The sequence below is a fragment of the Oncorhynchus kisutch genome, linkage group LG9 (genome assembly GCF_002021735.2).
Source record: "Oncorhynchus kisutch isolate 150728-3 linkage group LG9, Okis_V2, whole genome shotgun sequence".
NCBI lineage: Eukaryota > Metazoa > Chordata > Actinopteri > Salmoniformes > Salmonidae > Oncorhynchus > Oncorhynchus kisutch.
The window spans coordinates 2924940-2997028 of record NC_034182.2 but is presented as its reverse complement, the minus strand read 5'-3'; the positions used below and the strand labels follow the sequence as shown (position 1 = coordinate 2997028).

The 72089-nt window shown below is 41.7% G+C and overlaps 3 protein-coding genes across 6 annotated transcripts; 2 read left to right on the top strand and 1 right to left on the bottom strand.

Annotated features, from left to right (window-relative positions):
* Positions 1–15394: 15394 nt before the first annotated feature.
* On the top strand, positions 15395–23202 carry LOC109896265 (zinc finger protein 558-like). The gene is made up of 8 exons (XM_031831511.1): positions 15395–15668; positions 16094–16290; positions 16422–16526; positions 16635–16730; positions 17285–17395; positions 17573–17693; positions 18291–18548; positions 20849–23202. Exons 1-8 carry the CDS (start codon positions 15635–15637, stop codon positions 21832–21834), a joined length of 1908 nt encoding a protein of 635 aa, XP_031687371.1. The 5' UTR covers positions 15395–15634; the 3' UTR covers positions 21835–23202.
* A 7422-nt stretch (positions 23203–30624) lies between these two features.
* Positions 30625–37442, top strand: LOC116375250 (putative zinc finger protein 286B). 3 transcript variants are annotated; one of them, XM_031831509.1, is made up of 9 exons: positions 30625–30969; positions 31109–31305; positions 32125–32229; positions 32338–32433; positions 32754–32864; positions 33043–33163; positions 33274–33573; positions 33915–34080; positions 34208–35365. In XM_031831509.1, the coding sequence occupies exons 1-9, from the start codon at positions 30936–30938 to the stop codon at positions 34248–34250; spliced, it is 1173 nt and encodes a 390-aa protein (XP_031687369.1). In that variant the 5' UTR covers positions 30625–30935; the 3' UTR covers positions 34251–35365. The 3 variants fall into 3 exon arrangements, with proteins under 3 accessions (XP_031687369.1, XP_031687368.1, XP_031687370.1); XM_031831510.1 differs by having other exon boundaries at positions 30629–30969; positions 33921–34080; positions 34208–34368; XM_031831508.1 differs by lacking the exon at positions 33915–34080 and having other exon boundaries at positions 34208–37442.
* Positions 36148–70290, bottom strand: LOC109896571 (ras association domain-containing protein 8). Of its 2 annotated transcripts, none has more exons than XM_020490822.2 (5): positions 70048–70290; positions 50638–50827; positions 48019–48950; positions 39900–40029; positions 36148–39621 (listed from the first exon to the last, which is right to left on the bottom strand). In XM_020490822.2, exons 2-5 carry the CDS (start codon positions 50747–50749, stop codon positions 39506–39508), a joined length of 1290 nt encoding a protein of 429 aa, XP_020346411.1. In that variant the 5' UTR covers positions 50750–50827; positions 70048–70290; the 3' UTR covers positions 36148–39505. The 2 variants fall into 2 exon arrangements, with proteins under 2 accessions (XP_020346411.1, XP_020346409.1); XM_020490820.2 differs by having other exon boundaries at positions 50638–50811.
* Positions 70291–72089: the final 1799 nt, after the last annotated feature.

Here is a 72089-nt window from a genome sequence, read left to right as displayed (position 1 = left end):
TAACCTTAGAATTGGGGATGACGTACTGTCCCATGACTGACAGAAAAAATGAGCCAATCATGACAGAAAACTGAGCCTATCAGGCGCAACACTGTATTTTCTGCTGGCTAGCCCCACCACCACAGAAAACACTGGGCTAGTCTGAAACACCTGCAATTTGGAGCTGCCTTACTCAAGAAAGCAAAAAAGAGATCATGTTTGTATGCGGATTTATTAACTCAATTACATTTTTTTTTACATTGTTTGCAAACTGATATGTGACATGTATTAATGCCAAAATAACAAGCAAAAAATAGATATATATTTTTTTACCTAAAAGTGTGGTGCTCAAAACAGGTGGGGCTCTGCCCCATTAGAGATCTGACATGCTGTATTGGATGAAAGCTAGACAATTTTCCAGCCTGATCAACTGTAGGCTACTACAGCCTAAATGCACTGTCCATTTGGTCAGGGTAACTAATTGGTAACGTTATTTATGTATAGTCTATTTGTGTATCAGGAGAAAATATATTATATTCAAAATTGGTCTGGCTAGGCTGCCTATATGTTTTCAATCCAAAATTATTAACTGGAATTAATCAATCAACATAATAGTGATGACACATGTGAGTAATTTTTTTATAAGGCCTACTACAGTTGTTTAGGCTTGCATGATGCAAACATGAATGAAGCAAGCTCAGCCCTGAGAGTTTGTCTATCAGTTGTTGTCTCTGTGTCTGGGTAGAGGAAATCCCCCTCCTGATCTAGTCTAAACATAATTCATATGAACAGGTTGCTGCAGTTTGACAGCGTTTTCCTGGTTAGGTTAACAGATAAGGAAAAACTCCAGGCCCCAGGGAGTAAAAATTGCCCCCCCCCCCCCCCCCCACTCTGGGACCTATGGTGCCACCAGTCTGCTTGCAGTTGTCAGTTATCATCAGGTATGTGGATGATCAGGGCTTTATTCAGGAACATTTCTTGAGCTACTTGATGTCTCAAGTGGAGGAGATGCGCAGTCTGTGTTTAACTTTATGGAGAAACTTGTTGTTCAAACCTACTATGGCACAGCTGTAATGGAATGTATCTGCTATTTGTATTTCCAGCTAAGTCCCCTCCAGCACCATGATTAAGAGGGGATGACTACTCCACTCCACTATCATTGTCAACTCTCGCCTGACATTAACTGAAGCCACGTCTCACGTACCACTCATCCACCGGCACATTGAATGTTTCCCCTCCAAGCACTGTGAATACCCCTATCAATTTTCTCTCATTACTGTATGTAGAGTCAATCACATACACAAACACAATCCCATTATTACACATCAATGATTTTACTCTTTGCTTGGACTAACTCATTCTTAGCTCTTTTGTCCAACTGTATAATGTGTAATGTGTTATGTTATTGTATTTTGTCTTCCCAGTCAAATCCTGTCCTGCACTGAAGTCAAGACTCTGAACACCTCAACTCATGCATCATACTCTCCTTCAATCACAATCCCTTCCCAACACTGTATACTGTAAGTAGCCCTCTCATTCCCATTCCCCATAATATTGCACTATAATGTCTTTTTTAAATGCTTTATGTTAAAATAATTACTCTTTGATGATTTTTGAAACACCCTTTGACATCTCCGTGCGTTCCACGCTTATACCGTGGGTCTCCCATCCTCCTCAATTTTTCAAGTCACCAGCCTCCACTAACATAGATGTAGATTCGCTGAAAGAAACAGTGCTGCTGGTGGTGAGGCAGGTTCTATATTGTTCCTTTTGAAGTAGTGAAAGTGATATAATGATGAGGTAAAAGGAACATGGGTCTGAGCTGTGAAGAACGTAGTCTATTCATGACCACGGCACTGTTGACTTTCAGTAACACTTGATTTGGAAAGTCCCTGCTCTACAGACTATCAGTAACATTTAAACTAACTATCTACTAAACCTAACCCTAGCTCTAACCCTAACCCTTATTCCTAACCCTAACCCTTACCCTTATTCTAACCCTAACCCCAACCCTAACCTTAGGAAGCGGTTGCTTATCAACAGATAATGTGTTAATAGTATGACCATCTGTAGAGCATCTACAGATGGAAAATCCGGACTATCCAAAATAAGTGTGACCGTTCTTTCCCTTTCAGGGACTGAGTCAGACCTGCATGGGACGCCAGGTGAGTGGACTCTCTAGCCATTCAAGAACATCTATGTATTAACTCCCCGGTAGTACATAAAAATGTCATCAGTTCAGGCCTCGGGGAGTGGAATTGAATTGCCCTGATCTAAACACACATGGGTTTTGGTAAAAATAGCTTGGCTGAGCTATTTCCCCTTGAGCCTTATAGGCCTATCTACCTTCTGAAAGAGGTGGAAATCTCTTGCATCCTGAACACACAGAACATTTCCAGTATTGTAATGTCCCATGCCAACCTTGTAATAGTTCCCACGACATTCACTTGAGACAACGTTGAGGGGAGAAAACAGCAAACATATACTCATTAACCATTCAACTATCTTGGGACATGATACATAATTCTAAAAATGATCTTACTTCCCAGTAGAGAGATGTGTGTTCATATTCCCTGCATTCCCCGGTGGCCATTCTCCCTGTCTAAGAGCAAGGGGGGTAGGGGTGGGGGTGCAAACATCCCTCATTATCCCCAACAGCCAATTCATTTCTCTGCACCATGTTCAGACAACAACCCAATTATCACTGTCAGCATCGGCCGCAGAGGCACGGCTTATTTCAGTGATCTTTGGCATTTCCTCATATTAACATGCATGCAGTGTGGTGGTTTCACTATTGCCTGACAAAATGTCAATGCAACAGAAATATAATGAGAAGGGTGAGATAATGAGAATGTAGAGAGAGGAAGTCATGGATCATTTGTTTGGGATCGGGGGAGAGAGAGAGTCGCGCATGAGTGTGGCCACATCATATAGGGTTAGTACTATGACATTAGCAAAGTAAATTTCCACAAGCCTAGACAGGTTGATCAGTTCAGGCGGTAAATCAATTTCTTGGGCGAAAATATAGGCAATGTGTTTCTTGTTTTTAGTTATTACTTTTCTCTGTGAAGTGTGTTGAGACATTGTTCAATGCACTTTAAATAAACTGAGGCTTGACTTGGCTACATAGCATCATTCATGAGAGGTATTTTTGTAATTGGTCGTTATGTTAGTCAGTCTATTAAAATTGCATAGATATAGACTTCCCTTAGGTGTCCTGGCTGAAAGAGTTTTTATTAGCGCAGTATGTAAAAAACATCCGTTACACAACCCTGCTTTCCTGCTGTGCCTGACTAGTAAGCTGTCATCCACAGTTGAATCAACTATGAGCCTCCTCTTCATCTAATATTGTGAGTCTAACCCACTAATGTATAATGCTAAAGTTGCCCTCAGAGGTTGTTCCTGGACAAGACCATCACCTGTCCTGCTGTGGTTAGCTCTGGTTGGCTGGGACTGTTGCCTCCAAACCAGCCCTCCATCCTCACTGGACAGCTGTCTGTACCATGCTGGTAATGGTGACTGACCACTTCAGAGCCTTCTAGAGCGACCATCTAGCCTGTGGTTGCTGGACCAGAAAGACAGGCCACCCACTTAGTTTGGGTTCCTGGATCCTTTCACAGCATTATAAGGTTGTGTTGAGACATGGACATAACAATGACCCAAGTCCAGCTCATTTAATCCCTACCATTGTGTTACTGAGTTGTCATTATGCTTCAGCAAATGAACATTTTCCCAGGGGCGATGGAAGACACAATGTAAATAACCTAATGCCCCTCTTACTGCCCTGAATGCCTCTGCTGATCCTGCAGCTATTGTATGCAGTAATCATATGCCTATGAAACAGATACTGTTAGCACTGAAGTGGTGTGCCCTAGTAGGAAGTCCACTGTGTGCAGCTCACCCTGCACTAATAAAGATAACCAGAGTATGTCTACCTTTGCTAAGCTTCCCAGTAAAGCAATAAAAATAATCAAGCATCCCAGAAAAGTGTTACAAAATAGCCCAGGTTAACATATGTAGCTTAAGAAAAAATAGTTCATGAAATCAATCATTTGCTTGTAACAGATGACATTCATATTCTGACCATCTCTGAAACTCACTTAGATAATGCCTTTGATGATACAGTGGTAGCAATACATTTACGGAAAAGACAGAAATGCCAACGGGAGCGGTATTGTGGTCTATATTCAGAACCACATTCCCCTAAAGCTTAGAAAGGATCTCATGTTAAATACTTTTCACCTGCCTCATCTAAAGCACATTCTTGAGGGAAGCTGCTATAGAACACAAAGTGTGAACAGTCAGTATCTGGATAACGTTTGAAATGCTTGATAATGTATTTGATATCAATAAAGAGGTATACTTTCTGGGTGATTTAAATATTGACTGGCTTTCATCAGGTTGCCCACTCAAGAGAGCTTCAAACTGCAACTGGTTCAGGTTATCAATCAACCTACCAGGGAAGTTACAAACAGTAGAGGAATGAAATCATCAACGTGTATTGATGATATCTTTACTAATGCTGCAGAAATTTATTTGAAAGCAGTTTCCTAATCCATCGGATGTACAGTAGTGATCACAATTTAGTAGCCATATCTAGGAAAACCAAAGTTCCAAAGGCTGGGCCTAATATAGTGTATAAGAGGTCATACAATAACTTTTGCATTGATTCCTATGTTGTTGATGTGAAGAATATTTTGTTGGTCCATGGTGTGTAATGACGAGCAACCAGATGCTGCACTTGACACGTTTATGATATTACTTATCCCAGTTACTAATAAGCATGCACCCATTAAGAAAATTAATGTAAAAATGGTTAAATCCCTGTGGTTTGATAAGGAATTTAAAAAAAATTATGGTTGAGAAGGATGAGGAAAAGAAATGGCAAGTAGGTCTGACTGTAGAACCGATGGCAAACATACTGCAAATTGAGAATCATGTGACTAAACTGAATAAAAAGAAGAAGAAACTACACTATGAAACAAAGATAAATGACAAAGAATGATAGTAAAAAGCTTTGGAGCACCAAACTCCGCTCCATCATTCATTGAATCAGATGGCTCATTCATCACAAAACCCACTGATATTGCCAACTACTTTAATCATTTTTTCATAGGCAAGATTAGCAAATTTAGGCATGACATGCCAGCAACAAACGCTGACACTACACATCCAAGTATATCTGACCAAATTATGAAAGACAAGCATTGTAATTTTGAATTCCGTAAAGTAAGTGTGGAAGAGGTTTGCTTTTAATGGAACTTTAACCTCGTTCTACAGTAGGATACACACATAATGGAAAAGGACCCAAGAAAGAGGAAAGATTGTTTGTATTTGGTCAGACTACAGCTTGAAAAGCTAGGACTCCTTCCATCTGAATATCTTCAATCTACTTTCCCTGTCAACATGGGATTTGCCTGTGAGGCTTTTCAGTGAGCGAGGAATCACTCCTCAAAGTGTCTGTAGAAACCATGGCAGCACTGCGGGAAAACAGGGTGTATTTAGGCGTTTTTCTCTGTGAGAGGGTTGTGGGAGAGATGACAGAGGGTTGGTGGAGGGTTGTGGAAGGGATGACAGAGGGTTGTGATCACACATCAAAGATATGTCCCCTTTAGATCTCACTCTGTGATGAAACACAAAACAAATGAGGCGCGGGCTGAGAGGGGAGGAGAAGAGAGGCGCGACTGCAGCTATGGAAGTGTGTACTATCTGTGCCCAACTAAAAGGACTGAACAGTGAAGAAACAGAGCACACACTGCTCCAAAACACTAATAGGCCAGAGATACATGCATAGTGTACACACAGTGTACATCTAAAGTTAGAATCAGTTCAATCTGTGACAGTATCCACAAATGTTTTTTGTGAGACCTTGGTTTGGCCAAGTGTGGTGTTGCACTCAAGTCTTTACAAAACATTACAGAAGCTAAAACCTCAGAGAGAGGTCAGAGGGAGTTGTATGTAGTATTTATGGCATAGCATGTGGCACATGCTACATCATTGTCCCTAGCCTTTCCAATAAGACTTCCTCGGGCAAAACCTTATTCCATTGCAGACATATTGCAGCACAAGCATAGAGAAATGGAACGAGGGAGAAATGCAATAGGAGAGCACCATCTAGCCTTGTTAGTGAGGAGAACCTTTACCCTAGGGCAGAAAGCTTCTCTCAGCGAAGTTGCTGTGATAGTCAAAAAAAATACTTATTAACCAAGGAATTGATTAACATACGCAGGCACACACACACACACACACACACACACACACACACACACACACACACACACACACACACACACACACACACACACACACACACACACACACACCACACTCACATAACACACTGAATGCTTTATGCTTTACTGCAGGGGGTCCTACATTAGAACTAACACATTTAGTAATCAATACATGGCATATTAATAAAACACAACAATTCCTAAGTGCTTGTTAGTCAACAACTGAAGATATGAAAAAAATATACACAACCCACCGACTGAAATGTTACCATAAAGTCTCTGTGACTTTAATTTGCTGCACAGAAAGATACACAGATAGATGATACAGATGCACAGTATGAGCATTATATAGACAGATAATGAGACAAACAGTTCAGGGGTTGCGTTTGAAGTTGCTCCCTGGGCACTAATGAATCAGTCGCCTGGGGTCAGTTCATTGGTGTGTTTTTCATTACACTTTCAACAGGCGATAATGAGCCGTGAGGACTTTGGACACTGGAGCGCTCTGATCCCACATCAGCCTTTGGAGTGACTCAAGAGGGCCTGACCACATTCTCACCATATCAGAGGGTGAGCAATCAGCATACTTTCTCTCGCTCTCTCTCTTATCTCTGTCTGTCTGTCTCTTTCTCTCACTCTCATTCTCTCTCTTTCTGTGTCTGTCTCTCATTCTCTCTCTCTCTCATTCAGTCTCTTTCTGTCTCTCTCTCTCACACACACACACTCTCTCTCTCTCTCTCTCTCTCTCTCTCTCTCTCTCTCTCTCTCTCTCTCTCTCTCCTGTCAGAAGACTCAGAACACTGAGCGAGCCACCTGGACCCTTCCTCCATTACCATATAAATGAGGTGCTTCACGCTAACCTCTGTTCTCTCTGCTTCCTGCTCCTCGCGCAAACAATGACAGTGGCCGAGAACCGGAGACAGAGAGCGACAGAGAGAGAGAGAGAGAGAGAGAGTGCTAGGGTATATCAATTCAATTACATTCTGGAGGGGTTTTCATGTTGATGGAAAGAGAAATGCTTTGGCTGCCACAGTTTAGCCCTCTGAGGAAACAACCATGCACCAGCTCTCTTCTAAGATAAAAGCCCATAGGAAACAACCATGCACCAGCTCTCTGCTAAGATAAAAGCCCTGAGGAAACAACCATGCACCAGCTCTCTGCTAAGATAAAAGCCCTGAGGAAACAACCATGCACCAGCTCTCTGCTAAGGTAAAAGCCCTGAGGAAACAACCATGCACCAGCTCTCTGCTAAGATAAAAGCCCTGAGGAAACAACCATGCACCAGCTCTCTGCTAAGATAAAAGCCCTGAGGAAACAACCATGCACCAGCTCTCTGCTAAGATAAAAGCCCTGAGGAAACAACCATGCACCAGCTCTCTGCTAAGGTAAAAGCCCTGAGGAAACAACCATGCACCAGCTCTCTGCTAAGATAAAAGCCCTGAGGAAACAACCATGCACCAGCTCTCTGCTAAGATAAAAGCCCTGAGGAAACAACCATGCACCAGCTCTCTGCTAAGGTAAAAGCCCTGAGGAAACAACCATGCACCAGCTCTCTGCTAAGATAAAAGCCCTGAGGAAACAACCATGCACCAGCTCTCTGCTAAGGTAAAAGCCCTGAGGAAACAACCATGCACCAGCTCTCTGCTAAGATAAAAGCCCAGAGGAAACAACCATGCACCAGCTCTCTGCTAAGATAAAAGCCCAGAGGAAACAACCATGCTACAGTTATTCCAACTGAGCCTGAAGGGAAATAGATAGCCTTTAATGAGTCTTGCTGAGCCATCGCCTTTGGGAGACCTACTGCTATGGTCAAATTTGTGTGTAGGGTGTCTACTAAGTTACATCCTCATGCAGCAACACAGATATACAGTACCTATGTCTATTCCTGATAAACCCAAACTCTAGAGTATAGCTGTGTCTGACACTTTTATTTGAATGTTCAATTTGTCCTCATGTCTATTCACAAGGTTGTCCTAAACAACAGTTGAAATTTGACTTTACTGTAATGACAATTTACATTGTATGACATTGTTACGGCAACGTTTGTCACATCTTCCCCATAAACCTGCTAGATGCTTTGGAACCGTGTCTAAACTCTATAGAAATGGTCTGGCTGTACCATAGCACTTCATTAAACTCTCCACCCCATTACTTCCCTGTTCTCATTAAACTGCACAGACCAATCAATAGACCCATGTCCCCTGACTACAGGGTCATCTCAGTCATTTTGTCTGCAACAGACCTGTGTTTGAAGGCTATTATGTTTCAGGGGACCCTAGTCAACCTTTACCTGTTTTCATTTAGCTATCCCAAAACCAGGGATTAGAGACTATCCCAACACCAGGAATTTGAGACAATCCCAACACCAGGGATTAGAGACTATCCCAACACCAGGAATTCGAGACTATTACAACACAAGGAATTGAGACTATCCCAATACCAGGGATTAGAGACTATCCCAACACCAAGGATTAGAGACTATCCCAACACCAGGGATTAGAGACTATCCCAACACCAGGGATTAGAGACTATCCCAACACCTGGGATTAGAGACTATCCAAACACCAGGGATTAGAGACTATCCCAACACCAAGGATTAGAGACTATCCCAACACCAGGGATTACAGACTATCCCAACACCAGGGATTAGAGACTATCCAAACACCTGGGATTAGAGACTATCACAACACCTGGGATTAGAGACTATCCCAACACCAGGGATGAGAGACTATCCCAACACCTGGGATTAGAGACTATCCCAACACCAGGGATGAGAGACTATCCCAACACCAGGGATTAGAGACTATCCCAACACCAGGGATTAGAGACCATCCCAAAACCTGGGATTATAGACTATCCCAACAGCAGAGTTTAGAGATGTGAAATTGTGTTCCTGTTTGGGGACTTTTAACTTCAGGTAGAGAAAGTCCACCTTGAAGTAAAAATTGTGGTACAGTACATGTATATAGTATTGGCATAGTTTATTGTGTGTGCCTATGCTGGGCCAGCCTGCCCCCTAGAGGATGAACTAGGTAGGACCAGAAATCTGGATCTCTTTCAGCTCCCTATGAGGCAATATTCTCACAAAATGGGTTGACTGGGTTTGTGGGGTATGATAGCATTCCTGTTGTACTGCAAGAGTGCATGTTTGTATTCAAGTGATCACTAAAACCATGTCTATTGACTCTGAAAATGCTAACTTTGTCACAGTATGACAGTGCTTACTTCCCTTCCTAGAATAATATCCAAATACCAATCCTGTATTGTTAAAAAAATAACATAGGATCTATTTTCTATTGGTATATGTTGACTGTCACTCTTTTTGTGTCACAGGATTCTTACCAAAAGCCGAAACTACTTTTGTGACTAAAACTCACAGCCTATAGTGCCGAATGCTATTTCCAGCTATGCATGGTACTACTGCATGCACAGTATATCTTCCCGCCAATCAAGTAGTGAGATGAAGATAACAGCCAGGCTGTTGTTCCACTCTGTTCCCCTGAGGTGTGAGGGATCATTAGATTGAGACCTCTATTAGAGAAGCAGTAGACTCATTAGATGGAAAGGAAGACTGCCATCATATATAAATTCCCTATCTCTCTCACAAGCAATTACACATGCAGCTCACACACATATACATGCTCACGCGTACATACACACACACTTGCAAACTCAGTTTCTCCTTCACACAAAAAGCACCTTCCCACCTAGATACACAAGCACCAAATAATCCTATTCTAATGGAATGTGTTCACAGGCACAGTTCTCTCTCAATGTAAAAAAAATATATATATATATCTGAAACACACAAACACTTTCTCACAAGCTCTCTCTCCCTCATACACCCACCCACCGACCCACTCACAGAAAGCTCATTATAACTTGACAGGGGATTGGCTTGACGTCCACATCTCCAGTTGATTAATTTGCCTATTATTAAAGATCCTTTAATAAAACACTCACTCTAAAGAAAGATGACCGGCAGCTCCTCCCCCACCCCCCAACTGTGGACATAAATGTAAAACTTCAAACACTTAGAAGGGAAACTTCCTCCAGTGTGAACAGTGTGCTACAAGGACAGTTTATATTTCATTCCCATTGTTTTAGTCTTTTTCCAACTCTGATCGTTTATCCTATCCATCCAGATTTACAATGGCTTTGGAAGTTGCCAAGGCCACAGACAGTCCCTGAGCAAAGTGAGGAGTTCACTTGAGGAGATCTACTCAGCAGGCTTGAGGAAGAGGACTGTGTCGGGTTATCTGTAGTCCAGTGAGATCGACACCTTGGACCGCATTTTCTATTAGAAAGTCGTTTCACATCCAATTGTCACGCCGAAGGCCATTCAGCTCTCCTGAGGAAACAATTTCTTCGGCGAGAGGGTAGCCCCATAACCATGGTTACCGGTGTGTCCCGTTCAAAAGAACTGGGCAGGATCGATAACATTTTATTTAAGAGATCCTTTGACTCCAGGGAATCAGACACTATTATCCTACCTGCCTCCTGTTCTCTGCAAATTGCAATCCAGGAAACATGATTTAACTGCAAACTGCCAAGATAAAAACAAAAAATGCAGTGACAAGCTGTCAATTCGGACCTCTCTAACTCCATCTCTCTCTCTCTCTCTCTCTCTCTCCCTCCCTCCGTCTGTCTGTCTGTCTGTCTGGTCTGGTCTGGTCTGGTCTGGTCTGGTCTGGTCTGGTCTGGTCTTGTCTTGTCTTGTCTTGTCTTGTCTTGTCTTGTCTTGTCTTGTCTTGTCTTGTCTTGTCTTGTCTTGTCTTGTCTTGTCTTGTCTTGTCTTGTCTTGTCTCTCTGTGTAATTCATCAGCAAGCAGTGTTCACTCTCAGAACAAATAAAGAAACATTTTATAACGGAATAGTTGAATCCATACAGGTGACCTATGGTATGGAGGAAGTGGTTGGGGGTCAAAACATGGCAGCCAGATTATTAATAGATGCACCAAGATAAACATTTCAACTGCAGGCTTTGTTTATGAGGTTTCCAAGTCAATAATAGTTTGAATTCATGGAGATCAAAATGTTTTATTGTGAGAAAAGGCCTCCTGACTCAAACATGTCTGTGGAGGATAAAAATACATAATTTAATTAATCAGATTTAACCAGTAGCTGGACACCAGTTGTTACTGACTAAGGCCTTGACGTTGTCGTCATACCAAACGTTCTAATTGTTGATTAGAATATGCAGAGATACTGTATGGGTTATGGGCACTTCAATGGGCAGAGGAATACTTTGATATTCAAATGTCCAGATGTCTTGCCAGAGGCTGTCCTTCTTGGTGTTGATAACTCACACACCCTTTTCATAGAGTCTGAAATGTATTTCACTGTACTGAGTTCTGAGGCATGTTTTGAATAAAGCCCAAAAATATCAATACCCAAGAAAATAACTTTCAATATATCAACTGCAGCGGGGAAGCTTGTAAAGCAGCAGTCAGAAGAGGACAATACCAACCATATTCATGTTCATGTGAACATATCATTTAAAACACTTTTGATCCTCTGTTCCACCATAGTGCAGGTTTGATTGAATCTCAGCCTTATATTTCCATTAAGTTGTTTTTACTTACAGCACTACATTTACATTAAGACATAGTTAAGATAGAGAGTTAAGAGGTCCGCTGTGGTACCCTAAAAATGCTGGAGCTGTGGCCAAATCTAGCAGAGACTTTACCGGGGGATCAGTGACCCGTAGTTTTCCATCTATCTCTTGCAATTGTGGGGGGTGGGGGTAGGAGGGGGCTCAGTTGATGAGTTTCGGCTTCCCTGTAGGGACTTGATTAAAGTCACTGCCCTTTGAAAGGAAGGGGGTTGATTTCACTGAGATTCATTCTAAACCCAATTTTTTCATTAGATGATCAATATACCTGACAGCAGATGGTGGTGGTAGCAGCTGCACTGGTCCTAAACTGCCAATCAGAGACCAGGCCAGCAGCAACCAGCTTCCCTTCTGCTAAACCCAATAACCACCTGGACATGGTTCCATAGGTCTGTCATAGCTCTCAGTCGAGAACTGTATTAGGCAGGTCAAAATGAAAAGATGGAGCCATTGATTTAGTAAGTTAAAGGAAAATAAGAAGGCACAAGTTGCAGAGAGGAAAGATCTGGAGGATTTACACAGGCTTGGGTTTGGATTTGGGCTATGAACATGGTTCTGTTTGGTAGACCCTCCACACACATAAAATCTCTCATTCTCTCTCTCTCTTCTCTCTCCCGCCCTCTCTCTCTCATTATCTGTCTCTCTCTCTCTCTCTCTCTCTCTCTCACGCACACACATATGCATGCAAGCGCGAACACATACACATACACACACACCCATCACCCCCTCCTCTCTGAGACTCACAGCGTCCCTCCCCACTCCAAAAGAAGAGGCTATAGGGATGCTGGGCTGCCAGTCCAGCTGTCTCCATCTGGCCAGCTCACTTGGCAGCATGTGACACCACACAACTCATGCCAAACTGTGTCCCAGCAGCTGGAGGGCCACAGCAAAAACCAATCAACAAACAGAACAGCATCGGTCTCACTGTTGCTGGGCCAGCTTCTATACGCTCTGAGAAAATGTTCACGCTACAGTATACTGTAGGCCTATCCTACCAAAACAAAAGTCCCTGTTCCATTCAATTATTTTCCTATCCACTACAGGGATGCACCCAAACAGCAGACATGGTTTGGGACATTACTATGTGCTATCTATCAGTGTTGATTACAGCACATACCTGGGCTTGGGTATGCAGGGGAGAGCACATCTATGGTGGCTTGTTGCCTCATTCATTTACATAATAATACATTGCTTGTATGCCTAGCTAGGTTATTGAATATTTCCATTGTGGCAAGTTACCACATACTATTAAAATAATTAGCTCGGAAGTTGCTTACCCACTCACGTGTGTGCCCACTGTTCATTATTCATTTGCGTAACAGACTGCTGTATGATCATTCTCCATTTGCCAAGAGACAGCATATCTAAATGTCATTGAGAACATTAATCAGCTGCTGAAATATGAGGGACCCTGTTTTCTCTCGGCTTGAGGGTATAATAGGCAGATGTCGCCGCAGGTCAGACATTATCATCCCTATTAATTAATGTTGATGGTTGAGAGACAGCTCCCCTATTGTGTCCCCAGAAAATTGCAGATGACTTTGACCTCTGTCTGACAAGGTAAGCAGTCTGGACAAGCCTATAGCACAATGATGAGCACTCTAACTTTGTTGGTAAGATGGCAGGATGAGAGTAATGGTACATTTGTTGACATTTGAGAAGTAAACATGAATATTTAATTTGTTATCATTATTTTTGAATTACTGAAGTAGAGCTGTCCAACAGTTAGGAAACCATTGTTTGTCTGTTACATTTCTTATGTCTGTAATGTGTCATTTCTTATTGTGATTTGTCTGTGCAATATTATAAACTCTCAATTAAATTAAATGATATATTGGAATGACTAGATCCAAAGAGATTCATATTTGAGGTTCGCATCTTTCTCTTTATTGTGAACCAAGTACTTTTTTCCTTTATCCGTAATTCAAAATTCATAAGGCACTCGCATATCTCGCACATCAGCAAATTTTTTTGCAGGTGCATGGTAACAGCTGGACAAGATGAGGGAAAAAGGAAACTGCACACTGCTTTCGATAGCATCACTGATCTTTAATAAACTTACGTTCGTCAGAGCTTTTTTTTTTCCTTTATCCGTAATGGAATTTACCTTTTTTGTATATTTATTTCACCCCCGTTCAATTGGTGGCTGCAATACAACATCAGTTGTGGTAGGCCATAAAAGCGTCTGACAAAAAAAACATTTCAGTTACATACTAGTTGTCACAAAGCTTACGATTTCCTCATCCAATAAACCACTACCATAACTTTCTGTCTCTAAGTGGTAGTATTCATTCCCAATATCTTGGGTGTCTGAGATTTGATTGAGCTGCACCACTGACACTTCCTCATATGAACTCTTGGCTACATCAGGATAAAAATTAGAACCATGTTCTTTATCCTCAAAAGTATGTCTGAGGGTCTTTGCTGAGCAGTTGTTATTCCCTCATTTAAACTCTCCAGAGGCCAGAGGTTTTGAACCTGAGCCTCATTTACATTCTCTGTTTGTACCATTTTGTTTAATTTCACCTTGTTGTCCCTAGCAATACAAAGTATGAATGTGTCAGTCATACAGGTATGACACTCGATCGTTGTTGCAGTCGGCTTCTTAACTAATCACCTGCTAATAATTTGTATTTGGCAAATCCATTAGCGCAAAGCAAGAGTGCATGAAAGTCATGTATGGAATTATTTTATTTCACACCAGGGTAAGAAAAAACAAATTGTTGAGGTTAATATAGCATGCAGCATTAAATGTAGGCATTACAAGAAAGACAGAGAAATAACCAGCAGGCCGTTTGACACAGCCCCCCTCAAAAACGGAACATATTTGGTTAGTAGAATCCCAACTAAGTATTTTCCACCCCAGTTTATTTGACACCAGTAGTAACGTTTTTTCTTAACCAGTGTGTGGTCTTGCACTGACTAAAATCTTAAATTATATTAATATGCTTTTGGGACACAAATTTGCCAGATGTTTGGAGCTAGGCTGACAGTGACAACATAACATTCTAAAAGGATAGCTGTCCATGGTGCTGATATGTGTATCACTGTTCAAATGTCAACATAAAGCTTCCTATGACCTGGCTTTTTGTTCAAACTCACCTGTTTTGTATTCTAGGGACTCTAGTGAGTAGTCTGGACCCTGGTAGTATGGACGCACAATAAATCGTTTTTCCTGTACAGTGCTATATTTGTACAATATATATTGTCCAGGCAACCCACTTTAAGCTGTTTGACCACAGTAAAAAGCCAACAACACTCCGTATTATTCCGAGTCTCATGAAATACACTGTACAGACCCTACGGAGTATTTCCTACAATACTTTTACTGTGGCACCCAGAATAGTTTTTGTTATGTAAGCCAATGTGTATTCCTTATACAGGTATCAGCAATGTTTTAAACCCCACTTTTAATCAAAATGTCCCTTAATTATGATTTTTTTTTAATCATTGTTCATGTTCAGACAACTATTTTTCATATATCATTAATAATCACTGGTTATTGACGCATTTATACTATTACGTAACGTGGGGACTTTTATTTAGAAATGTTTTCGAAATCCATGACCTGGAAGTACCTTTTTAGTGTTGCTGTCGAGACACTGGATCTAGCAACCTCTGTACAAAACGGTTTTATTTATCTTAGCTAACTAGGGTATTGTTAGCTTGAGTACATATGTCAACCTTTTTATTTACGTTGCAATCGCTTTAATATAACGTATATTCTAGGCTTCGTCGCACTATCTAAGGTTAACATCAAACTTTTTAGCTAGCTTGTTTCGAGGGCTTTTTGCTTTGCAAACTAGCCATGGATAACATGATTGATCCAGCATCAGAACAAGGTTAGTTTGCTGCGTTGTCATGCATTGCTTATCATATAGCAGTAGTTAAATGTAGAAAATGATATGTCATGACTCATTACATTTTTGTTTTGTTTTTACATGGATCATTCAAATATGTCCTATAGTCTACCTACGCATAGCTTGTAAATTCACTAACTAGCTGAGTTATGGGATATATATTACTAGCTGAGTTATGGGATATATATTACTAGCTGAGTTATGGGATATATATTACTAGCTGAGTTATGGGATATATATTACTAGCTGAGTTATGGGATATATATTACTAGCTGAGTTATGGGATATATATTACTAGCTGAGTTATGGGATATATATTACTAGCTGAGTTATGGGGTCAGTCGATTTTGAATTTATTATCTGTTTATCTGTTTAATTGTTAATTGCTCTTTTCAATTCCGTGACAGGTCTCCCTCTGTTCTCCTTGCGTCTCCTGGTTCCACCTCTACGCCTGATGTGCGCTTTCATGTGGCAAGTGACTCAACAGCGTAACGTGATGCAGTATGGGAAGCTGGAGGAGTTTGTGACTTTGGTGACAGAGATGGTTCCAGAGCTGCTGAGCTCCAGGCAGAGGACCCAACTCATCCTGGGACTGAGAGCAAGGGTGAGAGGTGTAAATATTGAAGGTTGGGAGGGGAAGAGTCTTATGATGGAACGAATGATGGGCAGCTACTAGCTGCAATTACTGTACATCTGTCCCTAGTCCTGATTTTCACATATCCACCTCTGTTCCAGATGGTTTTAGAGTTGTGTTGCAGTGCGGGCACAGCTGACCTGCTGACCATCCAGGCCCACCTGGACATAATCCACACATTGACAGAAACATCTTTACACAAAGAGGTAGTTTAAATTGGCAACACTTTATGAATGAGACACTGGGAAGAACTTTATTTCTGAAAGATGGACTCCTGTACATTTGTCTGATGTTTTGTTTGCACCTAATGACAGAGTCATGGTGATGAATTGGACGCTTCAGATTCTAACTTTGTGGAGCTAGTCCAAACCCTGCTGGAAGACCCTTCTGAGAGGGAGCATTTCTTCCAGGTGAGGAACTTTCTCTAGAGTTCTTTGATCCTTTTGCTTGAATATATTTATTAAATAGACTAGTTGAACATCATCTACTTAGATTAAAGGTAAGTATCCTTCTTCTGCATTCAGAATACCCTAAAGATCTTGTTAAAGTGGCACGCCAGTCTCCTTTTCACATAATTTATCACCTAATTTACTAAACAAAAGGCACATCTCAACAGGTGATCCAGGTATGACATAGTACACGTGGGGGGGTGCGGTCAGGGCCTTTTTATTTTATGTTTTTGCTCCTTCATTGTTCCCACAAGCAAGGGAGGAGGTTGATGACATCAGACCAACTCAACTGCTTGAATGGCCTCCATGAAGTTTGTAGTTGTGTAAAAAAACTTAAACTATTTTGCTCAAAAGGTTTTTGTTGTTTTGTTTTTACCCTTAAGTGTGTGTAAATTACCATAATTATACTTGGGATATTGTTTCTCAACAGGAAAAGTTCCAAAAAAGCTGGAGTGCGTCTTTAATGGAGACATTTGGCACTAGACCCATTTCATGCTAAATTGTCTATTTCACAGGAGGTGTTCCCAGTCCACTATGGCCCTCGGTATGACACAGCGCTGCAGACACTGGTGTGGGAGTTCCTCTCCAGACTGGAGGAGCTGCTGCCTGTACCAGACCTCACGCAGGTACTGAGGAAAACATCTCAGTTCTAAAAGATTGACGGAACATCACGTCATGTGGCTCTACAGATTAATTTAATGGTGTTTTTGGTCATTTCAAAACTTGTCTAAAACCTCAAGTGGCTGGTACAACACTTTTTAACTTTTTAATGTACTGTATTCCCCCTGCCCTGCTCCTCTTAGATAACAGCATGGCTCGGTGCTGCCCCCTCTGTCCTGGAGGAATGTGGGCAGACTGTCTTTGACCCTGAACAACTGAAGACAGTGTTGCAGCACCATCAGCATCATGGAAACCTGAACAATAGTAAAGCCTAGATTCAATCAGATCAACCGTTAACCTGCGATGGCAGACACCCGCATAGCGGACATTTTGGCGGTATCGGAGGTGTAACTGTGTTGGAGCTGTCAAATCGGTGAGAAGCTGCTCTTCCGATCATGGCCATGAAGCCACACCTGCCAAGCGTTAGAAGTTCTGAGCGAGAAAGTGCAGCCTATATAGAAATAATTATGCTCAAATTGAGAAATCATTCAACTAAATTATGAGGATTTCTGTCATCCTATTTCGAGGTATAGATTACATCTCACATTCCAGTGTTCAAACTTGTAAACAAGGTTGCATGGGATTTTTGTTAATGCGACTCCGTGAACCCAATGGCAATGTCCGTTTTAGGTGTAATGCCGGGAGCCACTTGTGGATTTGACAGCTCTAACGCAGTTCTACCTCCGACACTGCCAAAAGGAAGCACTATGTGGATGTTGGCTAAAGTGGATCGGATTAAATCGAGCCCTATGTCTTCATCCAGATGATGGATATGAAGTACAGAGTCATATAGGATACCACTTGTCTTTTTAACTTGGCAATATACAGTAGGTGAATTTAATGATGTTCTCTCCTATCCAGGTCATGTCTCTAATTACACCACAGATACCATCCTGTCCACACTGTCCCTCCCTCCAATAATCAGAGTTGTTATTAACTACGAACCAGACAACTCTGACAATGTGAGGCCATTCTCAGATGATGATGAAGACCACAATGAAATCCTGGATGAAGGCACTGATAGATGTTTGGAGGATCTAGGACTGTCAACATCACAGGAACAGGAGGGTCTGTCACCTGCAGAGACCTCAGTGTTGGTTACTCCAGTACCCTGTGATGGTAAGGAAAATAAAAAAGGTCAAACACTCATCCATTGTTAGACTAATATAGCATCTACATTCTAATTGATATATTGAACAAAAATGTTAACGCAACATGCAACAATTTCAACGATTTTACTGAGTTCCAGTTCATATAAGGAAATCAGTCAATTGAAATAAATTCATCAGGCCCTAATCTATGGATTTCACATGACTTGGCAGGGGCGCAGCCATGAGTGACCACCCACTTGGGAGCCAGGCCCAGCCAATCAGAATTAGTTTTTCCCCACAAATGGGATTCATTACAGACATATAACTCTTCAGTTTCATAACTTCAGTTTCATCAGCTGTCTGGGTGGCTGGTCTCAGACGATCCCACAGGTGAAGAAGCCGGATGTCAAAACATGAGACATCTTTGGCATTATGTTATGTGATGCACATTTTAGAGTGGCATTTTATTTTCCATGGCACAAGGTGCACCTGTGTAATGATTGTAATGTTTAAGCAGCTTCTTGATATGCCACCCCTTTCAGGTCGATTGATGATCTTGGCAAAGGATGCATGCTCACTAAAAGGGATGTGAACAAATGTGTGCACAACATTTGAGAGAAATAAGCATTTTGTGTATATGGAACATTTCTGGGATCTTTTAATTCAGCTCATGAAACATGAGACCAACCCTTTACAATATATATATATATATATATATATATATATGGTGGTTATATATACAGTGAGGGAAAAAAGTATTTGCTCCCCTGCTGATTTTGTACATTTGCCCACCGACAAAGAAATGATCTGTCTATAATTTTAATGGTAGGTTTATTTGAACAGTGAGAGACAGAATAACAACAAAGAAATACAGAAAAACGCATGTCAAAAATGTTATAAATTGATTTGCATTTTAATGAGGGAAATAAGTATTTGACCCCCTCTCAATCAGAAAGATTTCTGGCTCCCAGGTGTCTTTTATACAGGTAATACTGAGATTAGTTTCTCAGTCCACAGAAGCAATCAATCAATCAGATTCCAAACTCTCCCCCATGGCCAATACCAAAAAGCTCTCCAAGGATGTCAGGGACAAGATTGTAGACCTACACAAAGCTGGAATGGGCTGCAAGACCATCGCCACACAGCTTGGTGAGAAGGTGAAAACAGTTGGTGTGATTATTCGCAAATGGAAGAAACACAAAAGAACTCAATATCCCTCGGCCTGGGGCTCCATGCAAGATCTCACCTCGTGGATTTGCAATGATCATGAGAACGGTGATGAATCGGCCCTTAACTACACGGGAGGATCTTGTCAATGATCTCAAGGCAGCTGAGACCATAGTCACCAAGAAAACAATTGGTAACACACTACGCCGTGAAGGACTGAAATCCTGCAGCGCCTGCAAGGTCCCCCTGCTGAGGAAAGCACATATACATGCCCGTCTGAAGTTTGCCAATGAACATCTGAATGATTCAGAGGACAACTGTGTGAATGTATTGTGGTGAGAGGAGAGTAAAATGGAACTCTTTGGCATCAACTCAACTCGCCGTGTTTGGAGGAGGAGGAATGCTGCCTATGACCCCAAGAACACCATCCCCACCGTCAAACATGGAGGTGGAAACATTATGCTTTGGGGGTGTTTTTCTGCTAAGGGAACAGGACAACTTCACTGCATCAAAGGGACGATGGACAGGGCCATCTACCATCAAATCTTGGGTGAGAACCTCCTTCCCTCAGCCAGGGCATTGAAAATGGGTCGTGGATGGGTATTCCAGCATGACAATGACCCAAAACACACGGCCAAGGCAACAAAGGAGTGGCTCAAGAAGAAGCACATTAAGGTCCTGGAGTGGCCTAGCCAGTCTCCAGACCTTAATCACATAGAAAATCTGTGGATGGAGCTGAAGGTTCGAGTTGCCAAACGTCAGCCTCAACCTTAATGACTTGGAGAAGATCTGCAAAGAGGGGTGGGACAAAATCCCTCCTGAGATGTGTGCAAACCTGGTGGCCAACTACAAGAAACGTCTGACCTCTGTGATTGCCAACAAGGGTCACCAAGTACTAAGTCATGTTTGCAGGTGGGTCAAATACTTATTTCCCTCATTAAAATGCAAATCCATTTTTATTTTACGTGTTTTTGACATGTGTTTTTCAGGATTTTTTGGTTGTTATTCTGTCTCTCACTGTTCAAATAAACCTACCATTAAAATTATCGACTGATAATTTCTTTGTCAGTGGGCAAACGTACAAAATCAGCAGGGGATCAAACACTTTTTTCCCTCACTGTATGGTGGTTATATAATCTGTTCTCCTGTATTTTCTCACAGAATTTAACTTGGATCATTCTCTCAACGTAATGGTGAATGCTGACGAGCCATCCCAGGTTCTTACCTGCACTCTGCCGCCATTCTCTCACAGTGAAATGGCCAACCTCTGCAAGGACAATACCGACCAAGTAGAAAAGGACAGAAAGCAGGTTGACAAGAAAGAAGAAGTGGTCAGAAAAGGAGACAAAAAGAATGTGATCAAACCGGTTGACAAGAAAAAAGAGGGATCCCCTGCACCCCAGAACAGGGCTCATGTATGTGAGTGTGGGAAGGTTTTCAAAAAACCATCACTGTTGACGCTACATATGGGAGTTCACACGATGCCACATCATTGTGACCAGTGTCCCAAACGATATGCTACTCCTGGGGCACTGAAAAAGCACCAGCTACTTCACACAGAAGAAAGACCATTTGCATGTGAACACTGTGACCGGAGGTACAGGAGTGCTTATGATCTCAAAGTGCATGTACGCATTCACTCTGGGGAGCGCCGTCACATGTGTACTATTTGTAAGAAGAGGTTTGCCCATCCAAGTACACTAGTGAGACACACGCGAATGCATGCTGGGGAGAAGAATTATTTATGTAGCATATGTGGTAAGGCATTCCTTACCTCAGGAGAAGTGCAACTGCATACACGAACGCACACAGGAGAAACCCCCCACACCTGTAAACATTGTGGAAAGGGTTTCAAAGCATCTTGCCATCTTACGGTTCATCTGCGATCTCACACAGGCGAGCGTCCTTACACCTGCACCCAATGCCCCAAATCTTTCACTACCTCAGACTCTCTTAGAACGCACATATATACACACACTGGGGAGAAACCTCACCGGTGCTCAGAGTGTGGGAAAACATTTACTCAAAGGGGTAATATGGTAAATCATATGAGAAGAATTCACCGGTTAAGATTCTCCAAAAGCAGTCCAACAGAAAGAAGCACAAAGTCTCGTAAAAATGCTTTGAGTTCGAAAGAAACTATGTAATAGGTCATTCCAATCGAAATATTGATTGGAATTATTGAGACAAGAAATTCCATGTATAATTCTGTTTTAAATACATGGTTTTACAGGTCCTCTTTTGTATATCAGATTATCATATCAAAACATGTTTTTCAATAAACTTCAAATCAAGGTTCTTCACATCTACACATGATATTTACACTGCAAATAATGATTTTAGAAGTGGGATGATGATGATGATGACATTTACCGAATTTAAACTGTTTGACCAACCAGATTCCTTAATAACACCTGTAAGATATACATATACAAAGTGTCCCGACTACCTCCAGAGGTCTTCAGGAAGATTTGATCACACTCTGTTCACTATGCTTCAATTGAATTGGCTACGTGAGTTTATTTCCAAAATGCTATATCCACCAATTTTTCACATTGGTGTTTTTTCACCTGAAATTATTGCATGTGTGTGCCAAATACTAATGTTCTCATTTTTTTTATTCATTGATTTGAGGTGTATATTAAAACTATTTTTAAGCAAAACTTTATATATCCATTGTTTAGTTGAAATGGAATGTTTGAATGCGGTATTTTACTGCGATATGTGGAGGTTGTCTCACCTAGCCATCTTAATAAGGGCGCTTTAACCACTACGGGATTGGTGTCCCTCAACCAAGACAGTTGTTGCTCAAAATGCGATAATGTGACTAGAATTATGTTGTAAACAACAGCCAACTTTCCTGGACATAGACTTGTTTTATATGGGCGGTGTCCAATTTACAGTAGCTATTACAGCAAAAAAAATACCATGCAATTGTTTGAGGATAGTGCACAACAACAAAACACTGGTTTGATACATTCACCTATGAAGGTAAATCATGTACTTACATTCAGTAATCTTGCTCTGATTTGTCATCCTGAGGGTCCCAGAGATAAAAATGTAGCATAATTTTTCTTTGATAAAATCTCATTTTATATTCAAATGTAGGAACTGGGTTTTACAGTTTGACCCCACTGCTGTCTCTGGCTCCACACCCACCCCGCCCTGCCATCTAGATGTGAAGGTTAGTGTATTTTCTGTAGGGAAGCTAATGATCCATCATTTATGACATCCCTGGGAGTGTGTAAACTAAAAACACTTATTACCATAGCATTTTTGTATGTTCTCTAAAGTTATGTATTTGAAAATGTATACATTGACCAATTCGGCACATTTGGGCAAACTCCTGGCAGACTTGATACAAAATATTGTGTTGTGATTCTTCACTGGATCAGTCAAACTTTCCACACTGCTGTCATCTGGTGGACAACATCGAAATAACACCTAGAATCCTATCTCAATGTATGGCCTTTCTCTTGCATTTCTCAAATGATTAAATATCATTCATGATTAAATATAGAAAATGCATGTTTTTTTGTTTGTATCGTCTTTTACCAGATCTAATGTGTTATATTCTACATTCATTTCACATTTCCACAAACTTCTAAATGTTTCCTTTCAAATGGTATCAATAAAATGCATATCCTTGCTTCAGGTCCTGGGCTACAGGCAGTTAAATTTGAGTATGCCATTTTAGGCAGATTTGTTTTTAAAGTGTCCGGATCCTGGAGTGTTTGGTAACCTTATCCACACTATAAGTCATGTGAAATTCAAATTAACCCTGGCTGAAACGAATCCTAGACCTGCGTGAGTAGCTGACCCAGGACCAGAATGCCAGGTATTGTGACGCAGCAGTGCGAGTCGCGTGGAACTTCTTTGCCAGGTGTAAACAAGCTAGCTAGCTCACTAACATGTAGAATGTGCATCTTGTGTACTAATTGTAAATCGCTCTGGATAAGAGCATATGCTTAAATGACTAAAATGCCAAATGTAAATGTTTTTAATACACATCTCATTATGGTATTGATTCATTTTTTAAATATTGATGTCACAAATGTATCATTTGTACAGTTAAAATGTAGTTAGGTTTTGTTACATTCGACTACATAGCAGTAATCTAGGCCTACTGCTTATTTTTCTGAGATTACGGCGATATAGTGTTTTGCAAAAATATATACTATTTGTCTCTGAAATGACACCAAGCGATAGATTTCAAACAAATATATGTCATTCAACAACCCCATGCCATGATTAGATAGCCTAGTGAAAAAACACCAATGTATTTCATAAGTTCTTTAAACAATAAAAGTTAATTTACCAACATTTCTGAAAATAGATATTGGCCTATAGCGTTTTGAAAATAAAAATGGGAATGTCAATTGTGGCCACAGTGAATGTTGCCAAAATCAGGACAGGATTTACAGTATGTTAGCGCAAGATATAAATGGCACTTAGGAGGGGGGGAGCTTCGTGCTTTTTCAATTTCAGTCAAGGGGATATTGGTTTAGTATTTGTTTAAATCTAGTCCAGGGGATGGTCATGTAATTGACTAAATGTAGTCCAGTGTTTTAGAATTAGTTGCTTATTAGCCTATATATCGAAGTGCGCGATGGAGCCCCTCACCTATGATTCTCCACTGGGCGCGCAATATCATGTGCTATTTGTGTGGTCTCAATCAAATTATTCTTAGCCTATAGTCAAAGAAGTGCATGTTCAGAGAAGAACAGAGCAAAGTTATATTTCAAACAGTGGCTACGCGTCATTCAGGGCAGTAGTATTTTACTGGGTGACTTTTACTTGAGTCCTTTTCTATTAAGTTATCTTTTACTCAATTATGACAATTAAATACTTTTTCCACAACCAACTCAATGATTATTATTTATTTTTTTTACATTGTTTGCAAACTGATATGTGACACGTAGTAATGCCAAAATAACATGCAAAACAGGTACACAAAAAAAACAGGTGGGGCTCACCTTGAGTAAAATTATTTGGTGTTAAATATACTTAAGTATCAAAAGTAAGTAGAATTGGTCAAATGTACTTAAGTATAAAAAGTAAAAGTATAAATCATTTCAAATTTCTTATATTAATAACCTCTACAGGATCTGTGTTTCCCCCCCTGCAGGACGGTGGAGCTAACTTGCGCTAATGTGATTAACATGATGTTGTAAGTAACAACAACATTTCCCAGGACATAGACATGCCTTATATGGGCAGAAAACTTACATTCTTGTTAATCTAACTGCACTGGCCAATTTACAGTAGCTCTTACAGTGAAAAAAATATCATGCCATTGTTTGCGCCGTGATTGGCTCAGTGTTCTGTCACTCATAGGGACACCACGCCACCACAAAATCTATGGGTAAAATCTAGCCCCTTGGGTGCTGCTATAGACTTACATTATAATTGCCTATCCAAGAAGGCTCAAGGTCATTGGCCACAGACAAAATTACGTCAAATCATGTTATATCTACCGTAGCATTGATTGGACTGATCATGTCAACATCATACTTTTAAAATCTTAGCTAGCAAGCTAGACAAGCAGTCATCTACATGCATCAAGTCGGAAAACTATTGGCAAATTCTTTACAATCCTTGTCATATGAAAATAAATTATAGATAAAACGTGGCCGTGCTTATCAGACATTGGACATAAACATTACACAAATCTCAAATTCAACAATGAGTGCTAAGGCGCCACTGCAGCCTCGGGTTCGATTCCAGGCTGTGTCACAGCCGGCTGTGACCGGAAGACCCATGAGGCGGTGTACAATTGGCCCAGCGTCCGGGTTAGGAGAAGGTTTGGCCAGCCAGGATGTCCTTGTGTCATCGTGCTCTAACGACTCCTTGTGGCGGGCCGGGCGCCTGCAAGCTGACTCCGGTCGTCAGTTCAACAGTGTTTCCTCCGACACAATGGTGCGGCTGGATTGGGGTTAAAGCAGTGCAGCTCTCGACCGTCGCTGAGTCCGATGGGGAGTTGCAACGATGAGACAAGATCATAACTACCAATTGGATATTAAGAAAAATGGGGTAACACCATGGGCCAGAAGAGTTTGAATACATTGGCCATGCTGATAATCCAGCATGATTTCTGCCGCGTTCCAAAGAACTGGAAACGGTGAACATGGAAATCTCAGACTTCAGTGAGTTCAAGACAATTGGGAACTCGGATAAAACTAGTTCAGAATGAGAAAATACGGAAAATTCCAAGTCAGGATTTTGTGCCTCTTTCTAGAGCCCACAAGAAGGACTGCCACGCCACCTTCCTGTTCAAGTGAGCATAGCACAACAAGGTGAGTCCAAAAATGTCTTGTATGCTGCTGCATGTAATATGCCAGGGAGATATGTGTACAGTATCTAAGAAAGTAATAATAAGTATATGTTGTCCATCCATTAATGTCAATTGAAATTATGGAATTACGGATTGCCTCTTATCCGCACTTTGTTCCCTTATGCCATAATTTGTACATCTCAATTGTCAATAGAAGCCACATTTGTAAGCAAGTCGGTCATATCAGCTATGTTTTTTAAAAAGGCAGTAAATGAGACTGAATTAACTGTTTCTTTGCCAGACAAGGCTCCGCTGACACCCAGGTGTAGCAGTGGTAAGAATTCACTATGGTGCGGTTGGGACAGCTTTATGTAGGCCCTAACAGTGTGTGGGCACCGTTTGTCACCGTTATAGTGCAATGAATGTATCGTTTAGTGTAGTGATTTTGCTGGCATGCATATCTTTTATTTTTTTGCCCCACGAACATTTACATGCTCAAATCGCCACTGATTTCTAAGATAGCTGCTGGGATGGTGTAAGTAAAACTGGGTTGCATTATACACTGCAATGGATATTCCAAACCTGAAGCCCAGTGACAGCCCTCTGCTGTCACTGATCAAAAACCTTTTTATTTGCTGCCTAACCCAATGGTTGTGTTGTGTATAGGCCTACAGTGGCTGTTCAGGAGGAGAGTCTTGTATATTGAACAATACTGTACGATGCCACTTGAGGATCGGCAGATTTGTTGAGTCATTGTGCATCTCAGTAACCCAATACAAGATAAGAAGACAATGATTTGAACCCTGGACATCAAATCGTATTTATGTGCTGAATACAACTGGTGTAGACTTTACCATGAAATGCTTATTAACCAACAATGCAGAGTTTAAAAATAAAATAGTATTAAGGAATAAACAAAAATACACAAGTAGAGTACCAGATCAATGTGTAGAAGTACGAGGTACTTGAGGTAGATATGTACATGAAGGCATGGTAAAGTGACTGTAGCATTTTTTTATTTTTTTTTAACCTTTATTTAACCAGGCAAGTCAGTTAAGAACACATTCTTATTTTCAATGACGGCCTGGGAACAGTGGGTTAACTGCCTGTTCAGGGGCAGAACGACAGATTTGTACCTTGTCAGCTGGGGGGGTTGAACTCACAACCTTCCGGTTACTAGTCCAACGCTCTAACCACTAGGCTACCCTGCCGCCCCATTGAAGGTCCCCAAGAATGTCTGCAACATTGAAGGTCCCCAAGAACACAGTGGCCCCCATCATTCTTAAATGGAAGAAGTTTGGAACCACCAAGACTCTTCCTAGAGCTGGCCGCCCAGCCAAACTGAGCAATCGGGGGAGAAGGGCCTTGGTCAGGGAGGTGACCAAGAAGCCAATGGTCACTCTGACAGAGCTCTAGAGTTCTTCTGTGGAAATGGGAGAACCTTCCAGAAGAACAACCATCTCTTCAGCACTCCACCAATCAGGCCTTTATGGTAGAGTGGCCAGAAGGAAGCCACTCCTCAGTAAAAGGCACATGTGACAGCCTGCTTGGGGTTTGCCAAAAGGAACCTAAAGACTCTCAGACCATGAGAAACAGAATTCTCTGGTCTGATGAAGCCAAGATTGAACTCTTTGGCCTGAACGGCAAGCGTCACGTCTGGAGGAGAACTTGCCCCATCCCTACGGTGAAGAATCATCCTGTGGGGATGTTTTTCAGCGGCAGGGACTGGGAGAGTAGTCAGGGTTGAGGGAAAGATGAACGGAGCAAAGTACAGAGTGATCCCTGATGAAAACCTGCTCTAGAGCACTCAGGACCTCAGACTGGGGCAAAGGTTCACCTTCCAACAGGACAATGACCTTAAGCACACAGCCAAGACAATGCAGGAGTGGCTTCGGGACAGGTCTCTCAATGTCCTTGAGTGGCCCTGCCAGAGACTGGACTTGAATCTGATCGAACATCTCTGGAGAAACCTGAAAATAGCTGTGCAGCGACGCTCCCCATCCAACCTGACAGAGCTTGAGAGGATCTGCAGAGAAGAATGGGAGAAACTCCCCCAATACAGGTGTGCCAAGCTAGTAGTGGCATACCCAAGAAAATTCGAAGCTGTAATTGCTGCCAAAGGTGTTTGAACAAATTATTGAGTAAAGGATCTGAAATCTAATGTAAATGTGATATTTAATTTATTTAATTTTTTATAAATTAGCAAACATTTCTACAAACCTGTTTTTGCTTTTTCATTATGGGATATTGTAGATTGTAGATTGATTGTAGATTGATGAGGGGGAAAAAACAATTCAATCAATTATAGAATAAGGCTGTAACTTAACAAAATGTGGAAAAAGTCAAGGGGTCTGAATACTTTCTGAAGGCACTGTATACTGACACTCCCACACACATTCACATACACTACATATGCACACACACACACACACAGACCGACACAACCCAAACACACATACATAAACATTACACACACTTTAAAACTCATAATTTGCTGCTGCTCTGTTATTTATTTTACCCTTGTTATCATCTATCCTGATGCCTAGTCACTTTACCCTGCCTTCGTGTACAAATCTACCTCAAATACCTTATTATTATCTATCCTGATACCTAGTCACTTTACCCTGCCTTCATGTACATATCTACCTCAAATACCTCGTACTTCTACACATTGATCTGGTACTGGTACTCTACTTGTGTATTTTTGTTTATTCCTTAATACAATTTTATTTTTAAACTCTGCATTTTTGGTTAATAAGCATTTCATGGTAAAGTCTACACCAGTTGTATTCAAATCAAATCAAATCAAATTTATTTATATAGCCCTTTGTACATCAGCTGATATCTCAAAATGCTGTACAGAAACCCAGCCTAAACCCCAAACAGCAAGCAATGCAGGTGTAGAAGCACGGTGGCTAGGAAAAACTCCCTAGAAAGGCCAAAACCTAGGAAGAAACCTAGAGAGGAACCAGGCTATGTGGGGTGGCCAGTCCTCTTCTGGCTGTGCCGGGTGGAGATTATAACAGAACATGGCCAAGATGTTCAAATGTTCATAAATGACCAGCATGGTCGTATAATAATAAGGCAGAACAGTTGAAACTGGAGCAGCAGCACGGCCAGGTGGACTGGGGACAGCAAGGAGTCATCATGTCAGGTAGTCCTGGGGCATGGTCCTAGGGCTCAGGTCCTCCGAGAGAGAGAGAGAAAGAGAGAATTAGAGAACGCACACTTAGATTCAGCACATAAATACAATTTGATGTCCAGGGTTCAAATCCTTGTCTTCTTATTTTTTATTGGGTTATTGAGATAACACAATAACTTAACAAATCTGCCAATCCTCAAGTGGCATAGTACAGTGGGGTTGTTTAAGATACAAAATCATGTGTGGACAGACAAGATTGTAGCTTAATCTGATCCTGTCAGTTCCTAATTTCTTTACATTAGGTAATATCATTCATTGAATGAGTCAGCTATGCCTTAATATTATTGCATGCAGGTCAACAAAATGAGTTTTTGCAGTCCAAAAGTTCAAATATTGTCTTTTCATATTTTGAGATTAAATGCGCTAGAATAGTAACAAACACAAGAAAGGGCAAACTTTCAACACTGGTCTAAATGTACTAATTAAGCATTTCATATAACATCAGCTTATTACAATGTTGCCATAGACGTGGCAAAGTCATTTCTCTCAGATGTTTGTGGGGAAAAGGAAGTAGATCATGTCATTCTCATCCACGACAGCTCCGACATATGCTGTCGTGCATATGCTACTGCTCTCTATGCTACTGACATAGAGAGCAGTAGCAATGGTGCATTTTTGTAGGCACTAATTCAGCCATGGTTCGTTGGACGAAGCTTGTGGGGAAATTAGTGGAATTTTTACAGGGTTTTTGGATAAACTGCAAAAATTTGTTCTGCGGTAATCACAGGCTTGGGAGATCTTATACGTTTTGTTCTATGAGATCATCTTCATCAGCTAATGTCACTTTTTGGGAATTTTTAAGTATTTATGTAATTTAAAAAAGTACAGAGCACATAAAGGCTTCATAATTCATTAAGGTCATGTTAAATGACTGATGTTATCTCATAGAACAAAACGTTCAAGATCTCCTAAGCCTGTGTTAACCTCTGACCTTATTTTTGGCGTTTATCCCAAAACCCTATTTTCGGCTTTTAGTTGGCGAGCTCTATTATCATCCCTATTAATTAATGTTGATGGTTAAGAGGCAGCTCCCCAGAAAACTGCAGATGACTTTGACCTCCATCTGACAAGGCAAGTACGCTGGACAAGCCTTTTCCACAATGATGAGAGCTCAAATTTTCTTTATTAGATGGCAGGAGAGTAACGGCAATTTTGTTGACATTTGAAACAAAAATATGAACCATTTAATAATATTTCATTCATTTTAATTACGGAAGTGGAGCTGTCTCTCAGTCAGGGTTTTGACTAGGTGGTATACAGGAATTTTTTTGTAGCAGGTTAGGAGAACATACACAGCAGGTTAGGAGAATTAGGCTATTTTGGTGGGAAATATTATAAACCCTCAAATAAACAAAATTATATATTGCAATGACTAAATACAAAGAGAATAATATTTTGTGATATGCATCTCTCTTTTTAAAAATGAGGACCTTTATTCTGTAGGATTGTTTTTTAAACATCACCCGGAAGTACAGTACTTCGTCGAGGTCAATGATTTGTTTATTGTTCGTCAAAGCACAGATAGATGAGTAGAACATCTTTGGTAAAAGTAATGGGATGTGCAAATGTTGGCTATCTATAGAAAACGGGTTTAGTTTGCTAGCTAACTAGTATAGTCTTAGCTAGCTTGCATAAAGATATCAACCTTTTTAGCTACGTTGTAAACCCTCAGTGTATATTCTAGGCTTGGTCACTCCTAACATTAGCATCAAACTCTTTAGGTAGCTAACAGTAGCTTGTTTCAGTGGCTTCTTTTTCTTTGCAAACTAGCTATGGATATCGTTATTTATCCAGCATCAGAACAAGGTTAGTTTGTGTTAAATGTAGAAAAGTGATTTCCATTCAAATATGTCCTATAGCCTACACATAGCTTGTAATAATAGTAACTAGCTGAGTTATGGAATGTATTTGTTTATCTGTTAATTCCTCTTCTCTTCGGCGACAGATCTCCCTCTGTTCTCCTTGCGTCTCCTGGTTCCACCTCTACGACTGATGTCAGCTTTCATGTGGCAAGTGGCTCAAGAGCGTAATGTGATGCAGTATGGGAAGCTGGAGGAGTTTGTGACTTTGGTGACAGAGATGGTTCCAGAGCTGCTGAGCTCCAGGCAGAGGACCCAACTCATCCTGGGACTGAGAGCAAGGGTGAGAGAGGTGGAAATGTTGAGGGTTGGGAGGGGAAGAGTCTTATGATGGAAAATACTATGGGCAGCTACTAGCTGCAATTACTGTGCGTCTGCTCTGCTCTGATTAATCAGGCTGTAATACACAATTCATTGGTACATACAGACAGCAACTAATGCCTGAAAAATCGTATGAATGTTCATTACAAGCCAGAATGTTGAATAAAATTACATTTAAACTTACTCTACCGGTTGTCTGGCGGATTGTCCTTCAGCATTTGCGACATTTAAACAGGAAAGTATTGTTTACCCAACCTTTTGGAGATATGGTTCGGCACCTAGGTAAAATTAGTTTTATATTGGATATTTGTTTTTCTCTTCAATAGCTATAGAACCAATATTCTGATTCGGGGGGGGGGGGGGTGGAGAACAATCCACACCTTTTTTGTGTGTGAATATCTTTCAATATTTCTTTCCCCTACAATTCCACACAAAAAAATTCTCTATCCTCCCGATTCAGAAAATACAATTTTCATTGTCATGGCAAGCTTGGAGAGAGAAAAAAAAATCGCTAATTACCTTCACCTTGGTAGGCCCTAGACAATACTTTCCTGTGGATATTTTATCGGGTTTCAAGCGTCTGAAGGACAAACCACACACACAACTGGTAGAGTAAGTTTACATTTAACTTTATTCAACATTCTGGCTTGTAAGGAACACTTACACAATTTTGCAGGCATTCATTTCATGCTGTATGTACCAATAAATTGTGTATTACAGCCTGATTAATCAGACTACCCTGGCCCTAGTCCTGCTTTTCACATATCCACCTCTGTTCCAGATGGTTTTAGAGTTGTGTTGCAGTGCGGGCAGCGCTGACCTCCTGACCATCCAGGCCCACCTGGACATAATCCACACGTTGACAGAAAAGTCCTTACACAAAGAGGTAGTTTAAATTGGCAACACTTTATGAATGAGACACTGGGAAGAACTTTATTTCTGAAAGATGGACTCCTGTACATTTTTCTGATGTTTTGTTTGCGCCTAATGACAGAGTCATGGTGATGAATTGGAGGCTTCAGATTCTAACTTTGTGGAGCTAGTCCAAACCCTGCTGGAAGACCCTTCTGAGAGGGAGCATTTCTTCCAGGTGAGGAACTTTCTCTAGAGTTCTTTATGATCCGTTTGCTTGAATATATTTCTGAAATAGGCTACTAGTTGAACATCTACTTAGATCAACTGCTCCTCTATTGTTCCCACAAGTAAGGGAGGAGGCTGATGACATCGCATCAGACCAACTCCTTGAATGGCCTACTGCTTGTAGTTTGCACCCTTACATGTGTGTACATTACTGTACTTATACTTGGGATATTGTTTCTTAACAGGAAAAGTTCCAAAATAGCTGGAGTGCATCTTAAATGGAGACATTTGGCACTAGACCCATTTCATGCGATATTGTCTATTTCACAGGAGGTGTTCCCAGTCCACTATGGCCCTCGGTATGACACAGCGCTGCAGACACTGGTGTGGGAGTTCCTCTCCAGACTGGAGGAGCTGCTGCTTGTACCAGACCTCACGCAGGTACTGAGGAAAGCATCTCAGTTCTAAAAGATTGACGGAACATCACGTCATGTGGCTCAACAGATGAATTGAATGGTGTTTTTGGTCATTTCAAAACTTGTACCAGCCACTTGAGGTTTTGTATTTCAACTCTTTATTATCCTGTATTGCCCTGCTCCCCTTGCCCTGCCCCCCTTAGACAACAGCATGGCTCAGTGCTGCCCCCTCTGTCCTGGAGGAATGTGGACAGACTGTCTTTGACCCTGAACAACTGAAGACAGTGCTGCAGCACCATCAGCGTCATGGAAACCTGAACAAGAGTAAGTCTCCATCCAGATAATGGCTATGAAGTAAATAGTCCAATTGGACACCTCTTGTATATTTTACTTGCCAATGTAGGTGAGATTAACTGATGTTCTCTCCTACTCAGGTCATGTCTCTAAATACACTGCAGATACCATCCTGTCCACACTGTCCATCCCTCCAAAAATGAGAGTTGTTATTAACTACGAGCCAGACAACTCTGACAATGTGAGGCCATACTCAGATGACAATGAATGCATAGATAAGGGGGTAGAGGTCAGTGAATATGAAGACCACAATGAAATCCTGGATGAAGACACTGATAGATGTTTGGAGGATCTAGGGCTGTCAACATCAGAGGAACAGGAACAGGAGGGTCTGTCACCTGCAGAGACCTCAGTGTTGGTTACTCCAGTACCCTGTGATGGTAAGGAAAATAAAAAAGTTCAAACACTCATCCATTGTTTATGACTAATAAAGTATATGAATTATAATGTGCAAGTAATTGCAAAAATAATAAAATCATTTGAGTAAATGAGGCATACGAAGTCTATTCTATGTGCTTCCACACAGGTGTGGTTCTTGACTTAATTAAACAATTAAAGTCACATGCTTAGGGTCATGTATAGAAATGCTGGGCAGGCTATTATTTTGCCTACCATGGCTATGCCTCCATAGGATGGCGATGCCCCCATCCACAATGCACGAGTGGTATAACTGAATGGTTTGAGCATGAAAACGATGTTAACTATGTGCCATGGCCGTCAGTCACAGATCTCAACCCAATTGAACAATTATGGGAAATTATGGAGAGGTGCCTGAGAGAGCATTTTCCACCACCATCAACAAAGCACAAAATGATGGAATCTATTGTCGAAGAATGGTGTCGCATCCCTCCAATAGAGTTCCAGACACCTGTAGAATCTATGCCAAGGTGCCCAACGCCCTTTGAAAACATTTTATATTGTTGTTTCCTTTAGTTTGGCATTTACCTGTGTAAAAATATGAATCTATATATATGGTGGTTATGTAATCTTATCTCCTGTATTTTCTCTTTACAGAATTGGACTTGGATCATTCTCTCAACGTAATGGTGAATGCTGACGAGCCATGCCAGGTTCTTACCTGCACTCTGCCTCCATTCTCTCACAGTGAAATGGCCAACCTCTGCAAGACCGACCAAGTAGAAAAGGACAGAAAGCAGGTTGACAAGAAAGAAGAGGTGGTCAGAAATGGGGACAAAAAGAGGGTGATCAAACCGGTTGACAAGAAAAAAAAGGTGGTCAGAAAGGGAGACAAAAAGAGGGTGATCAAACCGGTTGACAAGAAAAAAGAGGGATCCCCTGCACCCCAAAACAAGACTCATACATGTGAGTGTGGGAAGGTTTTCAAAAAACCATCACTGTTGACGCTACATATGGGAGTTCACACGATGCCATATCATTGTGACCAGTGTCCCAAACGATATGCTACTCCTGGGGCACTGAAAAAGCACCAGCTACTTCACACAGAAGAAAGACCATTTGCATGTGAACACTGTGACCGGAGGTACAGGAGTGCTTATGATCTCAAAGTGCACGTACGCATTCACTCTGGGGAGCGCCGTCACATGTGTACTGTCTGTGGTAAGAGGTTTACCCAGCAGTGTGCACTAGTGAGACACACGCGAATGCATGCTGGGGAAAAGAATTATTTATGTAGCATATGTGGTAAGGCATTCCTTACCTCAGGAGAACTGCGGTTGCATACACGAACGCACACAGGAGAAAACCCCCACACCTGTAAACATTGTGGAAAGGGTTTCAAAGTATCTTGCCATCTTATGGTTCATCTGCGATCTCACACAGGCGAGCGTCCTTACACCTGCACCCAATGCCCCAAATCTTTCACTACCTCAGACTCTCTTAGAACGCACATATATACACACACTGGGGAGAAACCTCACCGGTGCTCAGAGTGTGGGAAAACATTTACTCAAAGGGGTAATATGGTAAATCATATGAGAAGAGTTCATAGACCGGTTAAGATTCTCCAAAAGTACTCCCAACACAGACAAAGTCTCGTAAAAAAAAAAAATTGAGAACAAAATAAACTATGTAGGAGTTAATTCCAATGTAAATACTAGCAGTATACACATGATTTACAGGTCCTCTTTTGTATATCAGATTATCATACCAAAACATGTTTTTCAATAAACTTCTTCCGATTTTTCATGCCGACACATGATATTCGAGACTACAAATAACGATAATGATTTTAGAAGCGGGATTATGATTTACATTGACCCAATTTAAAATGGTTTAAACCTCCAGATTCCTTTACACAATGCATCCCCAACTACCTCCTGTGTTGTTCAGGGAGATCTGAAAACTTTCGGTTCAAGATGTCTTTTTAATTGTGTACAATTAATTGTGTAAATGTGGGCACAATCAGAATGTTGAAGATCAGAATTTATGTTAGAGCAAGGTATAAACGGGCTTGATTCAATCTGTATTGCAGAATGATCGCAGAAGATTTGCGTTATAGCACGATTAAAATTGAAAGGCACTGTTCCTGCATTTGCAGAGACTGTGTTCATGGTAAACACTGCATATGTCGACTCAATCGGAAATAACCTTTAAATTTGTGATACGGATTGAATCCAGCCATAGTCTATACATTTCTCTCCCAGATCTGCAAAACCAGTGGTCCAGGGTTCAAATCCATCTTTTCTTATGTGTTGGATTATTGAGATACATACACACTATGACTCAACAAATCTGCCAATCCTCAAGTGGCGCATTGGGATTGTTCCAAGACACAAAATCATTTGTGGACAGACAAGATTGTAGCGTCTAATCCTCTCAATTCCTAATTTCTTTACATTTGGTAATATCATTAATTGAATGAGTCAGCTGTGACACAATATTAGTGCTGAAGGACAACAAAATGAGTTCAAATATTGTCTTTTCATTTGAGTTGAAGTCCGCTACAACACAAGGACAAACTTTCAACACTGGTCTAAATGTATTAAGCATTTTATATATCAGTTTATTACAATGATGTCATGGATGTGGCAAAGTCATTTCTCTCAGATGTTTGTGGGGAAAAAGAAGTAGAACATGTCATTCTCATACATGACAGCTCCGTCCGAAATGTTGGCAGAACTTCCTTCCAATCATTTACTCTTTGGGCTGGTTTCCCGGACATATCGTCAGCCTAGTCCTAGACTATAAACTGTGTTCACGGGATATTCTCTATTGAACGTCCATCTCAATCTAAAACTAGGTTTAAGGCTGGATTTAATCCGTACCGCTGAAAAGCTGCGCCACAGTTTCTAAACCCAGAGACTTCCGGGAAAGCTTGCGAAACAGACCAAGCAAACCAGGCTGGGGTTTGAGAAGTCAATGAGAGAAGTGAACAATTATGAATTAGTTCTCAATTTAAAGGCACAACCTAGCTTCGAGACAATATTTTAAGAAATTGAACATGTTATTACTCCAACCTCGTGAAAGTGACAAACTGACACGTTTTCATTTTTGCGCCTTTGATTGGAGACCTGCACATGCGCAGTACGGTGTGAGATGACCGTTAGACCCGATGACGTGTTTCCAACGTTGCCATGACATCGCCTACAAGTCTGGGCAGGTATTTATTTTGGAGAAGCAGTTTATGCCTTCGTTACTGTCTTTTGCGGCACAATAGAAATGTAAATGCAATGTTCCCGCGTTCGTGGAGACAGCATTCATGGTAAACGCTGCATATGTCGGCTCAATCAAAAAATATTGAGCCGGTCTAGAAAACCGTTGATTATAGACATGTTTACGAAGACAGGCCCAAAAGACTTCTGAGAACACCATACTCAGTTGGTGCAACATTTAAGAACAGTCCTAAAAGATTTCAGTGCAGTCATTCCATGTCATTTCAGCGAGCAATGACACCCACCATCTCAGATTGTTCAGAAATAGTTTGTTAGAAACAGGTAAGATTGGCATTCCTAAAACATTATTTTATTGAAATAGAATTTAATCAAAATAATGTTTCAGGAATGCTAATCGTATCTGTTACTCACTACAGAAACAATTTCAGAAAAAACCTGGGATAGTGGGTGTCGAAATCCTCATGTGCTTTTTGATGTGAAACGACCCTGCAACTTTGGACCTTTATTCGTAGGCTGTGTCTAATAACCACCAAAAGATGGGGCACTTTTTAGGGTTTAAAAACCCTCTTTGTTTACAGTTTGCATTTCGGTGTCCTCTGACATATTCGAGTGAATGCACTGGTCTGGGACCAAGACATGGCACCGCAGGAGACAGAGCCATGCACTGTGATAAACATTATACTTCCATACTTATAACTCCGCTATCATCGTAAGCCTCTGGTCATTTCAACAATACAAAAACATCAATGAAACCAAGCCATCAGTGCATGCACCAAGCTGTCCACAGAGTAGCAGGATAAAACCAAAGTTAATTCATATTATGAACAACTATTGTCTTTGTCAGCATTATGCATTATTTTAAATATTGTAAAAATATTCCAATACTATGTAGTGATTATTTACAATTCAGTAAGGCATGCTAATAGTCTATGCTGTCTACGTTGTTAAGCGCCATTGTTCTTGTGTTAGTGGGTTACATTTTGGCGACACAGCTCAACCCTTCATGATCCAAACTAGGACATCAATAATACTGAATGGAACGAGCTTTAGGTCCGTCTAATGACCTTGACGTGCGTCCACCGGCTTTGCTGTTGGTGGGGTTCCCTGGTATCAACTAGTCCACAACCAAATAACAACCTTTTATCTCACACAGTCCTCTCTCCACGAGGCTGAAGAGCCACAGAGTGGAGTTCGATCTATTGACAGATACATTCACAGTCCAATAACTCTCTCCATTACAAATGCATCACTTTTAAAGTGGAGGCAGATACAGTGGCCCCTGTAAAGGTATTTACAGAGCATGTTCTGTTTTAACAAATTAAGTACATTCAGGTTGACCACTACCAATCACATTGTCTAACTTGCTTTGGTTCATGTGAGACATCTTTTTAACTTCAGAAAAATTATTAGCCATGTAAGACAATAGACAAACCAACAATCTTTCAAGAGGTTACAAATGATAAAAGAAAACTACAACACAAACAAGACATTATCTCTAAAAACTAAGTGGTAAGTACAAATTCTACAGGCCCTTCCAAAGTAAAAGTGCAACGGTAAACTTACAGCATACTAAACGATACCAATGATGAAAGTGAGTAACCACATAAATTGCATAATGTAATATTTTTGCAAGTATAATCAATATGAAATGACCAATATTAAGATCCTAGCGAAATCTTTTATGAGATGTATTCTGCCACCCAGTGGCAGACCAGATTATACAGCTATTGACATCAGCCACAAAAATAAAAAAAATCACAAAACTGATCAACAATTAGTCACTAGACTGCTGTGTTGACCATAAATGGTGCATCAGATCTCTGGAGCATAGCTGCCATGACTATAAGTATCTGTTATAACAGCCTTTACTGTTCTTAAAGTCTTTAAGGCAGTCAGATATGGCTCTGCTACACACCACAGGTCTCACACAAGGTGGCCTATCTGTGTAAAATAGGGTTTTCTGACCCATTCTGTTTCTGTAACAAATGGCCAATAGACTTTTGAGACCTCTGTCTTTGTAAATCATGGTTGTCAGAAGATATTTAAATTTCCTCTATATCGCATGATCTCCAAGGGACTTTCTTTAGTCTCAACCCCTACAAATAGCTGGATTTCCTCATGGTTGGCCAGGGCCACGGGCAGCAGTGGACTCTTTAGTTAAGTCATCACATGACTGTGATTGTGCACTTTACTAGTCCATTAGCTTGCTATATGAAGGTAACAGAGTGCTAGGTGGTGTTAATACCATATTTCTCGCATCTACTCAGTCCTTGTAGGTCTTCGAGAGGAAATAGAGAAGTGCACAGAGGTGAGGCTAAAACGTTCTGTTTGAAATTGGGCCTTCTGTACCTCAAAAGATGCATGACTGTTTGAAAAGCATAGCAAGAACATGGTTGAGCTCTCCAGCTATCTACCAGTGGCAGAACAGCCAAAACGAGGCAAACATTCTAAATCCTATAGTCTTGACAAAACTGTTGGGGGTCTCTGTGTGTTCTCATGGAAGATGGAGGAAACGCAGCAGAGAGAAGGGGAAGGATGGCATTGTGGGAGGACAGGGTGGAGATCAGAGGAGGCTAGGGGATGAGCTGCCAGCGCAAGTGCTCATTGTAATGGTTGTTTCCATGTGTTTGGTACCATTCCATTTATTCCATTCCAGCCATTACATTGAACTCCAGCAGAGGGTCACTGATGGTAGGCAGCAGAAGGTAAAGGTCAGGGGTCAGACGTAGATGCCCTCAGGGTTGAGGCCTGAAGACACTGGACTCTGCAGAGCTCGGAGGTCGCTAGGGAGGAGGCGGGAGGAGCCCAGACGTTTCAGCAAGCCTGATTGGAGGTCTGGAGAGAGAGGGGAGGAGGAAGTCATCAAGAAGTCTATGTTGTGTTATTTTAATTTTTAATTATACTTCTTTACTTTCAGGTTGAGCATTTAGTGTGTAGATTAGACTGGCGTGACAAAATGTAACATTACTATCCAAATAAAGAGCTTTTCAAAATCCTGACATGGTGTACTAACTTCCAGTAGGGGGTAGTGTTGGATAATACAATGTTTGAAATGTCTGAGCCCAGATTGGGCAGAAAATCTGACGAGGAAACTTTGTAATGCTTGTGTGTACCTGTGTTATTCTCCTGGTCATTGGGCTGGGCTGGTAGAACGCTGACCTTGGTGCCAGTCTGATGGATGAACTGCTGAAGGTTCACCTGTCTCAGCTCCCTGGTCAACTGCTCCAACTCCTGCTCCTTCTCCTGCAACAAACAACCACTCAACTAGTCATTTACTTCCCCTGTAGTTTCTACTGTCAGTTCCACTTCCCTGTATACTCGGTTTGTCAACTGATGGGGCCCACCTGGCCACACGTGCCTAACAAGCAACTTTATAGATTCATACGATGTTTCAAATATATTTTTATCTTGTGGAATTGTATTCCTTTACATTTAAGGCTATTTGCAGGTGGAATTGTTGCATTGAGAAGAACCTTTAAAATCAGACAGTTTACGGTTACATACATATTGCAGGTGGTTAAACCCAATAAAGGAGCAGTCATTCTAGGGCCCAGCTAAGGAAGAGTTGGTTCTAGGGAAAGAGTAATGTAAGTCTGGTGGAGTAGATCTGCAGTTCTTTTCAGGGCCCAAAATCACCAGTAGTATATAACTCACCACCCGAATCTTTAAAATAACTGTTTTACCTCACGCCCACACTATTGCTGCACTATTGCTGCATTTAGACAGGCAACCCAATCAGGCAGATTATTTCCACTAATTTGTCTTTTGACCAATCACAAAATATATTTTCACATCAGCTCTTTTTCAGAGCTGATCTGATTGGTCAAAAGACCAATTAGTGAAAATAAGATCAGTATTGGGCTGCCTGTCTAAATGTAGCCTGTGTGGTGTACTCCACCCTGTAAGTAAACGTTACATCATGAGGACTAATAAGAGGCCTCCAAAATGTTCCTACTAAAAACACAGGGCCCTTTTCAATCAAACACAGTAACTTCAAAAACATTCTTCCCAAGCAGTGAGAAACCATGCTTAAATTAATAAACAGTTATGTTGCATTGTAAACATGGTTTTGTCAAGGACATGAATCCAAACTAATATAAATTCAGCGCCAGACGAATGTAAAATATATATATGTAGTACCAGTCAAAGGTTTGGACACACCTACTCATTCCAAAGTTTTTCGTTATTTTTACTGTTTTCTACATTGTAGAATAATAGTGAAGACATCAAAACTATGAAATAACACATATGGAATCATGTAGTAACCAAAAAAAAGTGTTCAACAAATCACATTTTATATTTGAGATTCTTCATTGTAGCCACCCTTTGCCTTGATGATAGCTTTGCACACTCTTGGCATTCTCTCAACCAGCTTCATGTGGTAGTCACCTGGAATGCATTTCAATTAACAGGTGTCCCTTTTTAAAAGTTAGTTTGTGGAATTTTTTGAATTAATAATGTGTCAGTTGTGTTGTGACAAGGTAGGGGTGGTACACAGAAAATAGCCCTATTTGGTAAAAGACCAAGTCCATATTACAGCAAGAACAGCTCAAATAAGCAAAGAGAAATGACAGTCCATCATTACTTTAAGACATGAAGTTCAGTCAATCCGGAAAAGTTCAAGAACTTTGAAAGTTTCTTCAAGTGCCGTCGCAAAAACTGCCACCTTTATTTAACCAGGTAGGCCAGTTGAGAACAAGTTCTCATTTACAACTGCGACCTGGCCAAGATAGAGCAAAGCAGTGTGACACAAACAACAACACAGTTACACATGCGATAAACAAACGTACCGTCAATAATACAATAGAAAAGTCTATATACAGTGTGTGCAAATGTAGTAAGATTAGGGAGGTAAGGCAATAAATAGGCCATAGTGGCGAAATAATTACAATTTAGCAATTAAACACTGGAGTGATAGATGTGCAGAAGATGAATGTGCAAGTAGAGATACTGGGGTGCAAAGGGGCAAAATAATAAATAGCAATATGGGGATGAGGTAGTTGGGTGGGCTATTTACAGATGGGCTACGTATAGGTGCAATGATCGGTAAGCTGCTCTGACAGCTGACGCTTAAAATTAGTGAGGGAGATATGAGTCTCCAGCTTCAGTGATTTTTTTCAATTAGTTCCAGTCATTGGCAGCAGAGAACTGGAAGGAAAGGCGGCCAAAGGGGGAGTTGGCTTTGGGGGTGATCAGTGAAATATACCTGCTGGAGCACGTGCTTCGGGTGGGTGCTGCCATGGTGACCAGTGAGCTGAGATAAGGCGGGGCTTTACCTAGCAAAGACTTATAGATGACCTGGAGTCAGAGAGTTTGGCAACGAATATGAAGCGAGGGCCAGCCAATGAGAGCATACAGGTCGCAGTGGTGGGTAGTATATGGGACTTTGGTGACAAAAAGGATGGCACTGTAATAGACTACATCCAATTTGCTGAGTAGAGTGTTGGAAGCTATTTTGTAAATTACATCGCCGATGTCAATGATCTGTCATTTTTACAAGGGTATGTTTGGAAGCATGAGTGAAAGGATGCGTTGTTGCGAAATAGGAAGCCGATTCTAGATTTAATTTTGGATTGGAGATGCTTAATGTAAGGCTGGAAGGGGAGTTTACAGTCTAACCAGACACCTAGGTATTTGTAGTTGTCAACATATTCTAACACGGAACCCAAAATGGCTGTGCACGTGCGCCATCGTGCATAAATGTATTTTGTCCACCCACACCAAACATGATCATGACACACAGGTTAAAAAAATCAAAACAAACTCTGAACCAATTACATTAATTTGGGGACAGGTCGAAAAGTATTAAACATTTATGGCAATTTAGCTAGCTAGCTTGCACTTGCTAGCTAATTTGTCCTATTTAGCTAGCTTGCTGTTGCTAGCTAATTTGTCCTGGGATATAAACATTGAGTTGTTATTTTACCTGAAATGCACAAGGTCCTCTACTCCCACAATTAATCCACACATAAAACGGTCAACCAAATAGTTTCTAGCCATCTCTCCTCCTTCCAGGCTTTTTCTTCTCTGGACTTTATATTGCAATTGGCAACTTTCATAAATTAGGTGCATTACCGCCACTGACCTCGTTCGTCTTTCAGTCACCCACGTAGGTATAACCAATGAGGAGATGGCATGTGGGTATCTGCTTCTATAAACAAATGAGGAGATGGGAGAGGCCGGACTTGCAGCGTGATTTGCGTCACAAATAGAACTGACTTGTATTTTATCCCTTGGCAACGCAGATGCAGTGTGGGTGCAATAATTGAATAATATAGATTTCTAAATTTATTTTGTAACGCTCGAACAGAGTAGTGATGCTAGACGGGCGGGGGCCAGAGTAGTGATGCTAGACGGGCGGGCGGTCGCGGGCAGCGATCGGTTGAAGAGCATGCATTTAGTTTTGCTTGCATTTAAGAGCAGTTGGAGGCCATGGAAGGAGTGTTGTATGGCATTGAAGCTCATCTGGAGGTTTGTTAACACAGTCTCCAAAGAAGTATCAGAGAATTACCAGCAACAAGAGTGTCATCATTGATTTATACAGAGAAAAGAGTCAGCCCAATAATTTTTATTTAAACCAGGTAGGCAAGTTGAGAACAAGTTCTCATTTACAATTGCGACCTGGCCATGATAAAGTAAAGCAGTTCGACACATACAACAACAGAGAGTTACACATAGAGTAAAACAAACATACAGTCAATAATACAGTAGAAAAATAAGTCTATATACAATGTGAGCAAGTGAGGTGAGATAAGGGAGGTAAAGGCAAAAAAAAGGGCATGGTGGCGACGTAAATACAATATTGCAAGTAAAACACTGGAATGGTTGATTTACAGTGGAAGAATGTGCAAAGTAGAGATGGAAAAAATGGGGTGCAAAGGAGCAAAATAAATAAATAAATACAGTAGGGAAAGAGGTAGTTGTTTGGGCTAAATTATAGATGGGCTATGTACAGGTGCAGTAATCTGTGAGCTTCTCTGACAGCTGGTACTTAAAGCTAGTGAGGGAGATAAGTGTTTCCAGTTTCAGAGATTTTTGTAGTACGTTGCAGTCATTGGCAGCACAGAACTGGAAGGAGAGGCGGCCAAAGGAAGAATTGGTTTTGGGGGTGACCAGAGAGATATACCTGCTGGAGCGCGTGCTACAGGTGGGTGCTGCTATGGTGACCAGTGAGCTGAGATAAGGGGGGACTTTACCTAGCAGGGTCTTGTAGATGACCTGGAGCCAGTGGGTTTGGCGACGAGTATGAAGCGAGGGCCAGCCAACGAGAGATTACAGGTCGCAGTGGTGGGTAGTATATGGGGCTTTGGTGACAAAACGGATGGCACTGTGATAGACTGCATAACAATTTATTGAGTAGGGTATTGGAGGCTATTTTATAAATGACATCGCCGAAGTCGAGGATTGGTAGGATGGTCAGTTTTACCAGGTTATGTTTGGCAGCATAAGTGAAGGATGCTTTGTTGTGAAATAGGAAGCCAATTCTAGAGGAGAGTTTACAGTCTAACCAGGTACCTAGGTATTTATAGTTGTCCACATATTCTAAGTCAGAGCCGTCCAGAGTAGTGGTGTTGGACAGGTGGGCAGGTGCAGGCAGCGATCGGTTGAAGAGCATGCATTTAGATTAACTTGTATTTTAGAGCAATTGGAGGCCATGGAAGGAGAGTTGTAATGGCATTGAAGCTCGCCTAGAGGGTTGTTAACACAGTATCCAAAGAAGGGCCAGAAGTATTCAGAATGGTGTCGTCTGCGTAGAGGTGGATCAGAGACTCACCAGCAGCAAGAGCGACATCATTGATGTATACAGAGAAGAGAGTCGGTCCAAGAATTGAACCCTGTGGCACCCCCATAGAAACTGCCAGAGGCCCGGACAACAGACCCTCCGATTTGACACACTGAACTCGATCAGAGAAGTAGTTGGTGCACCAGACGAGGCAATCATTTGAGAAACCAAGGCTATAGAGTCTGCCGATGAGGATGTGGTGATTGACAGAGTCGAAAGCCTTGGCCAGGTCAATGAATACGGCTGTACAGTATTGTTTCTTATCGATGGAGGCTAAGATATCGTTTAGGACCTTGAGCGTGGTTGAGGTGCACCCATGACCAGCTCTGAAACCAGATTGCATAGCGGAGAAGGTATGGTGGGATTCGAAATGGTCGGTAATCTGTTTGTTGACTTGGCTTTCGAAGTCCTTAGAAAGCCAGGGTAGGATAGATATAGGTCTGTAGCAGTTTGGGTCAAGAGTGCATCTGATTTCCAATCTTTGGGAATCGCAGACGACATGAAAGAGAGGTTGAACAGGCTAGTAATAGGGATGGCAACAATTTTGTCAGATCATTTTTAGAAAGAAAGGGTCCAGATTGTCTAGCCCGGCTTATTTGTAGGGGTCCAGATTTTGCAGCTCTTTCAGAACATCAGCTGAATGGATTTGGGAGAAGGAGAAAGGGGGAAGGCTTGTTCGAGTTGCTGTGGGGGGTGCAGTGCTGTTGACCGGGGTAGGGGTAGCCAGGTGGAAAGCATGGCCAGCCGTAGAAAAATGCTTATTGAAATTCTCAATTATAGTGGATTTATAGGTGGTGACAGTGTTTCCTATCTTCAGTGCAGTGGACAGCTGGGAGGAGGTGTTCTTATTCTCCATGGACTTTACAGTGTTCCAGAACTTTTTTGAGTTTGTGTTGCAGGAAGCAAATTTCTGCTTGAAAAAGCTAGCCTTGGCTTTTCTAACTGCCTGTGTATATTGGTTTCTAGCTTCCCTGAAAAGTTGCATATCACGGGGGCTGTTCGATGCTAATGCAGAACGCCATAGAATGTTTTTGTGTTGGTTAAGGGCAGTCAGGTCTGGAGAGAACCATGGGCTATATCTGTTCCTGGTTCTAAATTTCTTAAATGGGGCATGCTTATTTAAGATGGTGAGGAAGGCATTTTAAAAAAAAAAACAGGCATCCTCTACTGACGGGATGAGACACCCTGGCCAGGTCGATTTGAAAGGCCTGCTCGCTGAAGTGTTTCAAGGAGCGTTTGACAGTGATGAGTGCAGGTCGTTTGACCACTGACCCATTACAGATGCAGGCAATGAGGCAGTGATCTCTGAGATCTTGGTTGAAAACAGCAGAGGTGTATTTAGAGGGCAGGTTGGTCAGGATGATATCTATGAGGGTGCCCGTGTTTACGGATTTAGGGTTGTACCTGGTAGGTTCCTTGATAATTTGTGTGAGATTGGGGGCATCTAGTTTAGATTGTAGGACATCCAGGGTGTTAAGCATATCCCAGTTTAGGTCACCTAACAGTACAAACTCTGAAGATAAATGAGGGACAATTAATTCACATATGGTGTAGTTGGGGATGGAAATTTCTATATTTTTGGTGGCCGTCCTAAACCAGGATTCAGACATGGCTAGGACATCCGGGTTATGCTAAAGCAGTGAATAAAACAAACTTAGAGAGGAAGCTTCGGACGTTATCATGCATGAAACCAAGGCTTTTACGGTTACAGAAGTCAAATGATAGTGCTTAGGGAATAGGAGTGGAACTAGGGGCTACAGGGCCTGAGTTAACCTCTACATCACCAGAGGAACAGAGGAGGAGTAGGATAAGGCTAAAGGCTATATGGCTAAAGGCTATAGGAACTGGTCATCTAGTGCGTTGGGGACAGAGAATAAAAGGAGCAGATTTCTGGGCGTGGTAGAATAGATTCAAGGCATAATGTACAGACAAGGGTATGGTAGGATGTGAGTACAGTGGAGGTAAACCTAGGTGTTGAGTGACGATGAGAGAGGTTTTGTCTCTGGAGGGACAAGTTAAGCCAGGTGAGGTCTCCGCATGTGTCGGGTGGGACGAAAGAGCTATCTAACGGGGGCATTTTGAGTGGGACTGAAGGCTCTAAAGTGAAATAAAACAGTAAAAAAGGATACGTTCATTAAAGTTATCTGCACCTCAGATTGCAGCCCAAATAAATGCTTCACAGAGTTTAACTACAGACATCTCAACATAAACGGTTCAGAGGAGACTGCATGAATCAGGCCTTCATGGTCAAATTTCTTTAAAGAAACCACTTCTAAAGGACAACAATAAGAGCAAGAGACTTGCTTGGGCCAAGAAACATGAGCAATGGACATTAGACCGATGGACATCTGTCCTTTGGTCTGATGAGTCCAAATTTGAGATTTTTGGTTCCAACCGCTGTGTCTTTGTGAGACGCAGAGTAGGTGAATGGATTGATCTCTGCATGTGTGGTTCCCACTGTGAAGCATGGAGGAGGTGTGATGATGTGGGGATACTTTGCTGGTGACATGGTCTGTGATTTTATTTAGCATTCAAGGCACACTTAACCAGCATGGCTACCACAGCATTCTGCAGCGATACGCCATCCCATCTGGTATGCACTTAGTGAAACTATCATTCGTTTTTCAACAGAACAATGACCCAACACACCTCCAGGCTGTGTAAGGGCTATTTGACCAAGAAGGGGAGTGATGGTGCTGCATCAGATTACCTGGCCTCCACAATCACCCAACCTCAACCCAATTGAAATGGTTTGGGATGAGTTAGAAAGTAGAGTGAAGGAAAAGCAGCCAACAAGTGCTCAGCATATGTGGGAACTCCTTCAAGACTGTTGGAAAAGCATTCCAGGTGAAGCTGGTTGAGAGGATGCCAAGAGTGTGCAAAGCTGTCATCAACATTTTTGGTTACTACATGATTCCATGTGTTATTTCATAGTTTTGATGTCTTCACTATTATTCTACAATGTACAAAATAGTAAAAAATAAAGAAAAACCCTTGCACGAGTAGCTGTGTCCAAACGTTTGACTGGTACTGTATATGTTCCAGATAATATGCAGCCCTGTAAAATGGGCTTACGTGTCTTACTTCATTATAATGTTTTCTGCAAAAGGTATCATCACAGTATAATCACCATCATCCATTTTACATAAGGTGTTTGTGTGTCTTCCAATCAATGATAACTGTTGTATTCAACCCTATTTTACAAAAGGTGTTTGTTTATGTACATCATGTGTTGTTTTCAAAACCATTCGGAATCTATGGAAAATTTTAGTGTGGCACTTCTCTCTCTACTGCTTCTGAACATGTTTCATCCCTTAGGTCTTCATCAGTCAAAGCACATAGGAGCATAAATTGCAGTGTTCAGAGTCTCCAGCACCTCCCTAAAATGCTGAATTTGTGTATGTACAATCACTGTTTTCCTATACATTTTTCCTTCTACCAAAGCTGACCTGTAGTTTCTTGCTGGACTGTCCCAGTGAGCGGTCCACAGCCCTGCTGCTGCTCTCCAGCTGCACTCTGTGTTGAACCTGCTGCTCCAGCTCCGCCCTGACCTTCCCCAGCTGGGCCCATGCCTCCTCCTCGTCCACCTGCCTGCTCTGCTCAGTCTCCTGTTCCAGGCCAGCCTCCATGCCCTGGACACGGGTCAGGTACTCCCCCAGTCGGGCTTCACACTCCCGCACTCGTCCAATCAGCTCCTGGAGCTGCTCCCTCAGCTGCCGCTCGCTCTCCTGCTCGATCTGCAGCTCGTTCTGCCAGAACTCCTCCTCGGACATCTCCACCTCATTCCTCCGCAGCTGCTGCTCCAGACGCACCAGCTCCTCCTCCAGCACGCCAATGCCCTCCTGACCCTCGATGCACGTGCCAACATCACCGCTCTCACAGCCCTGTAGCTCTGCCTCGGAGCCCTGCAGCCGGCTCTCCAGTAGCTGGAGCTTGTCCTTCTGCAGCTGGACCAGGTGCAACAGCTCCCGGGCTGGACTGAGGGGCACAGACACCACCCCCCTGCCCTGGTTCAGTGCTCTCTGCTGCTGCTTGGCCTCGGCATCTCTGCCCTTCCCAAAAATATCCCTCAAGCCCTTGGCCGTGAAGGTGAGGGACTTACGCTTGGGCTCCCGACGCTTGAGCGAGCGGTCATTGGCCGATGGGCGCAGCTTGGCCAGAGGAGGCAGGCTCTGGCGGTAGAGGCCGCGCTCGGGCACACGGGATGCGCCGTCGGAGTTGGGACATTCGCTGAGGGAGGGGCCGGTGCGCTGGAGAACCAGCTGCACGTCGCTGGCATACTGGCCCCACATGTTGAGGGACACCACAGGGTTTTCATGCGGGGCCAAGTGGCGTTCCGTCTCCCGCCATCTCTCGATCAACGTGTACCTGCCAGTACGCCCTGTAAAAAGAGTGAGATAATGATTTGATCAGATTCATTAATTGGAGCTTTACTAAGTAATTGGGCTTAGATGACCAATGTACAGTAGTCACACGGCAACTTTGTTTGCTATTTCTTGCCACATACCAGCCGGTGACCAGTTACATACAGACCAGTAGCTAGACTACACTCTGCAGTAGCAGCAGATTACAGAGATCATCTACCATTGACTTTGTCATTGTTATCCCCTCCCGCATTCAGAAACACAGCCACAACCCTAATCTGAACTCTTTACCTCCGCTAAGAACAGGGAAACTCTATGGAAGAACCATTCACAATTACCCCAGACACAGTTTATTGGGTGGGCACTGTGCAGAGTTTTCAGAGTAATGGGTTGTTTTTTCTGGGAAGAACCCAACAGGGATTTCTCTATTCAAATATAGGAGCAGTTGTTCAGTTCCCATTCATGCTAGGGTTGGAGTAAGGTTCAATAAAATTGTGTGTGTGTGTGTGTGTGTGTGTGTGTGTGTGTGTGTGTGTGTGTGTGTGTGTGTGTGTGTGTGTGTGTGTGTGTGTGTGTGTGTGTGTGTGTGTGCGTGTGTGTGTTCTGCGGCAGTTAAGAGCACAAGCCACAGTCTTCCCCCTCTCAACAGCAGAACCCCTATGAAAGGAACACAGTTGTCACTACAGCTGAATCTGGCTGAAGGCCTTTCACATCAAAGTACCCTGGGCCAGACAAAAGACTGAACACATACAAAAGAGGCCCTGGACCATAACTCCTGTACTGTTGATGAAGACACAGCATTTAGCTGTTAGTCCTACAATCATGTATCTGTGCATGGATCACAATGGAATAGCATGTACAAATCCAATGGATTCATTTAACCCTTACATGCTACCTCTAGGACCTCCAAGTATTTTCTCTATGTAAACCATAGAATTTTGGTTCTAAGCAGTGCAAAGTGCAAGTGCAAAACTGTGCCAGTATGAACTGAAAACAGTATGAAATGACAGCAGTATGAAATGAAAACAGTATGAGCAGGGTATTGTCGGGCTGAGCCATACTCACACAGTTCAGTACAGGTCTGTACAGTACTCTGTATCTCCATAATGCAAAAAATTGAAAAGTGGCTCTATGCTCCATGGTATAAAAGTGGCTCCCCGCTAGTTCTACAGCTATTTGGGGTAATAGCTTCATATACATAAATGCGGTTTCATTATGGGAATACAATCCAGTCATCATGTAGTTCTCTCTTCTCCTCTGCGAGCATCTCAATGACATCTATGAATCCTCCCAACACAGCTCATCTTGATTCTCACAATCTCTGTTCACTCCCAGTCAACGCTCATCTTGATTCTCACAATCTCTGTTCACTCCCAGTCAACGCTCATCTTGATTCTCACAATCTCTGTTCACTCCCAGGTTAACGCTCATCTTGATTCTCTGTTCACTCCCAGTCAACTAATGTTGGTGCACTCCATCGTCTTTAGCATCTCTCAGAAACGGACTGTCAAATATGCTGCATGCACTGTGGATGCGTGTCCTGCAAAAGGATCCATTCTCACACATGGTAAGGCTTAAAGGTGTACAGTAGTTCTCTTTAGTTTAATCTTATTTTAAATTTATCCCTTGAACTATCACTTTAATTTGTAAAAAAAAAATGGGGGGGGGGGTGTTTGGACAATATTGCAGGATGGATTGACTCACCAATGGCCTGGGCCAGGGCAATGACCACCTCCTGGCATGTGGTGTGCTCTGTGACGCCACATACGATCCGCTGCACTCCATCCACCCACACTTTCAGCTCCATGGCTCTCATCGAAGGGGCGTCGTCATTCCTCCTCCACACAAGGGGGCGCTACACAGAATCTCTCCGGCATTCTATAGAACAGAGAGACTGTCAAATGCTGGGTTTACTATATAGCTCTGTGAGTTTACTGTGTTCCAAAATGCACACACACAAACACTGAAATACAGAGACTCACAAACAATGCTAAATTATCCATCTTGCTCAGTAAGCTTAAAAATGTACACATCAGAGGTTCTGGGAAATTGCAACTTTCTTGGTGACTACAAGTGAGATGAGACAGCAAAGAAGATGCCAGTTCATTGATGTGAATTAAACCACTCCATATCTCCCCGTATCTCTATCAAAACGGGGGGCAGGACTAAGTTTGAGAAACCTTGCTCTCGTGTCTTACTGCTTTGTCATATTCCTCTCCCATTACTGCTACAGTCAATATTGGCAGCTGTAGAGTCCCATAGAATCAGAGCACTGCATTTCCAAACTGATGCGGGTTACATGGATAGAAAAAGGCTTATAAAAAAAAAAAAATGGAATCTGTTGCTGCACTACATGCACTTTAAAGCTACTTTAGGAGTCCCTCTGTAGCTACTACCAAGGACGAAGGAGAAACTTCAGCAGAAGTTCAGTTACAGTTTCTGGTTTCGAGGTACACATTTAATCATTGGAATAATGGGTTTAATGCAGTGTCTTACAGTCTGTCTCGAAGGCCCTATCTGAAGATGGCGGTTATATTTGGTAATGCCTACGGGAAAGCTTTCTCTGGTCGCTTGCATGAGGAACCCTTTAAACTGCCGACACAAGCACCTTAGCTGAAAGGCAATCATTACAGACCTGGCAAGGCATCAGGCAGATGCAACAGTGCAGATCTGAACCACCAGCCTCCCGGGGAAAACGCAGATGCCCGGAGTTTAAGCATCATTGTTTATCCCTCTCTTGGAACGGCCATCCATTTTCCCGTTTCGTCCCATTATCCACTTTCTGATCCTTAACTCCCTAATGACACGTGAGGCGGGAACAGCTCCCTTGCCTCTTTAAGCATCTTCATCACACCTGCTGCCAGCTTCACAACAATTCCCTGTCACGTTCCCTCTGGTTCGACACCATCCTGCTGCGGGTATCCCTCCGAGACGCCTCTGGTTACTGAGGCCTTCCCTGACTGAGCTATCTGTTCAGGGGCACCACGCTACGTATACAGGCCTTTGGAATCCCGAAGGCAGTGTTGTGTTGCACTGGGAACTGGCAGAGTGATTTGTAACTGTAGACAGCTACTGCAGAATCTCCAGGCCAGAGCCGCCTGTTAACTGGCTGTAAATAGGGCCATTCCCATGCTGCACACAGCTCAGGGGTAGGAGAGAGAGGTGCAGGCTGCCAGGTGTTAAGTGTTCACATGGAAATTGTATTTTGGGTGGCAGAGGAGGAGGCAAGGATATGGAATTATATGATACAATGTAGAAGTATGGTGTTTTTCCAATCTAATAAATTCCATCCCTCAAGCATTTGATAAGATCATAAAAATACCCTTTGTGGAATATTGAGAAATATGGATTGGGGTATAGAATCTTCATCACAGGACCTCTGAAGGCAGGGGCTGGGTGTCAGACTGAGGAGCTCCCTGTGAGATTCTTTCTCCATCCTCCATTCTCAACATCTGTCACGTGTTAAGTATAACTGAAACCACCCTTCTTCGACTGAGAGCCTCGAGGGAAAAAGAAGCTTGACTACTAAGGATGAAGGATGTCATTACTTCACAAGGGCAAAATTGTGGTGTACATATTGGGCAGGGGAAGTAGATGGGTCATCCTCCGAGGCATCCTCCCAAAAACGCAAAACAAAGAGCAAATGTTTCCAACAAATGTGTAGAGTCACAAGCTTGATGTAGTCATTGTGTGCTATGAATATGGGAACAAATACTTAACTTGCTACGACTTTAATACACATAAGTGAATTTGTCGCGATAGTTTTGCTCCCCTAAAATGGGATAATGTACAAAAAGTGCTGTAATTTCTAAACGGTTCACCCGATATGGATTAAAATGCTCTCAAATGAAAGCTGACAGTCTGCACATATGGAATTCCATAAGTGTTATTTCATAGGTTTGATGTCTTCACTATTATTCTACAATGTAGAAAATAGTACAAATATAAATAATGAGTGTGTCCAAACTTTCAACTGATGCTGTATATATATATATATATATATACTCTGATTCTATGGGATTGGCTGGCTGCCAATATTGACTGTAGCAGTAATGGGAGAGGAATATGACAACGAAATTAGATACAGAGTTTCTCAAACTCGGTCCTGTGGCCCCCTCTGGGTGCAAATGTTTCTCTCCTTTGGCAATTTTGCCTATGTTACCTCATCCTGTAAGGCTCACACTCACATCTGACATGATTAACACCCATACACAGGCACTACAAAATGTATGAATTAGCACTTAGATCAAAGTTATTTCTTCAATGTCAAAGTATTTGTTTGGAGTGAATATCAACAGTCATGGTTCTTTGGTGGATCATGTATAAATGTCATCCGACTCAGAAAACTCTCTTGAAATTGGCTTTGTAGAAAACATCTGTCTTTCATCAGAATATTGATGTAACTTTGGATGCCTAATGCCTTAATAGATGTTATTGAACAATGTGAAATACATAATCAATTATCATCAATGTGGAAAATACGCTGTAACGATGACACAACATCGCTAATCAAATACAGTACTACTGTTACTGTCTTAATGCCAATTGACACTCAATCATAGTTCTGACCCGAGTTGAACTAACAAAGACCACATACACACAATATTGTGTGTTCCTAATTACCAAGAGGACATGGTATGGACACATCTATGAGAATATTTGTGCTGAAGTGCTGAACCTCCATCGTAAGACTTTCACTCAGTGCTGGGTATTAGGCAACCAGATGCAAGCACAGCCTCAGAATTGGCAGTGGAGAAACTTAAGCCCTCAAGCGTCATTTAGCCTACTTGCAGTGTTTGAATGCTACACAGACAAATTAGTATAGCTGCATACATAAAACATTTGATAGTGTGTTTACCTTAATACCTCAATTCTGGTGGTACCAAATTCACTTTCAGTGGGAAATCTGGACTTTTCTTCAGTACAGACCTACCTTGACTATAACTAAATCATGGCGCCAGTCTAAAGGGCAAGAGATTGTGAAGCACGATGACCTAAATATGGCAGGTCTCCTTGGTCTTTTGTGGTTCCCTGCTCAGGGTCAGAACACATGGCTGAAGCCAGCTTTCCCTGACAGCTGAGGGGCTACAGTATCTACAGTTTACCCAGGAAGGGTGGCCATCTGGCCTGGCCTCCACTGAAAACCTGGAGCTAAACTTAGGGTTCCCTTTAGCCTGGCCCTCCATTCAACCTACATTCTCTCCATGCCTTGAAAATGGGGGGAGGGGAAGGACTCTACTGCACAGTAAGATCACAGAAGAGTGAAAGGTCAGCAGTTTTGCACAGCTTCGCAGGAGAGAAAATGTGAGAATAGAAAGTGGCTGTGGTTGAGCCACAATAAATTGTTCTTTAATATCATGATGGTGCCTGTTATTAAGTTGAGTTATTTCTTTAGTAAATAGGATATCCAAATACTATACTAATCAATTAAAAGTACAGTTGATAAAATAAACAGATATTATTCCAGATTTTCCACTGGTAAAACCAAAGATGAACCTGAGTGATAGACAAATGCACAACGGAGAGAACTTTAAAGGGTCCAAGGATGTGTTCACAGACGAGGGGGGTTGTTCTAACAAGTGGTACACAAACAAAGAAGCATGCTGACGAGGGGACCGCCCACATTGGCAGCGCTGGCATGACTGGATGCAAACAATATCTTGCCATGGCAACTAGCCCCTGGATTTGTAAGGCCCCAACAACGCTGACCGGATTGGTTGGCTCAGCCCTGGGAAAGAACAAACATTCACTGGCAATTAGGAAATAATCCATGTTTTTCTGTCACTTCACATTTTTTCTACAATATGGTCAGAGTGGAGTAGACTAGACTGTGGATAAGCATAAACTCTCTTTATCAAAGCTCGAGGTAAGAGAGTTCCTCTGTGCAGGTTTTGTTTTAACAATACAGGAGAGGAAAAGTGGTGCAGCGGATGACATTGAACATAATGACATCATTCAGCATTTTTACTCCATGTCAGCAATTGATGACCGTCACAGTTACACACACACACACACACACACACACACTTGAAGAATCCTAGACAAAAACACAGCCCCAGCAACGGACAATAAAAACAGAAGCCACATTTTCTGGGCTGGCTTGGTGGGGTCTTGGTGTGAGTCTTATCCCCCAGTGGATATTTTTTGTAAGGGGCCGAACAGAGCCCTCTTAAAGCTAGAATCCGCAGTTGAAACAATTAAGTGCCACACCGCCTCGGTTTTGGTAAAAAGCTGAGGGATGGGCCTGGACAAATGTAACCACTCTCAAATTCATAGGGTTATGGATGCAAGGACTGACCACCCATGATATAAACATTATAGTTTTAACCGTGTTGAGGCTATACAGTGTTTGTTGAAATTTAAATTGGAGCAAAAAAGTGTATATCTTTGGTTATGATGGGGTAGGACAATTGAACTAAGCTCATGAGGCACTTCTAAGTTAGATTCTTCAGGGATCAATGGGTGCCTTCAGAAAGTATTCGTTCCCCTTGACTTATTCCACATTTTGTTCTTACAGCCTGAATTGAAAATGGTTTAAATAGATTTTTTCTCTCACCCATCTAAACACAGTATCCTATAATGACAAAGTAAAAACGTGTTTTCAGAAATGTTTGCAAATGTATTGAATATGACATAAAGAAATATCAAATTTACACAAGTATCAATACGTGTTAGAATCACCGTTAGAAGTGATTACAGCAGTGAATCTTTGAGTAAGTCTATAAGAGCATTGCACACCTGGATTGTACAACATTTGCAATTTTTTCATCCTGAAAAACTCCCTTGTCCTTAACGATTACAAGCAACCCATAACATGATGCAGCCACCACTATGCTTGAAAATATGGAGAGTGGTAGTCAGTAATGTGTTGTATTGGATTTACCCCAAACATAACACTTTGTATTCAGAACATAAAGTTAATTGCAGTGTTAATTTACTGCCTTTTTTCCAAACAGGATGCATGTTTTGGAATATTTCCTTCTTTTCAATGTCAATTAAGTTAGTATTGTGGACAGTGGCATGTATTCATGGATGCCAAGGGAAGCCAGGATTCACCCCAGGATTCCCCCCAACCTATTAAAAAAACATAAAATAATATATATTTTCTCTCTCTGTGTTTCATACTTTTTCTACAATTCACAAGAGGCTGAATGTATCTCACCGGAGAAAGGATCCGAGTGAGTGAAACAGCGCCCCTCTGCCTGTGTATGTGTAAGCCATCTGTCTGATGCAGTCTGGTCAAAAATAGTATGACATTGTTGCCGCCCATAGCATTGAATGCAAGCCTCCCTTGATAGAAAAAAAGTATAAAATAATAGTCAATCAGCGTTGAGCTAAACTGAGTGAGCTCAAATATGAACGGTCCTGGTGCACCAACAAAAAAAAGTGTGAAGGGAAGCCAGTTTGGATTTGACTTCACGCCTACACTCTTGGGAAAAAAAAGGTGCTATCTAGAACCAAAAAGCATTCTTCGGCTGTCCCCATAGGACAACCGTTTGAAGAATCCCTTTTTTACATTTATTTACATGTATTTTTTATTTCACCTTTATTTAACCAGGTAGGCAAGTTGAGAACACCTTTATTTAACCAGGTAGGCAAGTTGAGAACACCTTTATTTAACCAGGTAGGCAAGTTGAGAACACCTTTATTTAACCAGGTAGGCAAGTTGAGAACACCTTTATTTAACCAGGTAGGCAAGTTGAGAACACCTTTATTTAACCAGGTAGGCAAGTTGAGAACAAGTTCTCATTTACAATTGCGACCTGGCCAAGATAAAGCAAAGCAGTTCGACACATACAACAACACAGAGTTACACATGGAGTAAAACAAACATACAGTCAATAATACAGTAGAAAAATAAGTCTGCATACAATGTGAGCAAATGAGGTGAGATAAGGGAGGTAAAGGCAAAATGAATAAAAATGTAAAAGGCCATGGTGGCAAAGTAAATACAATATAGCAAGTAAAACACTGGAATGGTAGATTTGCAGTGGAAGAATGTGCAAAGTAGAGATAGAAATAATGGGGTGCAAAGGAGCAAAATAAATAAATAAATACAGTAGGGGGAGAGGTAGTTGTTTGGGCTAAATTATAGATGGGCTATGTTCAGGTGCAGTAATCTGTGAGCTGCTCTGACAGCTGGTACTTAAAGCTAGTGAGGGAGATAAGTGTTTCCAGTTTCAGAGATTTTTGTAGTTCATTCCAGTCATTGGCAGCAGAGAACTGGAAGGAGAGGCGGCCAAAGGAAGAATTGGTTTTGGGGGTGACCAGAGAGATATACCTGCTGGAGCACGTGCTACAGGTTTGGGTTTTGGGTCCAGGTATAACCATTTTTGTTCCAGGTAGAACCTTTTTGGGTTCCACATAGATAGAACCTTTTCCACAGAGGGTGGAAAAGGGGTCAATGTGGAGGAGTGTATCACATCGCATCGAGAGAAATTCGTCATTGACAGAAACAACTTGAATTGTTGCATCTTGTGTTATTTTCCTAAATTAGCCATGGATGGAGGTAGGAATTTGGACTTGTGGTTTTACTTAATTCTCCATAATGGCCAATGATTATAACGCCGATTCTGATTCAACCATAAATGTATACATTGTGCCCCTGGACTGAGAGGATGGAAGTTCAATATGTAGCTAGATGAAGAAGGCTAATGTTAACTAGCTAACGTTGCCCATGAAAGGAAGTTAGGCTGGCGAGTAAGCATTTTAGCAAGGTAACCTAGGACAACAAAAAATAAAAGCATGTACTGTATGACAGAGCCATAGACAGGATGACATTAGTGTCTCTCTACAAGTAGGGTGAGTCAACATGTTTTTTCTACTTGCACGATCGCACACACACAACAAAAATCTGAACCATGGACAACCACATCAGATTTATCTTATGTTGATTGGACTAAATAGTTTTGAGTATCTTTGAGTTGTCACTGTATTAGACTAAGCATACAGTAGGTGATTTGATGATGTTGAAATGTTGAAGTTGATGGTTCTGGAATAGTGGAGGCAGCTCCTGTTTTCTTTGCTACTTTCGGTAACTCTCCGTGGTTCCAAACCAATAGTTGTTAAGTTGTCTGAAAACTCCAGAAACATTATTTTGCTTGACGATGCTGTAGTTCATGTAACTGTTGGTTACATTCAATATGCTTTGTGGACTTCACCGGACAGATGTTGCTCTCCGGTTTTGTGATGAAACAAAAGTGTGGTTGAATTTATTCTACCACTGTGTCTTCTTGTTGTCTGGGCCTTAGGCCTATATATCAATATATCACGGTCACAATGCATATGAACTAACAGGTCATAAAGCAAACAAAGCAATTATCACAACACATAGGTTGCAATATGGAATTTTTTTCTGGCTTGGCTTCCCCAGTGATTTTCCCCACACACCGCTACGGACTGTGGAGTAACTACAATGTTGTTGACCCATCCTCCGTTTTCTCTGATCACACTCATTAAACTCTGTAGCTGTTTTAAAGTAACCATTGGCCTCATGGTGAAATCTCTGAGCAGTTTCCTTCCTCTCCAGCAACTGAGTTAGGAAGGACGCCTGTATCTTTGTAGTGACTGGGTGTATTGATACACCTTCCAAAGTGTATTTCTCTCTATACCATTTGTATTTCATATACCTTTGACTATTGGATGTTCTTATAGGCACTATAGTGTTGCCAATGTAGCAGTATAGCTTCCGTCCCTCTCCTTGCCCCTACCTGGGCTCGAACCAGGAACACATCGACAACAGCCACACTCGAAACAGCGTACCCATCGCTCCACAAAAGCTGTGGCCCTTGCAGAGCAAGGGGAATAACTACTCCAAGTCTCAGAGCGAGTGACGTTTGAAACGCTATTAGCGCGCACCCCGCTAACTAGCTAGGCATTTCACATCGGTTACACCAGCCATTAGGCTGATAGGCTTGAATTCATAAACAGCGCTGTGCTTGCGAAGAGCTGCTGGCAAAACGCACAAAAGTGCTGTTTGAATGAATGCTTACGAGCCTGCTGCTGCCTACCACTGCTCAGTCAGACTGCTCTATCAAATCATAGACTTAATTATAACATAACACACAGAAATACGAGCCTTTGGTCATTAATATGGTCAAATCCAGAAACTATCATTTAAAAAACAAAACGTTTATTATTTCAGTGAAATACGGAACCATTCGGTATTTTATCTAACAGGTGGCATCCCTAAGTCTAAATATTCTTGTAACATTGCACAACCTTAAATGTTATGTCATAATTACGTAAAGTCTGGCAAATTAGTTCGCAATGAGCCAGGCTGCCAAAACTGTTGCATATAACCTGACTCTGCATGCAATGAACGCAAGAGAAGTGACACAATTTCATCTAAAATTGCCTGCTAACCTGGATTTATTTTAGCTAAATATGCAGGTTTAAAAATATATACTTCTGTGTATTGATTTTAAGAAAGGCATTGGTGTTTATGGTTAGGTACAGTCGTCCAACGATTGTGCTTTTTTCGCAAATGTGCTTTTGTTAAATCATCCCCCAGTGTTGCATCGATTATATGCAATGCAGGACACGCTAGATAAACTAGTAATATCATCAACCATGTGTAGTTATAACTAGTGATTATGATTGATTGATTGTTTTTTATAAGATAAGTTTAATGCTAGCTAGCAACTTACCTTGGCTTCTACTGCATTCGTGCAACAGGCAGGCTCCTTGTGGAGTGCAATGAGAGGCAGGTGGTTAGAGCGTTGGACTCGTTAACTGTAAGGTTGCAAGATTGGATCCACCGAGCTGACAAGGTAAAAATCTGTCGTTCTGCCCCTGAACAAGGCAGTTAACCCACCGTTCCTAAGCCTTCATTGAAAATAAGAATGTGTTCTTAACTGACTTGCCTAGTTAAATAAAAGGTATAAAAAAATTACAAATACAAATTCGGCGCCCAAAAATACCGATACCGATTTCCGATCGTTCGGCCATTCCGATTAATCGTTTGACCTCTAGTAGCAAGTAAGGATTCTAAATGTCATTTACCAGCTCTCATTGCAGAGAGTTTATCAGCCTAATTGTGCTGACATTTTTTTGCCTGTATTTTATACTAATTGTTGGTATGGTGACAATGCCTTCATGCTTCTGAAACCAAGCCAAGGGAACTCTGTCCTTTGAAACAGCTAATAGAAATGTCAAAGTGGGCGGCTAGTCTTTCAAGTGTGAAAAACTGGAAATTTCAAGATTTTACCTCAATTTTACACTTGGAAAAAGTGACATTTCATTTCGAAGCAAAGATGGTTTGGAACTAAAACGTGTAAAATATCTGACTCAGGGGCCTCCCGGGTGGCACAGTGCTCTAGGGCACTACATTGGGCCCAGGCTCTGTCGCAGCCGGCCGCGACCGGGAGGTCCGTGGGGCGACGCACAATTGGCCAAGTGTCATCCGGGTTAGGGTGGGCTTGGCCGGTAGGGATATCCTTGTCTCATTGCGCACCAGCGACTCCTGTGGCGTGCTGGGAGCAGTGCACGCTAACCAAGGTCGCCAGGTGCACAGTGTTTTCTTCTGACACATTGGTGCGGCTGGCTTCCGGATTGGGTGCGCGCTGTGTTAAGAAGCAGTGCGGCTTGGTTGTGTTGTGTTTCGGAGGACGCATGGCTTTCGACCTTCATCTCTCCCGAGCCCGTACGGGAGTTGTAGCGATGAGACAAGATAGTAATTACTACCACAAAATTGGGGAGAAAAAGGGGGTAATATGTAATAATAAAAGATCAAAATAAAATATCTGACTCATTCCACCAGAGCGAGAGGAAGGCCTAAACAGACGATTGATGTTAGGGCGCTGTACTATAAATAAAATAGCTGATTGCTGATTGGCAGTCGGCATTGTCAGTCATTTGTCAAATAACTCCATCCCCAACCGTTGCATTCTTCCCAAGACATGCCATATTCAACAGGTGAGATTTTCCCAGGTAAGCCCCTCAGCAGGAGGACCACAGACTTGTCCCACTCTCTGCCTGTCTAAAATTACATTTCATTTCACTTAATCTGACGCCAGCTTTACTGAGTACAGACGGATCCCCGAGCAGCCAAAATCACTTCATTTCCTGGTGATATACTGTAGGTTGGAGTAATGAACCAGGCAGAGCTGAACTGCTACAGATCCAGTTCTGAGGCTGGGAGGCTAGCTGCAGATAGCAGACATGGCATCGCAAACAACATGGCATTGGCAGAGGAGTTCCTAGGATGGGCTCGCCTGGAATTATATCACAGAGATTTCCCAAAATGTCCCAAAAACTGGGTGTTTACAACACGTTACAACACCTGTTAACCACGTGACTAACATTTCTTACTCACAATACCTGAAACTTGTGCCTAGACTTACCTTTCCAGCAGCATATTCAGCTAATTTAGTTTTTACTTATATAACAGGGAGCTTCAGCTTAGTCAGTCACCAAACAGGCAGTTTTGGTCTCTCTGGTGCCCTTTAAGACCGATGGAGGAAGGGAGAAAGAAATTCAGCTCCTTTGGACCGAATCAGCTAGTCTGATCAGTAGTTCCAAATGCCTCACTGTCATCAGAGTTTAAAAGACGTTCTGTTTATAATGAAGGCAGGCAAGGACGTTAAGTGAGCCTTCACATATGGCCAACTAATGTTAAAGCTGATGCTTAGTTTTAAAATTCATAGTCAGCCAATATTTAAAAAAAGGAAATAATATGCACTTTGCCACACAGAGAGCTGTCAGTTTTGTTAGAATCAGGGGAGGTTATTATTAGTAGTAGATTGGTAGCCTTACACTCAGTTAAGAGAAGTTCATTTAAAGTCACCCAGTGAGATTAATGAGGCAATAATTTACTGCGCCGTTGTGGTGACTCACTGGGCACAGCGATTTCCTGATCTCATTCAGCTGGAAATGACTGAGCAAATGCTGCTCCAAGAACAATTCTATCACTTGGCTGTTCATCTATTGTTGGAAAATATTAACTTTCAAATCAATTCTGTTATACAGGCTTCAAGAGTTTCCAAAAATAAAATGACCTTCCCTAGTAGGCCTTTTCTTGAAAGACCAGGGGATGCTTGAATGAGGAGTAATTGAAGGGAAAGACTGCAGCTTCTAATGAATCACAATTTCAGCAGGCCAGGGGTAGTTCAACAGGATATGAAGTATCTTCAAGTTAAAACACAAAATGTGCCTTCAACTGATGCTGCTACTTATACAACAGTCTGGTGGTCTACTGTAGTCGGCAGACATTATCAAAACCATATCTTCCACTACTGATGACAAAACCAGCGTAAAAACAAAATAGATGTTTGAATCCACATGCTTGGTTCATAACGTTGTTTTTTTAAATAAATGCACAGCCGCCTTTTCCAGTTCTAAGGCCAACCTTAACGAATATTGAACTAAGACACATGGCTAAATCTGCTCACTCTGTTGGTCACATGCTTAAAATCCCATCACTCAGGATGGCGCACCTAATCATCTTCCACGGCATCGCTCCTAGTGAGAAAATGTGGAGCCTCAAAAGGTTGAACGTAAGCAGCTTGGGGAGAGCAATAAGCTGTTAACCCTGTAAGAAGAGGAGCTTATGTTGACAACAGGGGACGGAGAAAGCCAAGTAGTAGTAAACAAGCCACAGCATGCAATCTGTCATGTGTTTTCACAAGTTCATCTGGGTTCTCAATTGTCCTTTCAGTAACTGGTGTAACAAGGCGCTCAATATTTAACGGAGTGTACGAAACATTAGGAACATCTGCTCTTTCCACTACATAGACTGACTAGGTAAATCCAGGTGAAAGCTATGATCCCTTATAGATGTCACTTGTTAAATGTATTTATAGTTTATTTCCCCTTTATTTAACCAGGTAAGCTAGTTGATAACAAGTTCTCATTTACATCTGCGACCTGGTCAAGATAAAGCAAAGCAGTGCGACATAAACAACAACACAGAGTTACACATGGAATAAAAACGTACAGTCAATAACACAATATAAAAAAAAGAAAGTCTATATACAGTGTGTACAAATAGTGTGAGGTGGTAAGGCCATAGTAGTGAAGTAATTACAATTGAGCAAATTAACATTGGACTGATAGATGTGCAGATGATGATGTGCAAGTAGAAATGCTGGTGTGCAAAAGAGCAGAAAAGTAAATAAAAACAATATGGGGATGAGGTAGGTAGATTGGATGGACTATTTACAATTGGGCTATGTACAGCTACAGGGATCAGTTAGCTTCTCAGATAGCTGATGTTTAAAGTTAGTGAGGGAAATAGAAGTCTCCAGCTTCAGCAATTTTTGCAATTCATTCCAGTCATTGGCAGCAGAGAACTGGAAGGAAAGGCGGCCAAATGAGGTGTTGGCTTTGGGGATGACCAGTGAGATTTTCCACTTCAATCCATGTAGATGAAGGAGGAGAAAGGTTAACGAAGGATTTTTAAGCTTTGAGGCAATTGAGACATGGATTGTGTATGTGTGCCATTCAGAGGCTGAATGGGTAAGGCGCACCGGTTTGAGTGTGTCAAGAACTGCAACACAGCTGGGGTTTTCATTTTCACACGCAACAGTTTCCTGTGTGTATCTAGAATGGTCCACCACCCATTGGACTTCCAGCCAACTTGACACAACGGTGGGAAGCATTGGAGTCAACACAGGCCACCATCCCTGTGGAACGCATTCAACATTTTTGCGAGCCATCGGAAAGCCTCCCTGGTCTTTGTGGTTGAATCTGTGTTTGAAATTCACTGCATGACTGAGGGACCTTACACGTACAAGTAAATAGATAGTTGTGAATCTAGGCTAACAATTTGAAATCAGCTATGTAGTGCTAGGTCAAAAAACAAAACGTGCACCTGTAACAGTATAACTTTAGACTGTCCCCTCGCCCATACCCGGGTGAGAACCAGGGACCCTCTGCACACATCAACAACAGTCACCCACGAAGCATCGTTACCCATCGCTCCACAAAAGCCACGGCACTTGCAGAGCAAGGGGAACTACTACTTCAAGGTCTCAGAGCAAGTGACGTCACTGATTGAAACGCTATTTAGCGCGCACCGCTAACTAAGCTAGCCGTTTCACATCCGTTACACACCCAGGGGGCTCCAGGACCAAGTTTGGGAAACACTGTCCTAGGCCACTATTGTGAGCTTATTGTATGAGGAGGATTTAATGAGGGAGTTCAAGTAGGCTAGCAATTTGTGCTACTCTATAACAGCATCTAGATCAGAGATTCCATACATGGGTGAGAGGCAGGGGTACACAAAAAACACATTTACTTGAAGAACAGTGCAGATGCCATGTTTGGTAACAGAATGACGGCACAGACAGCACAAACAGTCATTCTGTTACCAAACTTTGCATCTGCACTGTACTTCAAGTAAATGTGTTTTTTGTCACATTTTAAAGTGAAAATTGCACATGGGCTAAAACTCCCATCTGTAAAGTGTCACATGTAAAGTAGTCCTCATTTCTTTGGTTTATTTTAAGGATGAACTGTAATTCCAAATGTGGGTCCTGGTAGGCCACCTGTAATTACAGCCCTGTGTATATACTCTAGCAATGAAATAAGATCCACGACTCTGGAGAAACATGCTCAGTCTCCCCACAGGGGGAAGAGGAGGTCTACAGTGCGGGGGAGTAATAGTCGAATCCTGGGGGTCTCTCTTGATGTCTGAAACTGCCTGAAAACAACTGTTTCTGCCCCACACACTGTACAACCCTGGTAACCCCTCAAAGATGTTGGACCCTCTGACTATTTAAATTTGTTTGATTTAAAACACACACTATAAAAAGTACTTAATCCCCAAAACTGGTCTGCTCTTTTAGGTTTAGCAAAGGACATTTTCTGGTGTTGTTTAATTCCAGTTGTACTGTATGCCTCTGTTCACCTCTTCCCAGCATTTTATTGGCAAGCAAATCCACCCGTATGTATAACTCCAACAATGCCTCATTTCCTGTGATGCCACTCATCAGGTATGTCACCATTAACAGGGATTCCATAAAACCTGTGTTTATGTTGTTTGCCGGCTGTGCTACAAGCATGAATACAGTCTCACAGTCCTTTACCTCACAGATTAGTATCAATCCTGAAAGAGCTTTGAACCGTTACACAATGTAAATTCACGTCTAACACAGCCCCATACATGGACCGTGTACTGATGTGAGGAGATAGATGCAGAAAAGTGCATGGACGATTGTCAGTGACACTACAAACACGTGTTGGCACTTACAGTAGTCTGCTTGACTTCAGTGGGTTGTCTGTGTTTGATTGCACATTGTCATACCATGTAAATCATCCAGTAGCTGGTTGTTCACTCGTGAAGGGCAAAATAACCAAACCAAAATATATTGGACTTTTAAATCATAAGAGCACACAGCCACAATTTGAAAATAAGTGTTTGCTTTTTCTGAAACTGTTGTCCCTTTTACAACTTGTAGTTCCACTTTCAGTGGTTCTTTACTTTACGATAAGCCTATTATTTCCTTTGCTTTAATAGGAAATACCGGTGTGTATATTCAAATGAATCCCAAAGAAACAAACAATGAATTGGTTATTGCATTGTGTGATTTGCATTGTGTGATTACCATTGTACCCTGTAACTTTTCAGTAAATACCTGGTAACTTATGTACCATGAAATAAAGTGCTACTCTAAATGTTCTTGGCAAGAAGCTCAATAGGGACTCAGACTCCAACTTGTTAGACAAACAGTCAGCAGAAAACAGAACTGCCACATCAAACAAAGAAATGAGACAGAAGGTTCAATTCAAACAAGCAGAATTTATGCTTTGGCCTGAAAAAGATATGATAAATCACCACTGTCACATAAAATAGGTAAATGGTGAAATATTGCAGGTAAAATGCCTTCAGAAGTATTCATACCCTTTGAACTATTCCACAATTTTATGTGATACAGCCTGAATTCAAAATGGACATACAATACTCCATGAGGACAAAGTGAAAACATGTTTTTAGAAATGTTTGCAAATTCATTGACAATGAAATACAGGAATATCTCGTTTACAGAAGTATTCACACCCCTGAGTCAATACACGTTAGAATCACCTTTGACAGCAATTACAGCTATGAGTCTTTCTGGGTAAGTCTCTAAGGGCCCGATTGCAACTTAGGAAATTATGCCTTTCTTACGCACGCCTTTCATATGCACTTCTTAGTAGTTGGTTTTCAGACTTACCTTATGAAGGTGCATAACAGGCTTTGCTGGCGTTGTTCCCTTGCACGCTCTAAATAAATGTAATTGAACCGCTGAAAATCCTCCCACTTGCTAGCCCACAGATTTTCTCGTGGAGTTTTATCTTAACCCATCCATTTAAATACGGTGTACCTTTTAGTTAAAAAAATTTCCGACAGACTCAATAGAATATCTATAAAATAGGTTCAGAATATTAGGGGTCAATGAAAGAAAGGCATCTACAGGGGCTTCAGAAAATATTCATACCCCTTGACTTATTCCACATTTTGTTGTGTTACAGAGCTAAGAATTTATTAAATTGTTGTTTTTCTCACCCATCTACACACAATTCCCCATTATGACAAAGTGAAAACATGTTATTAGACATTTTTGCAAATGTGTTGAAAATGAAATACAGAACATTTACATAAGTATTCACACCAGATTCAATACTTAAAAAAAAAAAACACCTTTGGCAGCGATTACAGTTGAGTCTTTCTCTAAGATCTTTGCACACCTTGATTGTACAATATTCTTCAAGTTCTGTCAAGTTGGTTGTTGATCATTGCTAGACAGCAATTTTCAAGTCTTGCCATAGATTTTTAAGTGCATTTATGTCAAATCTGTAACTAGGCCACTCAGGAACATTGAATGTCATCTTAGTAAACACCCAGTGTATATTTGGCCTTGTTTTTTAGGTTGCTGTCTTGCTGATAGGTGAATGTGTCTCCCAGTGTCTGTTGGAAAGCAGATGGAACCAGGTTTTCCCCTCTAGGATTTTGCCTGAGCTTAGCTCTATTCCGTTATTTATTTTTGTATCCTAAAATACTCCCTATTCCTTGCCGATGACAAGCATACCCATAACATGATGCAGCCAACACCATGCTTGACAATATGAAGAGTGGTACTCCCTGATGTGTTGTGTTGCCCCAAACATAACACTTTCTATTCAGGACATAAAGTTAATTTCTTTGACACATTTTTCAAAGTTTTACTTTAGTGCCTTATTGCAAACAGTATGCATGTTTTGGAATATTTGTATTCTGTACAGTCGTGGACAAAAGTTTTGAGAATGACACAAATATTCATTTTCAAAGTCTGCTGCCTCAGTGTATTTAGATATTTTTGTCAGATGTTAGCTACTATGGATTACTGAAGTATAATGATAAGCATTTCATAAGTGTCAAAGGCCTTTATTGATAATTACATGAAGTTGATGCAAAGAGTCAATATTTGCAGTGTTGACCCTTCTTTTTCAAGACCTCTGCAATCCACCCTGGCATGTTATCAATTAACTTCTGGGCCACATGGCAGCCTGATGGCAGCCCATTCTTGCATAATCATGCTTGGAGTTTGTCAGAATTTGTCGGGGGATTTTGTCCACCCGCCTCTTGAGGATTGACCACAAGTTCTCAATGGGATTAAGGTCTGGGGAGTTCCCTGGCCATGGACCCAAAATATCAATGTTTTGTTCCCCGAGACAGTTAATTATCACTTTTGCCTTATGGCAAGGTGCTCCATAATGCTGGAAAAGGCATTGTTTGTCACCAAACTGTTCCTGGATGGTTGGGAGAAGTTGCTCTCGGAGGATGTGTTGGTACCATTCTTTGTTCATGGCTGTGTTCTTAGGCAAAATTGTGAGTGAGCCAACACCCTTGGCGGAGAAGCAACCCCACACATGAATGGTCTCAGGATGCTTTACTGTTGGCATGACACAGGACTGATGGTCCTGTCTTCACCGAACAAGCTTTTTTCTGGATGCCCCAAACAATCGGAAAGGGGATTCATCAGAGAAAATGACTTTACCCCAGTCCTCAGCAGTCCAATCCCTGTACCTTTTGCAGAATATCAGTCTGTCCCTGATGTTTTTCCTGGAGAGAAGTGGCTTCTTTGCTGCCCTTCTTGACACCAGGCCATCCTCCAAAAGTCTTCGCCTCACTGTGCATGCAGATGCACTCACACCTGCCTGCTGCCATTCCTGAGCAAGCTCTGTACTGGTGGTGCCCCGATCCCGCAGCTGAATCAACTTTAGGAGACGGTCCTGGCGCTTGCTGGACATTCTTGGGTGCCCTGAAGCCTTCTTCACAACAATTGAACTGTTCTCCTTGAAGTTTTTGATGATCTGATAAATGGTTGATTTAGGTGCAATCTTACTGGCAGCAATATCCTTGCCTGTGAAGCCCTTTTTGTGCAAAGCAATGATGACGGCACGTTTTCCCTTGCAGGTAACCATGTTTGACAGAGGAAGAACAATGATTCCAAGCACCACCCTCCTTTTGAAGCTTCCAGTCTGTTATTCAAACTCAATCAGCATGACAGAGGGATCTCCAGCCTTGTCCTCATCAACACTCACACCTGTGTTAACGAGAGAATCACTGACATGATGTCAGCTGGTCCTTTTGTGGCAGGGCTGACACGCAGTGGAAATGTTTTTGGGGGATTCAGTACATTTGCATGGCAACGAGGGACTTTGCAATTAATTGCAATTTCATCTGATCACTCTTCATAACATTCTGGAGTATGTGCAAATTGCCATCATACAAACTGAGGCAGCAGACTTTGTGAAAAATAATATTTGTGTAATTTTCTAAACTTTTGGCCACGACTGTACAGGCTTCCTTTTTTCAACTCTGTCATTTAGGTTAATATTGTGGAGTAACTACAATGTTGTTGAAACATCCTAAGATTTCTATTACAGCCCTTAAACTCGGTAAATGTTTTAAAGTCACTTTTGGCCTCATGGTTTCCTTCCTCCCCAGAAACTGAGTTAGGAAGGACCCCTGCATCTTTGTAGTCACTGGGTGCATTGATACACCATCCAAAGTTTAATGAATAACTTCACCATGATCAAAGGGATATTCAATGTCTGCTTTTTAATTATTACCCCTCTACCATTAGGTGCTCTTTGTGAGGCATTGGGAAAACCTCCCTGGTCTTTGGTTGAATCTGTGTTTGAAATTCACTGCTCAACTGAGGGTCCTTACAGATAATTGTATGTGTGGGGTACAGAGGTGAGGTAGTCATTCAAAAATCATGACAACCACTATTAAATCGCACACAGAGTGAGTCCATGCAACTTATTATGTGACTTGTTAAGAACATTTTTACTGCTGACATTTCAGCTTTTCATTTTTTATTCATTTGTAAAAATTTCTAAAAAAAACATAATTCCCCTGACATTATGGGGTATTGCGCATAGGCCAGTGACACACTCTCAATTTAAGCCATTTTAAATTCAGGCTGTAACAACAAAATGTGGACAAGTCAAGGGGTGTGAATACTTTGTGAAGGCTCTGTAGATTCTTTCCAACATAGATGGTTCCAGATTTGGGAGAAAGCATGAACGTTATGGCACAGTACTGTATCTTAAACAAAGCCTAGTACATGAACATGATGACAGGTTTGATTGAATCCAACCCCTTGTGTCACACAGAACGTTCACATGGGCTGGAGCATTACACAAGATTGCTAGTTGCTGGATACATTTATAAAAAATGTAATTGCTCACCAATGTTTAATATACATATATAAATATATATTTGAAATCATTTTCAGGTCCTGTTGACATGTTGAAGCGAGTTACAGTAGTGACCGCACGTACAAATTCCATTGACATTCAAAGTGGCAAGGTATTCTGCAACCAGTCCAGATAGTCCAGAGATTTGTTTAGGTCACATCGCCTACTACATCCATAGGCTATTCAATTAGGGAAAATTCCCCTAATCCCATCTGGCAATATTTTTAATGTGATCAGACTTTTTTTTAGAACCCTAACTTAATATTTGAGGCCACCCAAACTGTATGTGGGTGTATATTTCTCTTGGTAGAAATAACATAGATTTTACATTTGCAGCTATAGGCACCATCCTACTTGAGATACGGTGGGCTCTTTTTTCGCTCTTAACGCTGTACTGCGAAGTGGCCTTTGCATTGACTGCGCCTATTGCAAAAATCCATTTACCTCTTTCCAGCCGCAGTCCTCCGGCTAAAAGTGTATGAGAAACTCCCCTCTTTCTCTGGTCCCACTCTGAATTCGCTCAGGCATTCAATCGGGTGATAGATAATTGTTCTCTGCGGGATAGTTTATCGCATAATCCAAAGGTTTATATATTGTGCAAATAGGCTACCCAATTAAAGTTCGCACTCTGCATATCCACGCGTGTTTACTGTGCAATCTGTTGTAGGACATCTGATTCCAGCTAATTTTTGTGTAATGTTGGCAACTGTAAGGCGACCGCAGAGTATCACTTCTGGGTAAATTCCTTCAGCCTTCACAATAAAGGTCCCTCATATAATATTTAAAAAACGTTATCTTCTCACCAGTCACCTCATCATAGTTAAGCTTAAATGGAGGAAATAAAGGTAGACTACACTTGCTGATACAGCTATCTGCTTTAGATAGGGCTTCTGGGTAGATCCCTACTTTCATGGACGCACAATTCATTTGTTGCACAGTTCAATATGTTATTGCAATACAACAAAATACAAATGACATTTTAATACGATAATGTAGCAATTAAATTGAGATTAAACTGCGGCCTGGACTCAAACTCGGGTCCCAGTCTAGTTCTAAGGGTAGGTAGACTACAGTGGTGGCTGGTGGCACTTAAAATGGGGAGGATGGCTCTTTGTAATAGCTGGAGCAGAATAAATGGAATGGTCTCAAACACATCAAACACCTGGTTTCTGTGTTATATGTGTCCGTTCACTCCATTCCATTCATTATTATAAGCCGTCCTTCCCTCATCAGCCTCCTCTGGTAGCCTACCCTTAGAACTAGAGGGACCTGAGTTTGAGTCCTGGGCGCAAGCTAGGTTCGTTACACTACCCCACTCCTTTGGGATGTGCACAGGCTGTATCAAAGTGAGCATTTATTAAAAACATGGATTTCCTATAATTTACTAAGCAGTTTCACTGGGGACTTTTATTTTGATGGCAGTTATCAGAATAAGAAGTTATATTATTGCCAGTTGTTGGTTATTGTTGCCAGGATTACAGATCTCTCATTGCACAAGCTTGTAAATAACATTGTAATGTAGATGGGAAACTGCAAGGCATTGTGGACAGGTTTAAAGCCACACATACCAATTGGATTCGCAGATCCACTTTTCCTCAGGTTTTGAGCACTTAACAGTCAGCAATGTGCAGGAATGTGCTGTGTTTATCAGTAAATCTGCATCACCCTAAAATTGTTATCTAACACAAAATAAAACGTGTGTGGTGAACTTTGGTTGATGATGTAAAATGATCTACAACCCTACCAATGTTTTGCTTTTGAGGACATCCGCCTTTAGCTAATAGGCCTTTGTGATTCTCTGCAACCATTTTTGTTAAATAAAAAGCTAACAGGAGGTGTGTGTGTAGGGGGGAGGGGGGGGTTGTTCAAAGCCTAAGATGAAACGAATGATGTACATAAGACAATTTGGAGGTACCTAGAAGGCACAACCATATATGCCTTTTTTTAGGAACAACATTTGTCTCTCTCAGACCAGCCTCCAATCTCCAGTCTACCATCACTGCTCAGGATGGAAGCACTATAATTGCTCCAGATACAAGTTTGTATCTTGTGGTGTAATTCTCCCTCCTTACAGACGTCATAGAGAAAGTTAAAGATTCACATAAAGCCCAGCTGAAGGAGAAGACTGAATTTGCATTTGAAGGCATGTCAGTGGATTAAATGAGATTTACACAGAGCAATACATCACACCGGGAGAGAGTGAAGGGGTTAATAAAGAACATGAGATTCTGCAAATTGAGGATACATACAGAAGAAAAACATCATCAGACACTTCACTCAACTGCAAAGACATCTTCAAACTCAAACCTGTTCAAAGACAAGAGAAGAAACCCACCAGAGCTTTAATGACGAAGGGCATTGCTGGCATCAGAAAAAACAGTATATATTCAGAAGTTCATCCTTGACTGAGTAAAAGGTCAAGCCAATCAGGAAGTTGATTTCATCTTTGTGCTCGCTTTCAGAGAGCTGAATGTGATTAAAGATGA

What these genes read in the sequence shown, in the direction of transcription:
- LOC116375250 (XM_031831508.1), top strand. Translation starts at nt 30,936, where the DNA reads ATGGATATCGTTATTTATCCAGCATCAGAACAAG. An exon ending in TTATCCAGCATCAGAACAAG is followed by an intron (nt 30,970 to 31,108) that starts GTTAGTTTGTGT and finishes CTTCGGCGACAG; the next exon opens with ATCTCCCTCTGTTCTCCTTG. An exon ending in TCATGGAAACCTGAACAAGA is followed by an intron (nt 33,164 to 33,273) that starts GTAAGTCTCCAT and finishes TCTCCTACTCAG; the next exon opens with GTCATGTCTCTAAATACACT.
- LOC109896265 (XM_031831511.1), top strand. Translation starts at nt 15,635, where the DNA reads ATGGATAACATGATTGATCCAGCATCAGAACAAG. An exon ending in AGAGGGAGCATTTCTTCCAG is followed by an intron (nt 16,731 to 17,284) that starts GTGAGGAACTTT and finishes TCTATTTCACAG; the next exon opens with GAGGTGTTCCCAGTCCACTA. An exon ending in CTGTACCAGACCTCACGCAG is followed by an intron (nt 17,396 to 17,572) that starts GTACTGAGGAAA and finishes TGCTCCTCTTAG; the next exon opens with ATAACAGCATGGCTCGGTGC.
- LOC109896571 (XM_020490822.2), bottom strand. Translation starts at nt 50,749, where the DNA reads ATGAGAGCCATGGAGCTGAAAGTGTGGGTGGATGGAGTGCAGCGGATC. An exon ending in AGTCCAGCAAGAAACTACAG is followed by an intron (nt 40,030 to 48,018) that starts GTCAGCTTTGGT and finishes TGTTTGTTGCAG; the next exon opens with GAGAAGGAGCAGGAGTTGGA. An exon ending in TGACCAGGAGAATAACACAG is followed by an intron (nt 39,622 to 39,899) that starts GTACACACAAGC and finishes CTCTCTCTCCAG; the next exon opens with ACCTCCAATCAGGCTTGCTG.